This window comes from Tyto alba, unplaced genomic scaffold (assembly GCF_018691265.1).
Source record: "Tyto alba isolate M040663 unplaced genomic scaffold, T.alba_DEE_v4.0 Super-Scaffold_20, whole genome shotgun sequence".
Lineage (NCBI taxonomy): Eukaryota > Metazoa > Chordata > Aves > Strigiformes > Tytonidae > Tyto > Tyto alba.
Genome location: NW_024881283.1, coordinates 228836 through 299071, shown reverse-complemented (window position 1 = coordinate 299071; position 70236 = coordinate 228836). Strand labels below are relative to the sequence as shown.

At 52.7% G+C, this 70236-nt stretch overlaps 2 protein-coding genes and 1 non-coding gene across 3 annotated transcripts; 2 read left to right on the top strand and 1 right to left on the bottom strand.

Annotated features, from left to right (window-relative positions):
* The first annotated feature begins 10308 nt into the window (after positions 1–10308).
* Positions 10309–14438, top strand: LOC122153503 (olfactory receptor 14I1-like). The gene is made up of 3 exons (XM_042793535.1): positions 10309–10328; positions 13526–13916; positions 14298–14438. Exons 1-3 carry the CDS (start codon positions 10309–10311, stop codon positions 14436–14438), a joined length of 552 nt encoding a protein of 183 aa, XP_042649469.1.
* A 2034-nt stretch (positions 14439–16472) lies between these two features.
* On the top strand, positions 16473–47207 carry LOC122152426 (antigen WC1.1-like). The gene is given in 10 exon segments (XM_042793534.1): positions 16473–16524; positions 42290–42604; positions 43413–43505; positions 43591–43905; positions 44260–44474; positions 44476–44575; positions 45183–45403; positions 45405–45498; positions 46200–46337; positions 47044–47207. Coding segments are annotated over 10 exon segments (1707 nt in total).
* A 5545-nt stretch (positions 47208–52752) lies between these two features.
* Positions 52753–52825, bottom strand: TRNAF-GAA. Its single transcript has one exon. It is a non-coding gene; the product is annotated as a tRNA-Phe (tRNA).
* Positions 52826–70236: the final 17411 nt, after the last annotated feature.

Genomic DNA, 70236 nt, shown 5'->3' with positions numbered 1-70236 from the left:
TTCTGTAAGGATTACCTGATATTTCATCATTCTGCTGGGCATAACCAATACCCCCCTTTTTGTTCCAGCACTGTAACAGCCATATGTGGAACACAAACCGTGAGGATTCTTCCCAAGGTGAGCTTTCTGGCTTCTTGTATCAGTATTCCTGTTGCCGCTACTGCCCGCTGGCAGGAAGGCCATCCTTTGCTCACCGTGTCCAGTTCTTCAGAAAAGTACCCCACAGGTCTCTTCTAGCTTCCCATCCTCTGGGTCAGGGCTCCCAGGGCAAGGTGCTGTCTTTCATGGACAAACAACTGGAAGTCTTTAGTTAAATCAGGCAATCCTAAAGCTCGTGCTGACATTAGAGCTTAAGTTTTTGAAAGGCCTCTTCTTGTTGTCGGCCCCACGTGAAAGGAACAGACCTCTGGGCCTCATATAATGTTTTGGCTATCAGGCCATAATTCATAATCCAGAGATGGCACCACCCAGCCATTCCCAGAAATCCTCTTATTTCATGCACAGTTCAGGGCTCAGGAATGGAACCAATTGTTTCCTTTCGGTCAGTCCCCAACTTCCTCTGTCCCTCTGAAATCTCAAAGCCTAAATATATTACAGTTTGGCTTGCTATTTGGGCTTTCTTCTTAGACACCTTATATCCATTAAGTCCCAAAAAGTTTAAGAGTTCAAAGGTTACCTGAATATAGGTCGACTTTTTTTCAGTATCTACCAAAATGTCATCCATGTACTGTAAGAGCAAGTGTTCCGCTCACGGGGTCACTGTTTTTTTCCTTTGTCCAGATCTCCAATTCCTTCGCTAGCTGGCTACCGAAGATTGCTGGCTATTCTTAAATGCTTGGGGTAGTCGTGTCCATGTCAGTTGTACTTTACACCCTGTTTGTGGGCTCTCCCACTCAAAAGCAAACAGTTTACAACTTTTCTGTTCCAGGGGTATGCAAAAGAAAGCATCTTTCAAATCAAGCACTGTAAACCACTGAAATGTTTCTTTAAGGGCAGTCACTAATATATACGGATTTGCCACTACCGGGTGGATGTCTTTCACAATTTGATTTATGGCTCTCAAGTCCTTTATCAATCTATACTCACCCATGGGCTTCTATACTGGTAAAATAAGGGTATTATATTCTGAATCACACCCTTCTAAAATCTTATATTCAAGAAGTTATCAATCAGCTTCCTAATTCCCTGTTATTTGTTCTTAAAAGGTTCCTGAACCTTTTTATCCTTTATCATGAGAGACATCACTTGATTAATCAGCCCACATTCTTTTGGCCAACTCCGATGTTGTCTGAGCTGTGTGACCATGCAGGGTGAGGACACACTCCAGTGGGTGTGTGGGACAGAACCCAGTCTTCTGGAAGGGAGCTGAGACCTGCAGGTGCAGGAGACAGGAGGCCTGTCTGTGCCTTTGGTGGCACGGACAGACAGACAAGGTGTCCCAGGGCATTTATCACCCCCCAATCTCCCATTGGCCATTTCCAGCTCTGGCCAGTTGATCCAGTTTATGGGTGTTTTTGCTCTGTGGCCATCTCCTTCCTCCTGCTGGTCCTGGTGCCTGTGGCGGGGGAAGAGCCAGCCCTGCCCCAGCCTCTCTTCTTGCCCAGCACTTGGCAGACCCCAGAGCAGGGCTGGCTGTGAACCCTTTTGAGACACGGTTGGGGCTTGGGAAGGAATGGGAAATGGGTGGGTTGCAAAAGCATGATGGCTGGTAGGGATGGACGCTGAGATCTTGCCTAGGGGATCCCGTGGGTGATGTTTCCTCACTCCAAATACACCCTGTCCTGTGCAGTGTCAGCTGAGGGGGGACTGTGGGGGCATGTGTTGGGCAGTGGGACTGCACTGGTGCAGGGATGGGTCACGGGTGGGAGCCACAGCCCAATGCTCAAGAACTGGAAGCAAGGACAGGCGATGAAGGAGGAATTTAGAAATATGTCCTGAGCATGAGGGTATGTGTTTGGGAAAGCCAAAGCTCCCCTGGAGCTGATGGGGTCTGCAGGCAACATCAAGAGCAAAATGAAGAGCTTCAGTCCCTGTGTTTGCAGTAAAAGGCTGAACAAGGCACATGCCAGTTGCTGCTGAATGGGGAGGGGGTTTCACAGCAGCAGAGACAGGTGGGGATGAGTGAATCAACACCTTCCTTGCTTTAGGCTTTACTAACCAGTTCTCCCAGGCCTCTGCTCAGTGACAGGGCTCCTCTTGACAGGCGTCCTCAGCCTGGAGAAGGGATGGCTGAGGGGCACGGCATAGCAAGGGGGGGCTCACCTTCCTCCCCATGAGGCTAGCCAAGCCTTGGAACAAGCACTGGCCACCGTGAGAGACTGTGAATTCCTCCATCCCTGCAGGTTTTCCAGACCTGGATGGACCAAGCTCTAGGAAGCCAAGTCTTACCATATACCTAAACCTGCTTTGAGCAGAGGGGTTTCCCATAGACCTCCCGAGGTCTATGCTGAGCCTCAGTGATCTTATCCTATGATGTCCTGTCTGATATCTGATCAGCTGATGACACAACAGATGTTTATGAGGCCTGGATCCTCCTGTGTTTACATGACCAGCTAAGGCAAGTCAGGTGAACGTCTCCTCCACTCCACTGACTGCAAGGGGAGCCTGGAGGCGCTGCCGCAGGCAGCTCTACTTTACCACTGAAGCTCACTGCATTCAGCTTTAACACCCTCAAAGGCCATGGTCTGCTCCCTGAAGCTCCTACACGTAGGGTTTGGGAATTAGGGAAGCTGAATGCCACCTCTGACTTAACAACAATCCCAGTGTTCATGGACAGCAAGGAGTTTCTGGTGTATTCCCAGTTCATGTGGACTCCACCCGCAATAGGGATTTGTCTCCCTTTGTTTAAGACAACCGCTGTTTGGGTGTCTGTCCACTCTTGCTCATACAGGCTCTTCTTCCAGTAGACAGTGGGACTTCAACCTCCTCCACTGTAATTCACCCTCACAGCACTTTTATATCACTTGGTTCCTTTGCTGTCTTGGTGTCCAGGAACCTGATCAGCCCTCGCACAGCCTGGGTATTGGCTCACTCCTGGGCACTTCTCTCCGGGTGAGCCCCCTCCGAGGTGAAGTCCCAGGTGTGGTTCTGAGGTGACATGCTGCTCGGTGCCAGGTCTGCTCCAGAGGAGATAGGGCTGAGCAGGGTGTCCCTGAGCGTGGCCTACCCTCCTGCCTGCTGCAGCTGGCCAGGTGGCTGTAACAGAGGGTTCCTCAGAGCCAGCACCCAGACAGGTCCCTGGCACCTGCCCCAGCCCTCCCTTTTCTGGCACAGGCAGGCGATGGCTGGCTAGGGCTGGACTCTGACACTCACGCACAATGCAGAACTGGATGAGGATGTGAATGTTGAGAACAGCCATGGCTGCAGTGACCATGGCAGGGAAAAAAGCAGCAGAATCACAGCCTTGCTCTGCAGCACAGCACATTCACAACGTTGAGCATCTGCTTGGTGGGATCCTGGAGAGCCAAGATCCATGGAGCCCTCTTGGATCTTCAGGGACAACAACATCAAAGCTGGGTGACACATCAGTCTGATGTACTGGGAGTTAAGCAGGGCCTGACCGGAGGCTGGTGGGGACGGCCAAGGATCTTCTGGCTGAAGAGTTCAAATACCAGAAGGCATTACACAGGGGTAGAAGAGGGAACAGGTTGTCCAGGGGGCAGATACGGAGATGACTTTGGGGTACAGGGGTAGAGACAGGAAAGCCAAAGCTCAGCCAGAACTGGAATTAGGAAGGAATGGGGACAGCAACCAGAAGACCTTCTATGGGTTCACTGGAAGTACAAGGAGTTGGCTGAGGAAAATAGTGTCTCCTGGCTCAATGGACCAGCAGATGTAGTGGCAAAGACCTGGAAAAGGCTGAGGAACTCATTGTTTTCCCACTTCCTCCTGGTAAGGTCTATCCCCTGACCTCCCTGGTCCTTGAATATCCTACCAACACCTGTGCTAGCAAGGCTGCCCCCATGGCAGAGGAAGATGTGCCTGGGGAGCACTTACAGCACTTGGGCACACACAGGTCCATGGGACCAGAGGGAATGTGCCTAAGGGTGCTGGGAGAGCTGGCTGGTGTCATTGCAAGGCTGCTCCTGGTCACTTTTGAAATGTCAGGACAAACAGGGAGTTCTCTGGTGACTGGGAAAAGGCAGGCAGTGCACCCATTTTCATGCAGGGCAAGAACGAGCATCCATGGAACTACAGGCTGGTCAGACAAATCTCAGTCCCTGGGAAGGTGATGGAACAAATCCATTCAAGCAATTCCTTTGCCTACATCCATCAGCTGTTGCTCTCTGAGATGTCCTGGAGTAGCTGAAGTACCCAGGGGGTGCTTGGAAGGGTGACCCAGGACCTTTAGGTACCCTTTTGGAGCATTCTCTGGTCACCAGGAAAAGGATCTCCAGACATCTCTGTTGAGACAAATCCTGTCTGTTCATTGACTAGAAAGGGAAGTTTAGACAACCTGATTTGCCATAGACATCTGCATGGACGTGTCTAATGGTGGGAGACCAGTCTCCTCCCTTTCTTCACAGATAACACAGATGTGTTGAGACAAACCCAGTGTGTTTCACTGCAGTTTGTCACCCAGCTCCCCCTTATCAGGTGACACATCCTGCACCTCTTTGTGCAGCCAGTGAGCAGTGTCATGGATGCTCCTGGGTGGGGAGGGGTTTTAGTGGGCTGGGATCTCTGCAAGACATAGAAATATCTTTCTTTCATGCTGCAGGCCTAAGTATGAGAGAAATGTTTAGAAAATGTCAAGAAAAATTAAAAGAAGAAATGAGGAATGATGAAATGCAAAGCAAAATTTTTAATGACATTTCCAACTTTTTTTTTAATTCTTTGTGCTCCTAGTTGCTTTTAGCTTCATTTTGATATACCGGTCTTTGGGGGATTTCATTACTTTTTTTTTTTTCTTTTTTATTACTATATTGAAATAAAGAATATTTCCAGAATCGGCGTGGGGTGTAGCTCCATTAATAGAGATGCCTTAAGTCACAGGGAAAGAGATGTCTGGTACCATTGCAGGTGTCCTGGGACCCTCTGCCCGGCCTCTGTCAGCATCTCCCCAGGGGCTCTGGTCTCCTGCAGACCTTCTGTCCTGTGTGACAGCAGCCAGTCCCAGGGAAATATGACAGACACACCAGGGTGTCTGCAAGGGGCACTCGATGTCCATGGTCAGACAGCTGAGCTCCACCTGGAAAGAGCAAGGTCTGCCACTTTTAAAAAACACCTGAGCACTTTCTCATCAGCTGAGAAGACTGAAAACTTACAATAAAGTGGTGATGTTTTTCCACCATGACCTGATGGGAATTTCTAAGGGTATTAATTAAAGGAGAAGAGGACATATGCTTCTTCCCTACTGCTGCCATTGCCAGGACCCTGTCCAGGATATCATGCATTTAACCTTCGTAATTTTCCCACCTGTCCAGCTCTAAAGGCATCTTCTCAGCACATTCGCTGGACCTATGTGGTTTCCACTGGTCTCTAGTCTTCCTTTCCCATTAATCTTTGCTCAGTCAGATTCCTATCAACACCCCAGGTTGAAGCTCTGAGCTTCAGGGGCTTAGAAGCCTGTCCTTGTCTTTCAGCAGTCTCATTCTCTCTTCAGCCACCTCCTTCATTCTGTTTGGATCTCTCATTTTCCTTCGATCTGTCTGAGACATTTCTCATCAGGTTACCTCCTGTGGATGGTGAACCTCACTGGAGGCAGCTTCAACTTAGCATCACTTGAGGATTGTGGGTTATTGTTGCTTAAACTTTACTACATTTTCCTTCTGTTGGTTTGCAATGAAGAGAAATTCTGCTGTGCCTGTGTGCAGGCAGGTCTCTGAGGAAAGCCAGTGGGAGCTGGTGCAGCAGAGCTGTAATGTCCAGCTGCGGGCCTGGGTGCAGAAGTCTGAAGGAAGGAGAAGTGCTGCAAGTGCCAGGGGGACGATGAGAGAAGTGGCAGGGCTGGGGAGGTGAGGAATCAGGCTGTCCATGCAGTGTCTGACCTTCAGCAGGAGCTGGCCCTACCCATCCTGACAGCACTGGGAGACCCTCTGCATCAAAATCAGAGGAGACTGCAATAATTTCTTCTGTAAAATGGAAAAGTAATTCAGTAAACTTAAAACTAAAAAATACTTCTGTATTAAATGCTCAGTCAAATGTTCCCCTTTACATAAACTCCAGAGACCTCTGCAGTTATCTGTCCAAGCCTTGAAAACTGTAGAAAACAATTGGAAGAGACATGGCTTTTTGCATTTATATGAGCCCCATGGTGTCTGTAGTGCTGAGTCCTGAACCTTAGAAACCCAGAGGAGCCTGAACAAAGGGCTGAATAAGTCAACATCAGAGGCAACCCCTAAGGTTTCAAGGAGTGTTAATGGGTCCCAGTGAGGGCCATCAGCACCAAAGCCTCCCCAGGGGCTGGTTAGAGCAGGAAGTTGGAGGTGTCAATGAGAGGCAAACAAACACAATGTTAAGGTGGTTCTGGTGCTTAGTAAACCTTCAGGTGTTTAAGCCAAAGTGACAAAGCCTGACCCCCAGCCCCTGGGAAGGGAGATCCTGTCCCTCACACATTGACAAGGGATATTCCTGGGGCAGTGTCATGTGGGAATATGCAGTGACAAGGGCAGGACTATGGTGACACCTGTGGGTCTCTCTGGGCTGGGGCAGAGGGGCGTTAAGGTCCTGGTGCCATAAAGTTAATGTTTGTCCAGGTAGGCCTTAGTTCTGGAGAGAACGGCCATAGGCAAGGGGGAAAAGACCTTGGCTCTGCTGGGGGCTCTTAGCCTTGCCAGAGCCTTCAGTTGTCTTTCCCACAGGCTGTCCTCAGTGTCCCACACCTGCAGCTCTTTCCCTGCAGACTCTCAACATCAGCCTTTCTTCCCCACCTCGCTCTCACCTGAGCATCTCACTGCCCTCAGTGGTAGAGAATAGAATAGACGAGGCTATTTCAGTTGGGAGGGACCTGCAACCATCATCTAGTCCAACTGCCTGACCCATTCAGGGCTGACCAAGTTACAGCATGGTATGAACGGCATTGGCCAAATGCCTCTTAAACACTGACCACCCTGGGGCATTGACCACCTCTCTGGGAAGCCTGTTCCAGTGTTTGTCCACCCACTCGGTAAAACAAATGTTTCCTCATGTCCAGTCTAAATCTCCCCTGGCACAGCGTTAAACCGTTCCCACATGTCTTATCACTGGATACCAGGGAGAAGAGATCAGCACCTCCCACTCTGTGTCCCCCCCTCAGGAAGCTGCAGAGAGCAATGAGGTCACTCCTCAGCCTCCTCCTCTCCAAACCAGACAAACCCAAACTCCTCAGTCACTCCTCATAGCACATTCCTTCCAGCCCTGTCACCAGCTTTGTTGCCCTCCTCTGGATGCATTCGAGGACCTTCACATCCTTCTCAAACTGTGCGGCACAGAACTGCACACAGTATCGAAGGTGAGGCCGCACCGATGCTGAGTATCTATCCATCCTCCTGGTTGTTCCTTGAAACACAAAGCTGTGGGCTCTTCCAGACTCCCTCTGGGTGACTTGCTTCAGCACAGCACTGCCCTTGGGGTGACATTTCTTTCTCTTTGTCTCCATTCTCTACCTCCCCTGCTGTACTTTTTTCTGTTATATCTTTCTCATGCTGTTTTCTGACATGTGGAAACACACTTTACAACTCACAGAGTTATAAAGCAGGTATTGTTTATTGCAGTGATGGGAACAAGGGCGATCTCTCCTCCAAGCTTGTACACCGTATCATGAAGCAGGCATCATTTATGATACAGAAACATGCATATTCATTAGTATAGGCTGGGTTATTACAATTAGTTCTAAGAATAGGTGTGATTATTGTAATTATTTCCGGGAATTCATTATCCTAAGTCTCCTCCTCTTGCCACATGCGTACTGCCATCCGGTGGTCGTGGGCCGGGGTCTTTTGGAGGAAGGCTCGTGGTCTTCTTCACCATGTACTCTAAATCTTTGTCCCAGAATGCTGAGTTACCTCAGCCAGTAACTGCAGAACTGGTTCCAGCCAGATGGCTCCTTCTTGCAGACGCCTTAATTAACAGATGGATATCCTGTTATCTATGGAGGCCTCTTGTAAAGACGTTTCCTGTTATCTTTTAAGGTCTTTTGCAACCAAGTATCCCGTTATCTTGCTAGTTATTTTGCTAAGCGTTTATTTTCTATATCAAGTCCCCCCTTCTCTTTTACCCTTGCCAATTCTTTTGCTATATGGAACCATTCCTTTTAGCAAAATACTTGCCATTTTCAATGTTTTGCTGTAATTTGTGTTTCTTCCATTCCTCATCGGTATTCCCAGTTTGTTTATCCATCCACATAAATCATTGCAACACACAACAGACCAATAATCCTAATACAATAATCACGATAACTGCAACAAAAAGCTGCTTAAGCTTTGTGACATTAGGTAGCCAAGAGGTGAGCTTTTCCCAGAGGTTAGAAAACCCATACGAGGTATCATCCAGGGATACCTGATGTAAGACTTTTGAGTGTTCCCAAATCTTCTGAAGGTCAATCTCTGTTCTACTTGATTCACCTACATAAATACAACAGCTTGTATTGATCAAGGTGCACACCCTTCCCATGTGAGCTGTGATTATATCTAGAGCCGTTCTGTTTTGAAAGTCTACTCCCTTCAGGGATTTTACCTCCTGGTCTAAACATAAAAGGTCATCAGTAGTTGCGTTTGCTATTATTTCCATTTCTGCCAAAATATTTACCATGGCTTTTTCAATCTCATGAACTCCAAACCAGGGTAAGAACCACTGTGTGAAGCTATGAAACCCTAACGGTTTCTCTATAAGCGGGTTATAAGCTCCCTGTCTTACCCTTTTCCATGGTGACCTCAAAACACCATTTGGGGCATGGGACTGGTTAAATATTTTGTCCTGGGGTATCCTTCTTTCATATTTTCCTTTTCTAGAGCCAAAACCATTGGGTCTTGTGGGCTCTTTAATCCACAATCAGATTGATACTCAGGGTGATTTCGGAGTGTCTGCATATGAGACCTCATCCCACTTTCCTTCTCTCCTCAAAACCAACATCATTTGCAACAAAGTATTATAATTCAAGGTTCCATTAAAGGGCCATTTCCCCCCGTCATCTAATTTATACAGGGGCCACCACTGGATACAGTATTTAGTTAATGTCCTTTTATTCACACTTCCACCTGGTGTGCCTCCAATTTCCTTCCAATGGGCTAAGATGCAGCCCAGAGGGATCTTTTTCACTATACCCCCACTCTGTTTCCCTCCCATATTGTTAGCCGGGAGGGCTTATCCACATTCTGCTTCTATTGCCTCTGTAAGTTTCCTAGGTTCCCACAATACGTTCTTCTAAGCTGACCCGAGCGCTCAATTCTGTCCCAGTCAGACCACTTCCCTTGACATTTACTACACCAGAAATCGTCTCCAAATTCCACCCAGACGTCTTGTCCACAACCAAAGCACTCCAAAACAAAGATTGGATTACAAGAAAAATCCTCGGGTCTGTGTATGGGACACCAAAAGTTCACCACAGGCTCAAACAATACTGTTTTAAAATCTGACATACACTTCATTCGCTTCTCTCGCCTCCGGCCACTCTCCTCGTGGAGGACATGGAAGCGGGGATCAGAACTCCGCACTCACTTCGCAGCTGTGCTGCGTTTCACTTCTCTCATGCAGGCATACAGGCACACAGACACACAGTTACACACAGGGCCCCTGTCCTGGTTCGGGCTGGAATAGAGTTCCTGTTCATTTTGGCAGCGGGAGGAGAGCTGCAGCACACTGAGGCCCCAGAGGCTCTCCAGGTCCGAGAGCCCTTGCCTGTGTGCGGGGGTGGGGGGAGCACAGCTGGAGTGCTGGGCCCGGATTGGCTGCTATCCCATGTCATGTGACATTTTGCTCACCATATAAGGGAAGGAGTGGGCTGGAAGGTGTGGGCTCTCACTTCCGGGAGTGTGGCTGCAGGGTCTTTGTGTTCGGGATCGCTGGCCGGGAGCAGGTGGGTGTCGGTCAGTGGGTGGTGAGCAGCTGTATTGTACGTTACCCATTCATCATGGCACCATATTATTCTGTTACTGTTATTAAACTGTTTTTATCTCAACCCGTAAGTCTCCCTTTTCCCTCCAATTCCCTCCCCATTCCCAAGTGGAGGGGAGGGTGGGTGAGAAGCTGCGTGGCGTTTAGCTGCTGACCAGGTTTAAACCACGACAACTGTCACACAGGTTATCCGTGAATGTGATACACATGCTGCAATCAGGCAAGCCAAGAGGTTAAAACCTCTTTGGTATCGAGGGCTATGGTTAAAATATAGATATGGGGAGGCCTGGCAGAGTGATTACATCATGCTTCCACAATACTTGGCACGACAAATTTTATGCACTCACAATAGTGGAAGCAACTACCGGATGGTTGGAGACATAGGCCGTGCCCCATGCCACTGCCTGGAACACTATTCTGGGCCTTGAAAAACAAGTCCTGTGGCAACATGGTACCCCAGAAAGAATTGAGTCAGATAATGGCACTCATTTTCGAAATAATCTCCTAAACACCTGGGCAAAAGAACATGGCATTGAGGGGGTATATCACATCCCCTACCATGCACCAGCCTCTGGGAAAATTGAGTGGTACAATGGGCTACTAAAGACCATGCTGAGAGCAATGGGAGGTGGAACTCTTAAACACTAGGACAGACATTTAACAAAGGCCACCTGGTTGCAGATGGAGGTAGAGTCCCTGTAGTGCACCTTAAGAACATGCTGGGGAAGACTATTTGGGTTATTCCTACTTCAGGTAAAAGTAAGCCAATATGTGGAATTTACTTTGCCCAAGGACCTGGATGCACTTGGTGGGCAATGCAGAAGGACGAGGATGTCCGATGTGTGCCTCAAGGGGACTTCATGTTAGGTGAAAATAGCGAATAAATAGCCAATAAGCCTATGGGTATGCAACCCCATAGGACAGCCTGTGGTGGAGATGACAGAGCGCTGTGAGAATGCTGAAAGCCCCCAGTAAAGTCAACCCTATCACGACTTTGGCTGTGGCTGTTGTCTCTGCCACTGATGCCTGTGAGGAGGCACAGTCCCTTGCAGCACAGGGGCCTCATGACCTCCTTGTGCATCCTCAGGAGCCTGGGAGGTGCACATCTCCATAGCCCCTACCCCAGGAAGAGCCCTGAGGAATGTGGGAGGGACAGGATCTCCCTTCCTAGGGGCTGGGGGTCGTGGCTTGGCCATTTGGTTAATGGGCTTAGGACATGGAACTCTGGCTTAATGCAACAAATTCAGGTTTACTCAGCATCAGAGCCACCTTTCCCTTTTTGTTTCCGACTTCTCATCACTGCCTCCAGATTTCTGCTCTAACAGGACCCTGAGGAGGCTTTTTCAACAGTGTCCCTCAGTGGAAACAATTAAAGCCACAAGAAACTTTGGAGTTTGAATAAAACTGAATTCTTCAGAGGTTTCTTCAGCTTCTCTGTGCCTGAGGTTCATGGAGTTGGCACCAAACCCTCCTGAGGGGTCATTAAAGTGCCTTGGGCTGTTGCTGTGGTGCTGAGCTGGGCCGGGCTCCTGGGCCGGAGGGAGCTCCTGGCAAGTGGGCAGCGCTGCAGAGAGACAGCTCTTCCCAGGAGCAGCTCCTCTGCAAAGCGCAGCAGGGCTGGGGGCACTGCCTGCAGGCACCCAGGGCAGAGCAGCGAGGCACACACAGCTTCAAGGCAGCCTGGGCTGGGAGGCTGCTGAGAGCTCCGAGGAGGAGAAAGCGTCAGGGCCCTGGCCACAGTAAGTCTGGGGGTGCAGGGCAATGCAGCTGCAGCTCGGGGAGGGATCTGGAGAAGGCAGCAGAGCCGCCAGGTATCTGCCTCCTGCCTAGAGGAAGAGGAGGAGGAGGAGGAGGAGGAGGAGGAGGATCTGCTCCCGAGCAGGGCTTCCCTGGTGCCCCCTGCGAGGGCCAGGGCATGAGGGCTGCCTTCTGGCGGGGCCGGCTGCAGGGGTGTGCAGCCGGGTGTGCAGGCAGGGGTGCCCAGGGCTGTCCTTCCCAGCAGGGTCCCTGCACCCCAGGGGGCTGTGTGCTGGGGCAGGGACTCTGCCACCTGCCAGGGTCAGCACTCAGCCTGCCCAGGGAGCTCCCCACGGCGCTGTGGGGAGAAGCTGTGGGGGGAAGGAGAGACCCCCACCAGGGCAGGCTCCTTCTGCTCTCCAGAGGCTGCTGCTGCGTGGATCAGGGATGCTCACAGCTCCAGATCACGTATAGCACATTTGTATTTAAAGAGGAAATTCAAGGCAGGGGCCACCTTAAAAATGTGAAGCTTTCTAGGATCTATGATCTCATGTTTCTTCTAAGAAATCCTAGAAAGGAGCTGTGAAATTTGAATAAGTCACTGAGACTCCTGAACTGTTAAACTGAGGGATCAGCAGAATTGCCAGAAGCTTCATAATGTGCCTTCACCTACTCCTCTACTTACAGACACACCAGCATCACCTTTGTTTGTGGGTTCTGGTTTTGCCTGCTGTTCTCCTTTGTATCTGGAAGTAGGGAATGCCCCTGGGCAGTGCCCTATTGCCAGGAGGGGTCTGCAGGGCAGAGCTGAGCACACAGAGGGTGGTATGGGGTCTGGGAGCACTGTCAGGGTGCTGACATGGGGACACAGAAATGGCTCCTAGCAGAAAACAGCTCCAGGGAGCAGAGAGCCAGGACTTGCTCCAGCATTGTCTTCACTCTGGACTGTGGCACTGTGGAGCCGCAGAAGAATGACATGCCGAGACGGGTTCAATGTGGGTGATAGAGCATCAATTAACATGTGTCTTTATTGGTCCAGGGTACATATATTTATACAGACAACACTAATTATTATGCCTACTAGTCACTAGCTGATTGGCTTAAGCTCTAAAGGTCGTATTCGCACGGTCCACCTACTTAGCTAACAGCACAAGCTTCTCATAACACTAATTTTCTCATGCCACTATTTCTGATTCCTCTTGACTTGTTTTCGATACACAACAGTACCATAACACAAAGTTTCTCAGACCACTGTTACCATAACACTAGGTTTCTCAGACCACTACTCCGAATTCCCCTTAACCTGTTTTCGACACACCACGGTACACAAGGCTGAAGCGTCCTTGACATTCCTCATGTATCAGCAGCTGCGAGCAGCTGCAGGCAAACCCTAGTGAGGCTCAGCATCAGCAGCTAGAGCAGGCTCTGATCATACAATTGCTCAGTGGGCTCAGGACCCTTGTCTCTGAGCCATTCTCCAACAGGGCACAAGGAATCTTTTTGTTCTTCAGGTCTCCCCTGTGTTCAGGCTGAGAGAAACATGAAAGATAAGGATTTCTGCCCCTTCAAAGAATGTCTCATCAGAAAAAACACAAATCTGAGCTCATGTAAAGGGATCAAATATATTTTCCCCAAAGAAAGAGAAATAATTTTGAGGAGACTTTTTGAGAAACAGCATAAGATTGAATAAAAGAAGTCTGTCCTAACTTGTCAATGTCTTCTAGTTCAACCTCCCTGCCTGCAGTGAACAAATGTCCAACAGAAGCTCCACCACTGAGTTCCTCCTCCTGGTATTTGCAGATAGACGGGAGCTGCAGCTCCTGCACTTCTGGCTCTTCCTGGGCATCTACCTGGCTGCCCTCCTGGGCAACGGCCTCATCTTCACCGCCGTTGCCTGCGACCACCACCTCCACACCCCCATGTACTTCTTCCTCCTCAACCTCTCCCTCCTCGACCTGGGCTCCATCTCCACCACTGTTCCCAAAGCCATGGCCAATTCCCTCTGGAACACCAGGGACATCTCTTACTTGGGATGTGCTGCACAGGTCTTCTTTATCATTTTCTTTGCTACAACAGAACTTTCTCTTCTCACCATCATGGCCTATGACCGCTACGTTGCCATCTGTAAACCCCTGCACTACGGGACCCTCCTGGGCAGCAGAGCTTGTGTCCACATGGCAGCAGCTGCCTGGGGCATTGTGTTTCTCAATTCTCTCCTGCACACGGCCAACACATTTTCCCTACCCCTCTGCCATGGCAACACCCTGGACCAGTTCTTCTGTGAAATCTCCCCAGTCCTCAAACTCTCTTGTTCAGACTCATACCTCAGGGAAGCTGGATTTCTTGTGTTTGGTGCTTTGCTTGCTTTTGTTTGTTTTCTTTTCATTGTACTGTCCTATGTGCAGATCTTCAGGGCCGTGCTGAGGATCCCCTCTGAGCAGGGACGGCACAAAGCCTTTTCCACGTGCCTCCCTCACCTGGCCGTAGTCTCCCTTTATTTCAGCACAGGCATGTTTGCTTACCTGAAGGCCCCCTCCATTTCTTTCCCATCCCTGGATATGTTGGTGGCTGTTCTGTACTCAGTAGTTCCTCCAGTCATGAACCCTCTCATCTACAGCATGAGGAACAAGGAGCTTAAGGATTGCCTGAGGAGACTGATGACTGGATAATTCTCAGAAACAAAGTTCCTGTATTCTGCAAATAACTCGGTATGTAATTCATTACAGGCAAATCTCATCTTCTATATTTTTTTTTGTTCTTTTGTAGTTTGGGATGGGTTTTTTTGCTTTGCTTTACCTTTTATAAATTTCTCTGCAAATAAATGTCATTATTTCTCTTTTTTCTAATTATGTATCTATCAATATTTTTTGTCATCCAGAGACTTTGTAAATGAGGACCCATGTTCTCTTTCTGTTTAAACAAAATAAAGGATGCTGCAGTGACTTGTTTCTCTGAGATCTTTCCTCGAAGACATTCTCTGGGCCTGCCAGAACAGTGCCTGCATGCAGAGGTGGAGGGGAAAAGCATCCTAGCACAGCAGTGCTTTCAGGAAGCACAAGCACTTGGTCTTTCCAGAGCTGCTCATTTTCCACTTCCACTCTCTGCTTCTGAGCCCTTGTAGGGGTCCTTCCTTGAACCGTGGTCCCTGTGTCCCTTCCTCATACCTTGGGGCATCTCCCACGGGTGCAAAGCAGGGCGAGCACTGCAGGGCTGAGGTGCCTCCCAGCCTCTGGGGGTGGAAGCAGGAGTTCTGAGAGACACTATGGCTCCTGCAGTGCACTGCCTCTGCATGTGCAAGGGAAGGACTCGTGTCTCTGAACAGCCCTGTGTGTAAGAGGAGTGCCTGAGGCCAGCTCAGCTGTGGGCACCTGACAGAGCCCTGACACTTCTGTGTGTGACTGCAGGAACAACCCCACCTTCCCAGTGAGATTCACCTCAGCCACTGTGGACAGGCTCATTGCAAGTGCTCCTGTCTGCTCTGTCACCCTCCTCTGTCTTTCTAGACTGTGCCGCCAAAATCATATAGCAATCAGAGAGGTTCTGGGGTCCTTGGAAAAGGCAGATGTCCAACCCATCTTCAAGAGGAACAGGAAGGAGAATTGGGATAAATACAGGCTGATCAGCTAACCAGCATCTCTGGGAAGGTCATGGTGCACGTCCTCCTGCTGTCATTTCCACTCACTTGAAGGACAAAATAAAGGCATTGTTGAACCAGAACGGGCAGGGTAAACAAGGGCATGTTATGTACATGGAATTTTGCAATACCCTTGATGCAGTCTGCTATGTTTCCCTTATAGCCAGATAGGTGCTCTTTGGACAGAAGAGGTGGGCGTTACAATAGGTGGGAAGTTGGCCCCATAATCAGGCCCAAATGGCATCAGTGACACAAAGTCCCCCATGCAGCCAGTCACTGTCATCATCCCTCAGTGTCCAGAAATTTGGCCAGCACTGCTGCAGGTATTTATTATCTCCCTGTATGATGTGATAGAGCACACTTTCAGCTCCTTTGTGGAATATAAAAAGGTGGGCCGAGGCCTTGAGCAACCTCATCTAGTTCACTCTTCCTTGAGCAGGCATGTCAGAGAAGATGATGTTCAGGGATGTCTTCCACCCTGAGCTACTCTATGATTCAATGAATCTTTCCCTTGCAGAGACCTCTGAAGACAGAAGAGGCTGAGGAAGAACAAACAAAAAGAAGCATGAGATGCAGAAGAGGAGATATAAAAGCTACCAACTTAAATAAAGCAGTTCCTGTGAAGAATGTTTCTCCACTCAGATCGTTAGTAGGAAATAGATTTGATAGATTTGATAGAACAAGCATACTTTTATCTGGTCAGTCCCTGGGCCATAATGAGGGTGATGGATGGGTATGGTATTATGAGGTCAGTTGTGTCTCAGAAACTCATAATCCAGTAGGAAGAGTATGGCTGTGATGGGGACCATGAGGTCATTTCTGTCTCTGGAGGTGACAGTGTAACAGCAGGAACACAGCGGGGAAAGTTCCTCTGCCAAAGTAACCCCACAGGCCCTATCCAGGAAAAAGGCTTGGACATGGGTTCTCATGTCCGTTCCACGTGAGCAGAGGATGGGACAGCAGCAGGCACGTGCCTTGGTCCCATCCATCCAACAAGCTGCAAGACCAGTAGCGGTTGTGTGGTTTAGAAGGTGAGGAAGGCTAATGGGTTGGGTTCCCTGCTAGAAAGATGGTTTCTGAGGTGGTAGAGCTTTCCTTGGTAGTAGGAAACATCAGTGAAGGTACAGAAATGTTGGGGTGAGACCAAAGCAGAGAAGCGAGATGAGTGTCTACAGCCTGCAGGGAAATAGTGCAGGTATCAGATAGTGTAGAACAGCCTGCAGTGAGGATGGCAAAGAGCTCTGGCAAAGCTGGGAGGCACCAACAGAACCCAGGTCTTTGTCCTCTTGGCTATGGCAGTTGTCTATCACTGAGACCTGTGAGAAGACACATTGTCCTCATGGTACTGGGGCCTCACTGTCTCCTTGCAAAACCAGAGAGAAGCTGGAAGTTGTTGTGCCATGGTTGTCCTTCACTTGGCTTTGCACACCCCACCTCCCACGGTCCCAGGAAGAGTCATGACCTGAGCATGAACAACAGGACCCCCCTTCTCATGGGCTGGAGGTCACAGCTTGACCTTTCTGCTTCATAAGGCAAACCAAGGGTTTTCTCAACACCAGACTTGACTGCACAGTGCCTTTGCCTACCTGCAACCACAGCCTCCAATTATCTGCTCTAACGAGTCTATGGGGAGGCTTTGTCAGTAATGGCCCTCAGTGGGGCCAATCAATGCTTCAAGGTACTTTAGGTTTTGCTTCTGACTTTGATTTCTTGAGAGATCTGCTCAACCTTCTCTCGGTACCTGAGCCTCATGGAATCAGCCTCAAATACAGCATGGGAACATTACAATGCCAAAAATTTGAACAAGCCACGACTCTTCCATCATTTTCTTCTAGTACTGGATACTCATATAGCTAATTAGGTTTCAGGAGGGTAGGTAAAGGGGAAATTTTCAATGAGCATTTTGAAGAAGTGATAGAAGAATTTTCCAGTTGATACTGATGCAGAGTGTCTCCTAAGGAGGTGTAGACAGGTAGAAAAAGCAGCCTCTTGAGTCTAGACACGGTATGGACAACTTTGCACCTCACCTCTCCAACCTCATTATGTCTTTCTTTGGCCCCCTGGAAATTACATCACTTTTCCTTACATCAGACTTGTCCACTGAAGTCTGTACCTGATTGTGACAGCTTCTTTGCAGCCATCTCTACCGATTTCATTAGAGAATTGAAAACAGGAACAGAGGGGTTTTTTTGAATTGGGGAAAAGGAAAAAAAAAAAAAAAAAAAAGAAGAAAAAATAAAACACAATAGAATGTAATCAACAATAAAACACACTTCTCAGCTGTGTGTTTAAGCAGCTTCCAATGAAGACCATTGCCAGAGCTGAGGAGTTGCCTATAGGGAGTATGAAAGAAAGACTATGGAAAGACAGTTGGGCTTTACATCCCTGAAGCACAAAGAAGGTTGATATGTGAGACGGATCTGAAGGATAAAAGAGTAAGAGGAGGAAAACCTCTGGGTAACAATGGAAAATGTGTATTTCCAAAGAGGCTTCTGAATAAATAACTTCAGATATAACGAGGTCTCTTCAAACCCAAAGCATTCTATGATTCTACTTTTACTGCTTTTTTTTGTGTGTGTTTTTTTCTCACAGATTCCTCCCTGCAGGCACAGAAATGATCCCTTACTTTTCCCCAGAGCCATCCCTGCTCCCCAGAGAGCCTTTCCCCACATGAGACTTACAGTTGTGACTATGTTGCAGTTACCTTAATAAAACAGTTTGAATCCTACAATATTATTTTGATTTTAGTTTAAAAGTATGATTTTGATTTAACATGAAGCTACAGTAGCTGTGAAAATATAAAGTACACTAAGGCCCTTAAGATTAAGCAACTAGCATGCTGTGTGCCTTGAACACTATAACAATCGTTATGGACTCTGAATTAACACAATAGGTACTGGTTATGGATCTTGACTTGAAACAATAGGTACCAGAAGAAACTGACAGCCAATCATTATTAAGGTCAAACTAAACTCTGTGAATTTTGTTGATCTTATGTAACCATGACTCTGCTGAAAAAGTGTATAAATATGTTGTGCTTTGGACCTGTCGGGGAGCACGTTTTTTGAGCTGTCCCCTGTGTTCCCCAGCGCTGGAATAAAGAAATGCCTGCTTATCTGCCTTGTGTAGGTAAGTTCTATTCATGATTGCCACCACTAACACTGCTGCCAGCCCCTTGTCCTCCCCAAGCACTGTCCTGCTGTCCTTGCAGGGTGCTGGGGCCGGGGGCCTTTCCCCCCTTCCCCAGAGCTGGCGGGGGCCCCCTCACTTTGATATTCTCTGGCAGCTTGTATCTATGGCAGAAGACATTGAGGCCCTGGGACAAGCCCAGGTGCCTGGCGGTTCTGCACAGGATGCAGATGCTGTCCAGAAACTTCATCTTGTGGCCCTCCTCCTGGCAGCCGGGGGACAGAGAGACAGGCAGGGAGCGTGAGTGGGGGGACACATGGCCAGCAGGACCGGAGCGCTGGGGGTGCAGAGCCGTGGGGGAGAGCTGGGAGAAGCAGCTCTGCCCAGCCAGCACCCCTCCAGCAGTCCGGCAGCAGCAGCAGAGCCCCTGGCAGCAGCCGCCAGCACAGCTGGCTCTGAAAGGGCCGCGGTCACCTTTTCTGGGCTGAGGACGAAGACGCGGATGAAGTACACGTGTTCCTGTTCCTCTCGGTACACAGGCAGCCAGCTGACAGCTCCAGGAGGAGGAGAGCAGGGAGGGCTGTCGAGAGAGTGCGGTGGCAGGAGAGAGCAGAGGCAGGAGCTCTGCCCTGTGGCCGGCCCCACACCCGCTCCCCTGGCACAGCCTGCCCGTGCGTGGCGGGGCTGGAGGGTGCCCAGCAGAAGGGCTGCGCTGCTGGAGCACAGAGCGGCAGGGAAAACCCCCAGTGCCGCGGGCTGAGGCCCTCGCTTGCAGCCAGACAGGAAAGGGCCCCGTCCTGCAGCATTGTTGCCTCCTGCCAGCCCAGCTGCCTCTCACTGCCCGTGCCCCGGGGCAGGAGCTGGGTGCCCTCTGCTCTCTCCCTGCTGGGGCGAGGCTGTGCTGGGTCCAGCCCCCAGCCCTGAGAAGCCCTGGCATTCAGGCAGCACCGTGTCCCCCACCCGCGGGACCCCCGCTGATGGCAGAGGGGGGAAAAGTGCTCCTGGCATCGAGCAGGGTGCGCTGGCTGTGCCCTGCCCTGCCTGGAGCAACGGGGCCCCCACTCACCGATCTGCAGCGGCTGCACCGTAGACACCTCATGGGGCTCTGGCGGAGAGCTGCTCTCCTGGGGAAACCTGTCCTCCTGCTAGGCCACCCTGGGGCGGCTGGGGGGTTTCTCTGCCATCCTGCAGGACGGAGGGAAGGGGCAGGGGTGGGCAAGGGGGAAGCTTCAGCCAAAGGCCTCTGTGCTGTGTGGCTGCTGGGGGTGGCGGGGAAAGATGTGGGCTGCGTTCGGGGACTCCTCGCTGGCCCCGTGCTCCTGCCCTGTCCCGTTGCTGTCCTACCAGACACTGCGGGCTGGGGGCCGCAGCCACGCTGAGCACACGCAGGGCAGTGGGGTGTCACAAAGGGAGGTCACAAAGGGCCCCACGGTGACCCACCACCCACGCAGGGAGGGGAGGGTGTCCCCTGGGGGGGCACAAGTCTGTCTCAGCCCCGTGTTTCCCAGAAAGCGGTTCTGTCCCATTGTGGTGGTGCAATCCTTTCCCTGCTCCTTTGCTGGGATGCTTGGTGCTTGGTGTGATTCCACCCCCCTCCTGGGCCACACACCGACCCAGGGTGGTATGGATTGGAAATGGCAGAGGAGCAGAGTGGTAAGGCACCCCCTTGACGTGCCTGGCTCCGGCTCTCCCTGTCACTTGGGAGCGGCAGTGACAGTCCATCACCTCTTGACAGCCTGGTCCATCTGTTCCTGGGACGTGGCTGAGGGTGGGCAAGAACAGAATTGCATATCCAGCAAGTTCTGGGCCAGTGCAACTGGTGGAAAACATCAGAACATTTCATCACTCGAGTCGGGCCAGGGTGGAAAATTACCTGATGAAAGTCAATTATCTTGGACCCCATAAGTAGTGACCCCCATTGAGACCCTTTAAGCTCTCCTGCACTGCAGCGGGTCTGTACCAGCATCTCCCCTGAGTTGGGACACCTCTCAGGTATCAACTCCTTGAAGTACCTTCTGCTGTCGAAGCCAATGAAGGGCCGAGATGAAGTTGCCCCCCTCAGGTCTCAATTACTGCCCATCTCATTGTGAATAGTTACTCTACACTTGAGAAGAGGAGGGAAATATTAGCTGTAGACTAACTTCTCTCACCCACCTCTCTACTTACCTGTGCTTTTGGCTATACGCAGTTGTTTTTACGAGTGTGGGTACATACATATTTCACTGGATCCAAATATTTTTGTCTTTGTGTTTGTACATCTTGTGTTTATGAATGTACATACACATGCACACAACACACACACACACATATATATTTAGGATACCTTATAGTAAGTCAGTGTGATTCATGTCATTTTCGAATCTGTAGCTGAGTCATTATTTTAATCATAATATATTTCACTGAATTATTTGTTAAATCCTTAAATTGGTTAATGGTTAGTTGCTGCTGATCATTAATATATCTTGATTTGCTGCTAAATCATTACTGTGTTAAAATTTCCATTCGTGACAAACTGGCGTAGTCAGCAGGTTGGCAGAATAACCAAATACTTGCAAAAACATGGTTTCTAACCAAATCCCACCTTCCCAGAAGACTGGGCTTGTAGTAATTAGTCTAACTGAGAAGAGGTAGAAAAACAGTTAACTGATGCCAGAGGTACAAACCAAATTTGGAAAAGATAAAGGTACATTTTGTAAAATGTTGGGAGTGTGCCTAGAATCTGCCTGCCAGGAATGAGGAAAACTTAACTATCAAATACAAGATTTACAGGCTGAGACTGCAGGGCAGAAATCTACCGAGCTGCTGTTATCAATTAAAATAGAACAATTACAAAAAGAACTTAAAGAACCCCAATTAAAACAACACAAACTGGGACAACACAGTGAAATGATGTTAATGCAGTCTCCAAACCCCCCTGATATAGTTCAAATCAGAAAATTGTGTCTCCCTAAGACTGGGATGGTTATATTTGGAGTGTTTGAAATAATAACAGCTGAGATGAAAATAATTCTTTCCACCTGCCTCAGTCCTCCAACTTGCAATTAGACCAGTTATTAAAACAGAAGAAACAGCAGGACCTTGGAGTGTGAGAAATCATATTAGTAAAACAATCTCATTTGGTGCAATTCAGATAGCCAATTTACAAGACCATTACGAGCGTAAACCAGCAGAAACTGAAACTGAATAGCTATGGGGAGTGTCTCAAAACGGGGAGGCAGATAGAATTCTGCTAGACGGAGATGAGGCTGGTGGCTATTGGGGTCCTGGTGTCTTTTTGAATGCTGGCCCCAACCCCCCAAATGGCCCCCACTCACTAACCAGCAGAGTGGCACATTGGGCTGGTGGCATCGATGTCTTAGAGAGAGGTGAGCCTCTATTAATACCTACCAAATCTCTAAATGAGCTCTCCACAGCTTTTACAAAGGCTGCCTATATTCAAGTCATGCATCAGCGTGATCCTATTGATGTTCCTGTTTTGGCACCTGTAACTCCTGCTAGACTTAAACCATCGATAAAAGGAGCCCCTGCCACACTCAAACCTTTCCTCATTGCAAAATGAGATGAAATATAGAGCGACTTAATTTGTAATGAATTGGTAAACATAACACGGGCTGTTGGAAATGGTGAGGAAAAAGAATTGGAACAAAGGGAATTACCCACTTGGGCAATGTTAATGCACAAAACTACAAATCATGCATGAGAAATGGGATGGGATGAAATTCCCAGTGAAATGAAAAAAAAAACAGATTGCACTGTTGGGGAAATTAAACCATCACATCAGAACAATTCCCAAGAACAAAAATCCTCTGACTGACAATTTTAAGGGCCTGGAATGGAGAAACCAACTATGGAAAAAAGCACTGGCACTAGGAATTCCTAGAGCCATGATTCAGAGATAACCTACTGGTGGTTCTTCTGAGTCTAATTCAAGCATTTCAAAAATGTAACACTCTGAATACTCCAACTCCTCCATCGCCAGCTCACAGAGAGAGAAATAACCCTTTCCTCCCTCGTGGGGATCAATCACGAAACGCAAGGCCAAAAAAATAATAGTGCCCAGACATCAGTTGTGCAATGGCTAAATGAGAATGGCCCTTACATTTTAATTCCTGTAGGTCCTTGGCAACAATTAACATAATTTTTAATTGATACTGGAGCACAAATTTCAAAACTTACACATGCTGATAAGCTATGCATACAACCTGGATGGTAAAAGGTTCAAATTACTGGAGTTACAGGAGCTTGCACTGTGTGCCAAACAGCAAGACTTCATTTATTGCTCCCTGATGAAAAGCTTTTGGCTTTGCAATCAAAGAGCATCATGAAAATATCCTGGGTTTCAATGTGTTGAGTAGCCAGACTTGGCATTTGCCAGATGGTAGTTTGTGGTCTTTTGGCTCAAATGCCAACCCTAACCCTAATAAAAATCAACAGACTGCCACAGTGTGTGTACTCCGTGCAGCCCCAGTACTTCCTGAATCAAAAATCACTAACGTCTCGCAGTATCCAATTTCTGCTGCAGAACATACAGGAATTTCTGAAGTAATTGCAGATTTAGAAAAACTACAAATTATTTCCAGACCTCACTCCTCATTTAATTCTCCAGTTTGGCCAGTCCATAAGACGTACAGGAGATGGTGTTTAATAATTGATTATTGATGCTTAAATGCCAATACAGCCCCATTGACAGCTGCAGTCCCCAATATTGCAACTTTGACAGCTACACTACAAGCCGCCGCACATCCTTGGATGGCAGAGGTAGATGTGAAAGATATGTTCTTCATGGTACCCTTACAGGAGGAGGATAAAGAAAACTTTGCTTTACATGGGAGGGTATCCAATATACCTTTAACAGAGTCCCACAGTGATATAAACACTCACCCACAATTGCTCATGCTGTGCTTGCTGAACTCTCACAGACAGTTTTACTTCCTGAAGAGATAAAACTATATCAGTATATAGATGATATTCTAATTGGAGGAACGTCTCCTAAAGCGGTGAGAGAAGCAGTAGCAACAGTTTGGCAAACATTGTAAGAAGGACAAATTGAAATTCCATCTGAAAAATGTCAGGGACCAAGCAAAGAAGTGAAATTTCTGGACACTTGGTGGAGTGCTGGAAGTGCAGCAATTCCACCAGGTGCTCTAAATAAAATAAAACAATCACAAATGCTGCCAATCTAGAAAAGACTTATGCAACTAATGGACACTTTAGGATACTGAAAAAAACACATACCTGGATTCTTCAACATTGCCTGTCCACTGTATTCACTTCTATGAAAGAGAAACTGTGGAAATGGGACTCAGAACATGAAGAAACATTCAAAACCATAACACGGGAATTAAAACCATATCAATCTCTAGGACTTGTCGATTCTCATGACCCTATTAGAGCAGAATGGGGTTTTACAGAGCATGGTACTTAATGTAATTTATTTCAAACTGGCCCTGATGGACTGAAAAGGCCTTTACTGTTGAGCAGGACTGCATTTAAAGAGACAGAATGGAGGTATTCTGAGTGGGGAAAAGGTCTTCTGTCTTTAGTCCGTGCAACTAAACAAGTTGAGAAAATATGACATAACAACCTGTTCAGACTAGAGGTCCATTTAATTTTTTAGACACAATTCTAAAAGAGACTGCTCCTCCAGAGGGAGTCACACCAAAACCTACAATCAGGAGATGGTATACCTCTTTAATGGGAAGAGCAGACGAAATGCAATTCACTGAAAGACATATAAAACTTTCTAAATTACAAATGCTGTAGTAACACTGACCCGCTGTCATTACAACAACCATTTAAAGCTTCACTAATTCTAGATGCATCCCCCTTCACTGAAGATACCCCAGCTGAGGGCATTTGGTTTTCCGATGCCTCAGCAAAGAGAGTGGACATTAAATGGCAATATAATCCTGTCGCATTAGAAATCCAAACTGGTAAACAAGTTATTGAAGTGGGGGAGGGCAGTGCCCAAATAGGACAACTAAGAGTGGTTGTTTTGGCAAGACAAAATTAAGCAAAACCCATATATGTGGACTCTTATGCTGTTTGGGCAGGTGCCACTGTCCTGGGATTGAGTGAGTGGTGGGGGTTTTGGTAGCAGGGGAAGCGGTTACAGTGGTGGCCTCCCGTGAGAAATTTCTCCAAGCTCCCCCAGCTCCAAGTCAGACACACCTCTGCACCAAAGTGAAGCCAATTAGCTGCACCTCTGACATAACGTATTTAAGAAGGCACTTGGGAGGAGGAGTTGGAGTTGTGAGGAGGAGTTGTGACATCTATGTGAACAGTGAGGTCAATGGAAGAAAGGAGGAGGAAAGGGCAGGGGAGGTGCGCCAGAGCAGAGCCTCCTGTATCCCATGGTGAGATGGCAGGGCCACCCCCCACTGCCACCCATGGAGGTCTGTGGTGGAGCAGATGCTGACAAACAGTCTGATGTGTCCCCCTGCAATTTCAGGTGATTATTCCTGAAGGAGGCCAGGACCCGGTGGGTAGAAGCAGCCCCTGCTGCTGTAGTTCGGTGCTGGGAGGATTGCAGCATATGGGAGTGTCCCATGCCAGAGAAGCTTGGGAAAAACTACAGCCCGTGGGAGGCACTCAGGTGGGAGAAAGTTTGTGGAGGACTGTCTCCTGTGAGTGGGGGACCACGCTAGAGCAGGAGGAACAAGTTCCAGAAGCTTCCCCCCCACTGAAGATGGCAGAAGAGGCAGCACTGACTGCACTCCCCATTCCCTGCCCCTGCACCTCTGGGGGAGGAGGTAGAGATATCGGGAGCAGAGCTGAGCCCGGGAAGAAGGGAGGGGTGGGGAGAAGGTGCTCTCAAGATGGAGCAATGCTTCTCACTATTCTGCTCTGTCTCTTAAGTGGTGTTGTTGTTAGTGTCTGTTTTAAATTTATGTTCTTTTTTTCTTCCCCTAATGAGTCTGCCTTCTGCCCATGACCGTAATGGGAGATTCAACCCTCCCTGTCCTTATCTCAGTTCCTAAATCTTTTTGGTTTAATTTTCTCCTTCCCAGAGCTAGAGGGGACGAGGGGACTGAGTGGCTGTGTGGTGCTTGGTTGCCCTCTGAGCTCAAACCAGGACAACCACACAGTGGCTTTGTCAGTGGGAAGCCCTAAACTGGGAGATGAATAGATGGCCAATCTGGAGAACTGAAGACTGGTGATTACGATTAGACGTAGCCAGAAAAACACCCTTGCAAATGGGATGGGTGAAAGCTCATGCATATGACGTTAAACCAGCCACAAACTGGAACCAAAAAGTGGACGGAATTGACAAAAATTAGGAAAATAGACATGAAAAATTCTTTAGAACCCACATGGTATCTATTGGGAGAATGGTTACATCAAAAAAGAAAAGAGCTCTGGCCTACTGCTTTTGCCTGTATATATCTGGGATTTTCACAGGTCTACTTTTCCATTGTGCTTTGATCTTTCCCACAGCAGGGCAGGAATCTCAAGGATGTTCAATAAGGTGCCTCTGTGTTTCTCACAGGCCTCTGTTATCTAAGCACAGACATTCTACCTGTCAAGCACACAGAGGTAAACCACAATTAGTGTGATATATGTGTTTTTTGGCACCTCAGCTGCAAGTCACTTGAGCATATTTACAATCCTCCTCGGCAATTTTCCATTCTATTCCCACAACAGGGCAACCTAATAAAAGCCAACAGCTACCTGCAGAGATGGTGGAGCCAAGCTCTCTTCTGCAGTGGCCAATGATATGACAGGGGCACCAGTCACAAACTACCTTTTGGGAGCTCTAGACTGAGCCTCAGGAGAAATAGAATGGACTAGGAGGAACATTGCTGTGATCTCCACCTTTGGAGCGCTTCGGGTTTCAGCTCTACAAAGTCACAGCCAGCCTGGAGGCTGGACTAGAGACCCCTAGAAGTCTCTTCCCCACCAATCCTTCCATGAGCCTGTGCCTTGCAACATGCCCTACAAGAAGAGACTAAGATGGAGGTGAGGGCCTCTATGTCATAGGACAATTCAGGGTAAAAGGGAGCTCAGGAAGCCTCGAGTCCAATGCCCAGCTCAAAGCAGGGCCAGCTCTGAGGTCAGACCAGGTAGCTCGGTAAATGTCAACATTCACATAGAGAGTTTACACATGAGCCAGGCATCTAAGCCACCATTACAGAATTGAAGATGAGACATTTGACCATCTCCCTGAACACAGCTATCAGTATGCCATCCCTCCTGAGATTCCTGGGAACATCCACCTTCTTGTGCAGAAGATTCTTCTGTAAGATTCCTGGCACATCTCCAGACCAGGGGGTGCTCTAGGCCGTAAAAAAGAAAGAAAGTCTGACTTGGGTACTGTCAACTTAATTACTAAAAGAGAGGGAGATGGAGGGATCTCAGAGCTTCCATGTTGCTGCTGAAGATTTAAGCCTCTGAGAAAAGAGCTCAGAATGAAAGTTTTGAGCTAACATATCTTTTTGATCATTTCACTTGTGAAGGCTCTGCTCCCCACATCCAGTCACTGGTACCCAGAACCTGCCCTGCTTTTCCTTCTTCTCCTCCCCAAACCTGACCAAGTGATGAGAAGAAAGGAAGCAGAAAGGCCCTAGGCCTCTGTGAATCAGTGGGGGTCTGGCACTTGGAGGCCACAGTGTCATTTCATTGTACACCCCGTAAAGAACTAAGCTGGGAAGTGAGACTGAAAGCCCAAATCCACAGGGTTCATTGACAGGCAAGGCTGTGTCCGTGGCTGGTCTGGAAACCAGTACACCTCCTGCGTAGATCAAGCTGGTGTTGAAACTCTGGCTTGGGCTTCAATGGTCTCCTGGGCCCAGGGACAGAGGTGTGGGCCCAGACCCGAGGTTGGGCTGGCCAGGGCCGATGGAGGCCTATGGATGCTCTCAGTGCCCTGACACTGCGCCCACGGGATCCCCCCTGGCAGTGCCCTCGAGAGGCCAAGTTCTCCTTCCCTGAAGTCCAGGGCCTGTGCTCTGCTCCTCTCCTTCTCCACATCCCTGGGGATCTGGGAGACCAGGATTTCATGGTCACGCCCTGACAATGGTATTCACATCCCTGACCAGCTCTTTTGGGAATACCAGGTCCAGGTGAGCAGACTGAAAGGACTATTTGCCATCTGTGCTAAGAATATTTCCACAAACTCCACAAGAAACGTCCTGGGTGGTTTGCATGCTGCTGTCCCACATGAGCAGTGAATACCAAGGAAACTGTGTCCTCCAGAAGAGCCAGGTTGTGTGATCCACTGATTTCCTGCGATCATTCAATTAAGACATTGTTGACTCCTCACTCTGGCTGTATGACCTGTAAATGGCTGGGATGGAGTTGATTTTCTTCATAGCAGCCCATAGGGTGATGTGCTTTGGATTTGTTACTAAACCAGCACTGATAACACATCAGAGTTTTGGCTGTTGCTGAACAGCCCTTGCAGAGCATGAAGGCTTTCTCTTTTTCCCACTCTGCCCCTGCAGCAAGAAGGCTGGGGGTATACAAGAAGTTGGCAGGGGCACAGCTGGGACAGCTGACCCCAAAGGATCAAAGAGATTTTCCATTCCATATGATGTCAGGCTCAGAAAAAAAAAAAAAAAAAAAAAAAAAAAAAATCAAAGAAAAAAAACAAACCTAAACAAAACAAACAAAAACCACCAACAAATAATAATAAAAAACAAAACCAAAAACAAACTAAACCCCCCCCCCAAAAAAAAAAAAAAACAAAAAAACAAAACAAAACCCAAACTCAATGAAAGAGGAAAAAGTGGAGATTTTTGTAGTCGTGGCATTTGTCTTCCCAAGCCGTACTTTCCTAGCAATGACTAAAGATCTGTTGCTGATGAGACATTGTGCATGAACTCCCCATTTTGCTTTGCTTGCACACGCAGATATTGCTTCACCTATTAAACTCTCTTTGTCTTGACCCATGAGTTTTCCTGCTTTTGCACTTCCAATTCCCTCCCCTGTCCTGCTGGGGTCGTGGGGGGCAGAGGACAGTGAGCAAATGACTCTGTGGGTGCTTAGCTGCTGGCTGGGGTAAACCAAACTGAACACCTACCACAGTGTCATCGTTTCTGGTTTCTCCTTTGACCCACACACATCTCGATCCATGAGCTTTCCCTCTTGTCCTGTTGAGTGGGCTGAGTGAGTGAGCAGCTGGGTGGCTGTCTGGCTGCTGGTCAAAGTTAACACACCACAGGACCACATCAGGACTGCTGTGTCCAGTACGGGGTTCCCCAGCACAAGAAAGATCCTGACAGACTGGAGCGAGTCCTGCGGAGGCCAGAAGGATGGTTGGGGCCTGGAGCACATTATGGACAAGGAGTGGCTGAGAGAGCTGGGGTTCTGAGAAATCCCTCAGAGCCAAACTCTGCAGCAAGGACCCAGGCCAGTTGGTGGGATCTCACTCAATGGATATTTTCAGTATTTGTCAAGACAAGCCCATGAGCACCTGATCTAGCTGGAGCTGTCTGAGACGGGGCTTGGCTGAGAGACCGGCTGTGGCAAGAGCTACTGGGACTTGGTGCGTCATGAGTGTCAGTAGGAAACTGGTTTCCTTTTTATTAGTAATGGTGGTAGAGTTGGGTATCACTGGTGTTTCCTCTTCCAGGACTTTTCCAGCCCAGCCCAGCCCCAGCCCAGCTCTCCCCACCTGCCCTGGCCCCAGGGCAGTGCCCACCACAGGGTGCTGCAGCACTCTGGGCACTCAACCACAGCTCCAGCTCCTCGGAAGGGCACAGCAGCTCCTGGAGGTCAGACAGGGGGGTCAGCCTTCCCACAAGCACCAGGGCTGATGCTGGCCAAAAGGGCAGGAGGAAACAGAGGCCAGTCAGTCTCTAGCTCTGCTGCATTCATCTGGTAGGTTGTCCCTAACCTCAACTGCATTTACACCCTTCCCTTCCCCCACCAGCCCTGCTCCCCAGCACAGCACAAGAGTCCTGGCCCTGGGCCTCCTCAGGCAGCTCCTGCACCTCTCCAGTCTCCCTTTCCCATGCCCACTGCGTTCACACTGACCCCCAGGGCACTGCAGAGTCCTTGCTTGCATATACCTTGATTTAGTGCTTTGCTTTTGGGGGACTGTCAACTTCGAGGGTGTTTCACTCTGTGTGTGTCCATTCATTCCCACCCCAGGGCATGTGGTGACCCCTACTCCTCTCCTGACCAAATTATTTTCCATAAAGACAGCTATATGCCATGAGTCCTGGCATATATGAAGCAGCCTGAGGAGGTAGTGGGGAGCTCATGCACCATCTTACACCAAGAAGAGAGCCTTTAAAAGCAGAACTTTTTGTCCAGTGGAACCCAATGGTACTGTGAGCTTAACTCCAAATACAGGGAGAACATAAGGAGAAAAGAATTTTAAAAGACCAATTCCTTAGACATTTTATTGGCAGCCACTTTGGAGGAAGAACCCAGCCTTCAGGCACTGCACCCAGGAGATCCCATTTTATTCAAGAGCTGCTATTGGACACGTCACATCTGACACAGTGTGGTGCAAGAGTAAGACACAACAGGAAAAATCCTCAAGAGAGGTAGTATAAGTCCAGAAAATTATCTATATGTAGGATTATTACAGGGAAAATAGCAGACTCCTGGCCTAAGATAAACTCTGGGAAATGTGAAGTGACTTGAGACAGGTTGTTGTCAGTGAAACTACATCCCTTGGGTCAGTTTCCATAGGGCATCCTTGAGCTGCTGGTTCCTCATGCTGTAGGTGAGGGGGTTCACTGCAGGAGGCACCACCGAGTACAGAACGGACAGCACCAGGACCAGGGTTGGGGAGGAGATGGAGGGGGGCTTGAGGGAGGCAAACATGGCAGTGCTGAGAACCAGGGAGATTATGGCCAGGTGAGGGAGGGATGTGGAGAAGGCTTTGTGCCGTCCCTGCTCAGAGGGGATCCTCAGCACGGCCCTCAAGCTTTGTGCCTAGCACAGTGCAATGAAAACAAGGCAGCCAAATGCAACAAAGACACTAACCACGATAAGCCTGAACTTCCCTGAGGTAGGAGTCTGAGCAGGCAAGCTTGAGGATTTGGGGAATTTCCCAGAAGAACTGGTCAACAGCATTGCCTTGGTGGAGCGGTATTGACAATGTATTGGCTGTGTACAGCACAGCATAGAGAAACCCACCGCCCCAGGCAGCTGCTGCCATGTGGACACAAGCTCTGCTGCCCAGGAGGGTCCCGTAGTGCAGGGGTTGGCAGATGGCAACGTAGCGGTCGTAGGCCATGATGGTGAGAATTCTCAGCTGACATAAAAAAGAAAAAGAGCTGAGCCACACACCCTTGGCAGGAGATGGCCCTAGTGTCCTGCAGGGAATTGACCACGGATTTGGGAACAGTGGTGGAGATGGAGCCCAGGTCAAGGACTGAAAGTTTGAGGAGGAAGTGAGAGAAGGCCAAAACTATTTCTCCTCTTCAGAGCGAAGAAGTTGTTTATGGTAGAATCCTAGTTGGTCAGCATGTTCTACTCATATTATTTTCTTCCTTTCATCTCACATAGTTTAGTCAACTGCTAGGCAGAATTAATATCAAGATGTTTTGAAATATGCAACGTCTCCCTTAGAAAATGTAAGTAGGCCTTGAGATGGTTCCTTAAGTTTCCTGAGTACCCCTGATAACAAGGGCCTAAGACGCCACTGTCAAGATAATCACCTGGGAATTAGTTTAAACTGACCTTCTTGGAGCATCCCAGGTGCCAAAGAATGGATGAGCTAACTGCATGACCATATGTGGGCAAAGGAATCCCAAAGTTCAATCACCGGACACTGTGAGGAAGACTATGAGCGACCACCAGAGGGGGAAAAGACCCTAACCCTAATTTTATCACACATGCTCGGACTATGTAGATAAATTCTAGGAAATCTTATGTATATGTAGATTAGTTCTCAGAAATCCACAGAATATGTACAAGCTCACAGCACATATTCTCTGTGATTGTACCTGTCTGTGGGAGCACTCGTGGTGGAGCGATCCCCAGTGCTGCCCAGCGCTGCTAATAAAGAATACCTGCTCAGCAGTTCTACTGGATTCTAAGTGTTGAGTGAATTTCTGTGTCAGAAGGAGCAGCCCCTGCGGCCCTGGCTGGAGCAGTCGGGGTGGGGGTGGCTCGGGGGCACCACGGGGATGTGCCTGGGCTCAGCTCCAGGAGGAAACCACAGACTTCCTGCCCGGGCGCTTGTGGGGGGGAGTGCAAGGAGCTCTGTGAGGCCACGTGGGCTGTGGTTTGTGCACCTGCAGGCTGCAGCTCCCGAGCCCCCGCGGGGAATAACGGCCCCTCGGTGACATGCTGAGAGTCAGGGATCCGTCTGAGCTGCTTGTCTGCTGCCAGGACAGGGACATGGCCCAGCCCCAGCTCGTTTGAAGGGACCTTCCATGGGGCTCTCCAGGGAGGGACGGGTGAGCCAGCGCTCCTGGGATGGGGCTCTGGCCTGGGCTGAGGCCCTTTCCCCGCTGCTGCTCCCAGCACAGAGGGGTCTGAAGCAGGGGCAGGGGCTCTTTCCTTCCCCCCTGACACTAGCCCCCGGTGCCGTCCCAGCCCCGTGGTTCCCGTGGCATGGGGATGGCTGGGCACTCGCACCTTGGGCTCTTGGATGTGCCGAGTATAGGAGATGCTCAGTGCTCCCGGCCCACACAGCAGGGTTCAAGGCATGAAAAACCCATTTCCCCCACTACAGCCAGCCCTGTCCTGTGACGCCGCACCACCACAGTGATGTGACACCTGCAGCAGAGCCATCCCTCATATATGGTCATGCATGGCACTGGAGACGTTCATTGGAGGGCTGGGCTGTGTCGGAGGGGAGATAACTCCCGATAATGTCTAAAAAGGTGCTGCTGCTTTGATTGGCTCCTCCCGTAGCTGGCCTGGCATCTGCAGAGCTATATTGCCCTCCCTGTCATCATTTGTCCCCGTGAGTCCCCAGGACCTGTGACAGGAGTGGTGGCACGGCAGGGATGTGCTGGCAGGGCAGGAGGCTCAGGATGGGCACAGAGGGACTGCTGTCCCCTCAGGTGCTGGGGCTGCTCCTCTGGGTACAGCTGTGCAGGGGTAAGTGCCGGCTCCCTTGTCCCACAGCCCAGGAATAGCGGGTACCAGCGTGGTCATCGGGATCTGTTTGGGAATGGGGATTCTTTGCAGGTGCTACAGAGATGATGGACACAACGTGCTCAAGTCCGTGGACCCTGTGCCCTTCCCTGGGCCCATCTGGGTGGGAGACAGTATCTCCTTTTGCAGGGTTTCAGTGTCTAGGGCAGCCTGTGCCTGGCTGGATTCATAGACACCCTGTCCTGGGGTACCTTTTGGGACCCCCTGTCCCCTCGCACTGTGCCTCTGGAGTCGGTGGTGGCCTTGCAGGTGATGGCAGCACCCAGAGATCCTCCCCGGGACACTGCTAATGTCTTGGGTGTCCTGAAGGGATTTTACACTGTTCACTGCCCCCTTTTTCCAGGGGAGCCCTGACCCCATGAAGACAGTTTGTACCCCATGGAGAGATGGGGACCAGGGCATCTACAGCAGAGAGACACCCTTCCTGGGGGATCTGGCCCAGTGCAGGGACTGGGCTGACACCAGGGATGAGAAGAGGATGTGGGTGGGGGGATCCTCTGGATCGTCTCAGTGGGAACACGGAAAGCCCTGGGCATGGGGGTGGGTTTGGCTGGTGCTGGGGCAGGCAGTTGCATGGGAAGCTGCAGGCCTGGGTACACGGGGCTGTTCAGGGGGTGCTGGGGAGGAGCAGGTGCCCAGTGCAGGGCTGGGCAGTGTGCGGGTGGGCGTGGGAAGGAGGCAGGTGGCCATTGGGGTGGGAAAAGGTGCCTTGTGTGGTGGGATGGTGAATGACCCAGCAGGTCTGGAGCTGGGCACCCCCAGCCTTGCACAGCCCATGAGGATAGAAGGGACCCCTGAACTGCCCTGGGGACAGCCTGGAGGGGAGTGGGCTCCCACCCTGGTGCCTCTGACTCTACCTTGGCAGTGGGCTCCCCCAGACCCACAGTCTGGGGCTCAGTGATCCCCTGACCCATCCCATCTTGGTGTTTGAAGGTGCTGTGGAGGTGAGGCTGGCAGACGGAGACAGGCGCTGTGCTGGGAGAGTGGAGGTGAAACATCAGGGCAAGTGGGGGACAGTGTGTGATGACTACTGGAGCATGAAGAATGCAGCAGTGGTTTGTAAACAGCTGGACTGTGGGTCTGCTGTTGGAGCTCCTCGGTATGGACACTTTGGGCCAGGATCTGGCCCCATTTGGATGGATGATGTTGGCTGTAATGGCACTGAATCTGCCCTGTCTGACTGCACACACAGAGGATGGGGTGAACATGACTGTGGACATTCTGAGGATGCTGGAGTGATGTGTTCAGGTAAAGAGACAACCTATTCCATACTTCTGGGTCTGGGATTGTGGAAAGGATCTGGCTGTGCCCTCAGGGAGCAATGAGCGGACACTGGAGCACTGCTCAATGTGGCCAGTCACACTGCTGAGCTGGGACTGTCATTGCTGGTGTCCCCAGTCCCTGGGGAAAGCCCCGAGTGAGCCTACCCAAGGGTGAACTAACCCTGCTACAGTGTCTCAGCCCCTCTTCTGCCAGTGTCTTAGGCTGCAAACGAACACCCTGTCTCTGCCCCAGTGTGTCCACTGGTATCCACTGGTCTCCACCCAGTCTGCCCATTCCCAGCCAACAGTGCTCAGGGCCCTGTGCTGGAGAAACCAGGGTGGGACTTTCTCAGAACATCACAACTTGGAGGAACGGCATGAGGTGGCTGGTCCCCGTGGGTCATTCCCCATCACAAGCATGAGTACCTCAGCTGAATCAGACTGGCTTTTCATGGAGTACAAGTGCTGTCCCTGGGCAGAGGAACAGCCTTGGACCCAAACTGCACACACCACTGCAGTGCTGGGGGGACCATGCCAGTCGGCACAGGGCACCTTGTGCAGCAGCAGTTTGTCTGAGCAGTGCCTGGTGCTGTAACAGACACATACCTTTGGAACTTCTGATGGTGTAGAGAAGGGGTGCAGGGGGGCCTGGATGTGTTTGTGACACCAACACTTCCCCAACAGCTTCTTCTGCATGTTCCATGGGTGATCCTGGTCACAGCTTGCTTGGAGGTGGTGTGGGATGTGGGCATGGGAATGCCACAAGGCTCTGGGAACTCCCAGTTGATTTATTTCCAGAATTTTTCCGTCTGGTGGAAGGGAAGAACCGCTGCTCAGGACGTGTGGAGATCTATGATGGGGACCTGTGGAAAAGTGTCTGTGATTCCCACTTTGGTCCCAAGGCTGCTGACGTGCTCTGCAGGGAGTTGCAGTGCGGCGCAGCCCTGCCTGTCGCTGGAGGAAGTCACGTTGGAGAAGGGGTGGGTCCCATGTGGGATGGAGAGCTGCGGTGTGTGGGGAATGAATCCCTCCTCGCCTCCTGCCCCAGGGGGTCCCCCCGGGACCAGCCCTGCACCCATGCAAACAGCGCTGTTGTGAACTGCACAGGTAAGGACTCAGGGTGGGCTGTTGAACACCTGGGCTGTGCCAGGGGCAGGGGAGGAGGGCAGGGACTGTGCTGGCCTTGGCCTGAGAACAGGAGGGGTGATGTTGTCTCCTGCAGTCTGCAGTTACGCAGGAAAAGATGCAGAAGCCAATGTCTCGCTTCTGTTCCATCCTCCTGCATTTGGTGCACGGCTGCCGAAAGGTTCAGGATGGGAACAGAGTCCCTCTGTCCCCTTAGTTACTGTAGCTGCTCCTCTGGGTGCAGTTGTGCAGGGGGAAATGCCTGCTGCCCTGCCACAAAGCCCTGGGGCCAAGGAGCAGCACAGGGATCCCTCTGGAAACGGGGCTTCTTCCCATGTGTCGATGTGACAAGGGCTAGAAAGTGAACAGGTTCACTGAGCCTGTGCTTCTCTGCATGGCAGAAGGGCTTTTCTGCTTCCAGGGCTCCCACGTTTCTGGCCGTTGGTACCCGGGTGTGGATTTGCCATCCTTGGGCACCGTCCCTGGGGCCCTGGCTCTGCCAGCTCTGTTCCCTGTGAGCTGGTGGTGCCTTAACTGGTGGCTCTTTGTTCTGTCATCCCAGAGGCACAGCCAGCCTCCGGGGTACCCAGGAAGGGGTGTGGGCTCTTCACTCTTGTCCCGGAGTCAGGGTGATCCCCGGCCTGACCGGGGGTGGGTTGTGCTTGTGGAGACAAGGGAACTGGGGTATCTGTTCCCAGAGGCTCGCAAAGGGGTGACCTTCCTGGGGGGATCCCAGACAAGGTCAGGTTTGGGCTGATGCCCAAGGACAAGGAGGGGGCATGGGTTGGGAGGCCTCACTGGGACCATCATTCTGCTCCACAGGGGACACGGAAAGTCGTGAGGGAAGAGGGTGAGTTGGGAGGGGCCCAAGGCAGGCTGTGGTCCAGGGGAGCTGGGGGCTCTGGGGAGGAGTAGCCATGTGAGCCTGGGGGATCCCTGGTGGGGACAGGCCCCTTTTCAGGGTGCTGTCTGGGGAGGAGCAGGAGCCCTAATTGGGCATGGGTCAGGGGCGAGGGGCCGTTGGGGTGATAGGAAGTGCCAAATTGTGTGGTGCCACAAATGACCCAGCAGGGCCGGAGCTGGGAACCCTCAGCCTTGCACAGCCCATGAGGAGAGAAGGGACCCCTGAACTGCCTTGGGGACAGCCTGGATGGGAGGGGGCTCCCACCCTGGTGCCTCTGACTCCACCTGCACAGGGCTTCCCCGAGACCCGCGGTGCTGGGGCTGAGCGCTGTCCTGACTGGTCCTGTGTCAGTGTTTGAAGGTGCTGTGGAGGTGAGGCTGGCGGACGGTGGCAGGCGCTGTGCTGGGAGAGTGGAGGTGAAACAACAGGGCAAGTGGGGGACCTGTGTGTGGTCACTACTGGAGCATGAAGGATGCAGCAGTGGTTTGTAAGCAGCTGGGCTGTGGGTCTGCTGTTGAAGCTCCTCAGTACGGACACTTTGGGCAAGGATCTGGCCCCATTTGGATGGATGATGTTGGCTGTAATGGCACCGAATCTGCCCTGTCTGACTGCACACATGGAGGATGGGGTGAACATAACTGTGATCATAGCCTTGATGCTGGAGTGGTGTGTTCAGGTAAGGGGACAACCTATTCCATACCTCTGGGGCTCAGATTGTGGAAGGAACCTGGCTGTGCCCTCATGGAGCAACAGTCAGGCATCGGAGCATTGCCCAGTGTGGCCAGTCACACTGCTGAGCTGGAACTGTCATTACTGGTGTCTCCAGTCCCTGGGGAAAGCCAGTGGGAACCTGCCCAAGGGTGCCTTACTGTGCCTGGTCCCTGAGCTGGCACAGATGAACCCTCTATCCCTGCCCTGCATGGTCTGTTGATTGCCATCTTTCTCCTCCTGTTCACCCAGGAGCTGTCTGGCAGTGCTCAGGGCCAGCTGTCCCCATGCCAGAGGCACCAGAAGTGACTCCTGTGGCCACCCACTGTCCTGGGGAAGGGCGTGAGATGGGGAGCTACTTTTCGGTTGTCCCCCTTAGCAGACACAGGACCATTGGCTGATGTGTTTGTGCCACCAGCACCCCCTGAGAGCAGCTGGGGACCTCGTAGGGTTGTTTTGCCTGTGGCCACCTTGGAGATCAGCTGGCATGTAGTCAGGGTATTGCCAGAGGGCTGTGGGAACTCTCAGGGGTCATTGGTTGGTCCAGAATCTGTCCGGCTGCTCTAAGGGCACCGGTCCTCCTGAGGACGTATAGTGATCCATGAGGAGGCCCTTTGGACAGCGGTGTGTGACTCACACTTTGGTCCCAATGGTGCCAACGTGGTTTGCAGAGTCTGCTGTGGGTCTGCAATAGACACACCCCCCTGAGTGCTCTGATGGTGTAGGGAAGGTGTGTAACTTAGCCTGGATGCTTTTTTGACATTAACACTCCCCCAACAGCTTCCTCTTTCATTAATGCAAAAGTCAGTCTGTAAGGAAACTCTCAGAGACCAAGGTTTACGGTTTCTGAAGGAAGCATTCCTTCACTCATGCCAGGCCAGTGAGGCTTAATTCCACCTAGCACTGACTCCCTGAACTTGTTTGTATCCTGTCAATATAGGAAAAAGTCATACATATTCATTAGCTTTATGGCGAGTATATACATAAATACAAGCCTTCCCTGGTACTCCTTTTAATACTATAATGCCCTTTACACATGCGTGGTTGTGCATCCTGGTGGTCGTTTCAGTATGTCAGTGGCCATTACTTCCACCTTGCTCATCTTCTTTACCTTCTCCTTTTCTTAAAATTGTCTATCTTGATACTCATCGTTGTTTTCATTAAGTTCACACATGACAAAATCAGTCCATTCTGGTCTTTTTGCAACTCTTCTTCTTGTTATTATCTTTGGGCATTCAGCATGTATACTACTTAATCTAAGCCGACCTTGGATGGTCAGTAGCTACGTGCAAGACTATCCAATTAAGCACCCACTATCTTCAAAGGTTATGCAATAAAGCAACTGCTACCTTCATAGGACTATTGTTAAAAATAACAGCTTGTTTCAAGGACCTACCTTCTACGCAATCTGTCCTTTCAAGCAAATATTACATGGAAACTTAAAGCTATCACGGGGATATGCAATGGGTGATTTGGTGACAGCTTGCTTAGAGGTTGTGTGGGATGTGGGCATGGGAATGCCACAAGGCTCTGGGAACTCCCAGTTGATTAGATTTTTTTCTAGAATTTTTCCGGCTAGTGGAAGGGAAGAACCGCTGCTCAGGACGCATGGAGATCCGTGATGGGGACCTGTGGAAAAGTGTCTGTGATTCCCACTTTGGTCCCAAGGCTGCTGACGTGCTCTGCAGGGAGTTGCAGTGCGGCGCAGCCCTGCCTGTCGCTGGAGGAAGTCACGTTGGAGAAGGGGTGGGTCCCATGTGGGATGGAGAGCTGCGGTGTGTGGGGAATGAATCCCTCCTCACCTCCTGCCCCAGGGGGTCCCCTCGGGACCAGCCCTGCACCCACGCAAACAGCGCTGCTGTGAACTGCACAGGTAAGGACTCAGGGTGGGCTGTTGAACACCGGGGCTGTGCCAGGGGCAGGGGAGGAGGGCAGGGACTGTGCTGGCCTTGGCCTGAGAACAGGAGGGGTGATGTTGTCTCCTGCAGTCTGCAGTTATGCAGGAAAAGATGCAGAAGCCAATGTCTCGCATTCTGTCTCAGTCCTCCTGCATTTGGTGCACGGCTGCCGAAAGGTTCAGGATGGGAACAGAGTCCCTCTGTCCCCTTAGTTACTGTAGCTGCTCCTCTGGGTGCAGTTGTGCAGGGGGAAATGCCTGCTGCCCTGCCACAAAGCCCTGGGGCCAAGGAGCAGCACAGGGATCCCTCTGGAAACGGGGCTTCTTCCCATGTGTCGATGTGACAAGGGCTAGAAAGTGAACAGGTTCACTGAGCCTGTGCTTCTCTGCGTGGCAGAAGGGCTTTTCTGCTTCCAGGGCTCCCACGTTTCTGGCCGTTGGTACCCGGGTGTGGATTTGCCATCCTTGGGCACCGTCCCTGGGGCCCTGGCTCTGCCAGCTCTGTTCCCTGTGAGCTGGTGGTGCCTTAACTGGTGGCTCTTTGTTCTGTCATCCCAGAGGCACAGCCAGCCTCCGGGGTACCCAGGAAGGGGTGTGGGCTCTTCACTCTTGTCCCGGAGTCAGGGTGATTCCCAGGCCTGACCGGGGGTGGGTTGTGCTTGTGGAGACAAGGGAACTGGGGTATCTGTTCCCAGAGGCTCGCAAAGGGGTGACCTTCCTGGGGGGATCCCAGACAAGGTCAGGTCTGGGCTGATGCCCAAGGACAAGGAGGGAGCATGGTTTGGGAGGCCTCACTGGGACGATCATTCTGCTCCACAGGGGACACGTAAAGTCCTGAGGGAAGAGGGTGAGTTGGGAGGAGCCCAGGGCAGGCTGTGGTCTAGGGGAGCTGGGGGCTCTGGGGAGGAGTAGCCATGTGAGCCTGGGGGATCCCTGGTGGGGACAGGTCCCTTTTCAGGGTGCTGTCTGGGGAGGAGCAGCAGCCCTGGGTGAGCACAGGATAGGGACGAGGGGTTGTTGTGGTGGAAGTGCCAAAGTGTGTGGTGCCACAAATGACCCAGCAGGGCCAGGAGCTGGGCACCCCTAGCCTTGCACAGCCCATGAGGATAGAAGGGATCCCTGAACTGCCCTGGGGACAGCCTGGATGGGAGTGGGCTCCCACCCTGGTGCCTCGGACTCCACCTGCACAGGGCTTCCCCAGACCCGTGGTGCTGGGGCTGAGCGCTGTCCTGACTGGTCCTGTGTCAGTGTTTGAAGGTGCTGTGGAGGTGAGGCTGGCGGACGGCGGCAGGCGCTGTGCTGGGAGAGTGGAGGTGAAACAACACGGCAAGTGGGGGACTGTGTGTGGTCACTACTGGAGCATGAAGGATGCAGCAGTGGTTTGTAAACAGCTGGACTGTGGGTCTGCTGTTGAAGCTCCTCAGTACGGACACTTTGGGCAAGGATCTGGCCCCATTTGGATGGATGATGTTGGCTGTAATGGCACCGAATCTGCCCTGTCTGACTGCACACACGGAGGATGGGGTGAACATGACTGTGGTCATGCTTATGATGCTGGAGTGGTGTGTTCAGGTAAGATGACAACCTATTCCATACCTCTGGGGCTCAGATTGTGGAAGGAACGTTGCTGCGCCCTCAAGGAGCAAAAGTCAGGCACCAGAGCATTGCCCAGTGTGGCCAGTCACACTGCTGAGCTGGGACTGTCATTACTGGTGTCCCCAGTGCCTGGGGAAAGCCAGTGGGAACCTGCCCAAGGGTGCCTTACTGTGCCTGGTCCCTGAGCTGGCACAGATGAACCCTCCATCCCTGCCCTGCACGGTCTGTTGATTGCCATCTTTCTCCTCCTGTTCACCCAGGAGCTGTCTGGCGGTGCTGCGGGCCAGCTGCCCCCATGCCAGAGGCACCAGAAGTGACTCCTGTGGCCACCGACCATCCTGGGGAAGGGTGTGAGATGGGGAGCTACTTTTGGGTTATCCCTGCCGGCAGACATGAGTCTCTTGGCTGAAGCAAAGGGATTGCTTGGAGAGGAAGAGCACTGGGCTTGGCTAGAAGAGCATGGTGGCACGTGGCACCTTGTTCCTCTCCCAGGGTCACCCCATGAGAGCCTGCTCATGGGGACATGGCACCGTGCAGGCAGTGCTGACCTGCCACCCAGCCTCTTCTGCCTGCCCCAGCCCCTGGCTGCTCTGTGCCACAGGGGATTTGCCAGCAATTACTGGCTCTCCTCTGTGCCCACCCTTGAACCAGGAGCACGTGTAAGCCCAGGGCTGCTCTTCTGTCCACTCTCCTGCCTTCTGCCCAGCCACTGGGCAGGGCCATGCATGCCCAGCAGCGCACTCTGGCCATGGCCGAGAACCTCTGTACTGGGTAGGCTCCTGAGCAGGTTGGTGGCCCAGCCACTGACCACGGGTACATCCTCACAGTCCCTTAGTCCTGTGACATGTCCCATCCACCAGCCTCACCCCAACAGCCCAAGATCTCTGTGGGCATGTGGTGCACTTCTCATGGCACCAAGGGGCTCCTCACGCCTGGCGCTGAGCTCAGTGGGGCAGAGCAAGCTGCAGCAGCCAAACGCACCTGGCCCCATTTCCCCAAACCCCGAGTGCTATGGGGGCTGCAGTGCCCAGGGACCAGTACTGGGCAGCCCAAGGTCTCTGCAGCAGCAGCAGTTTGTTGGAGAGACTCCTGTGGCTGTGGATGTTGGAAGAGAAACAAATCCCCAAGTGCTGTGCTGATTTCTGAGGAGCAGCAGGGCCGGGCGTGATGTGTTTGTACCACCAGCACCCCCTGAGAGCAGCTGGGGATGTCGTAGGGCTTTTTGTCTGTGGCCACCTTGGAGATCAGCTGGCATGTAGTCAGGGTATTGCCAGAGGGCTGTGGAAACTCTCAGGGTCATTGGTTGGTCCAGAATCTGTCCGGCTGCTCTAAGGGCACAGGTCCTTCTGAGGATGTATAGTGATCCATGATGAGGCCCTTTGGACGCGGTGTGTAACTCACACTTTGGCCCCAACGGTGCCAACGTGGTTTGCAGAGTCTGCTGTGGGTCTGCAATAGACACACCCCCCTGAGTGCTGTGATGGTGGAGAGAAGGTGTGTAACTTGATATGGATGCATTAGTGACACCATCACCCCTTAAATATCTTCTTCTAATTTGTGCAGTGAGTGATTTTGGTCACAGTTTGCATGGAGGTGGTGTGGGATGTGGGCATGGGAATGCCACAGGGCTCTAGGAACTCCCAGTTGATTTATTTCCAGGATTTGTCCGTCTGATGGAAGGGAAGAACCGCTGCTCAGGACGCGTGGAGATCCGTGACGGGGACCTGTGGAAAAGTGTCTGTGATTCCCACTTTGGTCCCAAGGCTGCTGACGTGCTCTGCAGGGAGTTGCAGTGCGGCGCAGCCCTGCCTGTCACTGGAGGAAGTCACGTTGGAGAAGGGGTGGGTCCCATGTGGGATGGAGAGCTGCGGTGTGTGGGGAATGAATCCCTCCTCGCCTCCTGTCCCCAGTGGGTCCCCCCGGGACCAGCCCTGCACCCACGCAAACAGCGCTGTTGTGAACTGCACAGGTAAGGACTCAGGGTGGGCTGTTGAACACCGGGGCTGTGGTAGGGGTTGGGGAACAGAGCAGGGACCGTGCTGGGCCGGGTGTGAGGACAGGAGGGGTTGATGGGTTTGTTTGCAGCATGACAATACTGCAGAAGGAAAACAAAGTCATGTTGTCCCTCTGGCCTCTCCACCAGCTACTGAGGGTACAGGAGCACCAATCCACTCTCTTTTCTCTGCCTCTGTCCCCAGAGTACACAGGGATCAGACTGGTGAATGGCAGCACAGTGTGTGCGGGGAGGGTGGAGGTCCAGGTGCTGGGGACCTGGGGGACCCTCTGTGCCTCCCGCTGGGATCTCTCGGATGCCCACGTTCTCTGTCAGCAACTCAACTGCGGGTTTGCTGAATCCATTCCTGGAGGAGAACATTTTGGGAGAGAGACTGGCCCTGTCTGGAGAGACTCATTCCACTGTGACGGGACTGAAGCCCTCCTGCAACAGTGCCCAGTGACCACCCTGGGGGCCTCGCCGTGCTCCCAAGGGAACGCTGCTGCTGTCATTTGCTCAGGTGAGTGCTGGAAAAATGCTGCATGAAGCTCCATTTGTAACTTGTGTGCAACATAGCCACTAAAAGTAGGGGTTCCATGGCTGTATCAGGCTGAATTTCTCCTTGGGGAAACCCTGGCTTCCCCAGGAACCGTCTGGAGGGCTTTCCCTGCTCAGACGGACCGCTCGACTTTGGGAGAGCTGAGGACTGAACAGAGGCAGGCATCTGCCCCCAGGGCAGTGGCTTAGGCCCCAGCACCACCGCCAGGCCCGGGCTCCTCTGTCCTCGTACTGTGCAGCGAGCCCAGGACAGGGCTGCAGGGCTCTGCTCCATCCCTCTGGCTGCAGCCGACCGCATCCCGTCCCCACAGAGAGCCCTGCAGAGCCTCATCCCCCCACCCAGGCAGGAGCTGGTGCCCCCAGCAGCAGCTGACCTGGCTGTGAGCTGCAGGGAGGGCCCAGGCTTTGCCCTTGCTTCTCGTCAGCACAAGGCTCCACCTTGTCCCGTTTGGTTGAAAATCCCCCCTCGCCCTGCTCCCTGCAGGGTGCCATGCTCCCGGTGCCGCCGATGGCAGTGGCATCTCTGCTGTCCCCAGGCCCAGCCGGCTTTGGATCCCTGCGGCTGGTGGGCGGAGGGAGCCGGTGCGACGGACGAGTGGAGATCTTCCAGGATGGGGCGTGGGGCAGAGTCCTGGATGAGCAGTGGGACGTGCAGGAGGCCAGCGTGGTGTGCCGGCAGCTGCGGTGCGGAGAGGCAGGGACAGCCTACAACCCCCCAAAGCCTGAGCGAGGGACGGGCCCCGTGGGGCTGCGAGGGGTCCGGTGTGCAGGGCACGAGGCCAAGCTGACCCTCTGCAACACCTCCCTGCCCAGCACTGCGCTGGCAGCAGGGCTTGCGGAGGACGTGGGAGTCATTTGCTGGGGTGAGTGGCACTGCCCAGGCGCCCAGGTGACGGTCTGCGCAGGCAGGCAGGCCCTGACAGCGACTGGGGTTTCCACCCGCTGCAGGGAGCCGGCGGGTCCGGCTGGTGAACGGGGCCGGGCGCTGTGCAGGGAGAGTGGAGATCTACTCCCAGGGCATCTGGGGGACTGTCTGCGACGACGGCTGGGACCTGTCTGATGCCGCCGTCGTTTGCCACCAGCTGGGCTGCGGAGAGGCAGTGGAGGTAGCCGGCTCCGCTCGCTTCGGGGAAGGCTCCGGGCAGATCTGGCTGGATGGTGTGAACTGCTCCGGGGCCGAAGCTGCTCTCTGGGACTGCCCGGCTGGGCCCTGGGGGCAGCACGACTGCGGGCACAAAGAGGATGCGGGAGTCGTCTGCTCAGGTCTGTGCCACCTCAGGAGCTGTGGTGGGAGCCTGGTCCCGGGGAGGGCAGGACGCGGGGAGAGCCGGCCATGGCCAAGGCTGCCCCTGGCTGCCTCTGAGCTCCTGCCCAAGGCCCACCCATGCACGGACACCCTCAGTCCCACGGGGGGTCCCTGGGGAGCTCAGCTGTCCCCGAGGGTTCGCGGGAAGGGCAGGGCTGGCTGTAAATCCGGGACTTCTCTCTGCCCCTGGGTGCAAGGGGGATGTGGTGGCCTTGCCCCTGCCCGGCTGAGGGCCTGGGGGGATGTAGAGGTGTCCTGGCTCCCACAGCCCCAGATCAGCCTGTTCCCGCTTTGGGGCCTTTTCTTCCCAGAGTTCGTGGCCCTGAGGCTGGAGAACAGCGACGGCTGCTCCGGGCGCCTGCAGGTTTTCTACAACGGGACATGGGGGAGCATTTGCTCTAACTCCATCACTGACAACACGGTGACACTGGCGTGCAAGGAGCTGGGCTGCGGGGACAGAGGATCCCTGGAAACACGCCTGCCCTCTGGCAGGGTGTCTGGCCCTGCCTGGCTGGATCACGTGCAGGTGTGGGGAGACAAACAGCTCTTTCTGGCAGTGTCCCTCCACACCCTGGAACCCACAGTCATGTGAATACCTGGAAGAGGAGATCCACATCACCTGCAATGGTAACTCTGAGCCACCCGGGCACCAGTGTCACCCCAGCTCCTGCTCCCCACAGGGCATGGCCAAACACAGAGAAAGAGCTTGGAGAGGCTTTTACTTTCCATGCCAGACCCTTGTGCTGCCAGTGGCACAAACGTGACCGCGGCCACACACATCCAGCAGCAGTTGCCACCCAGGTTACCAGCAGTGCCTGCGGGAAGCAGAGGCATCTCCAGGTGAGGTCTCAGAAGAGACCAGATGGTTTTCAGAAGAGCCTCCCCTCCACAGACAAGCTACTGCTGCTCTGTGAGCCAGGGACCTTCTGGGGCTGAGCAATCAGGGTCCCCCCACAGTCCTGCATGTGTCCCATGGATGACAGGGTTTCAGTTGCTGCCCCAGATGGTGCAGGGAGGCCCGAGCAGAGCTCAGCCCCACTCTCTTCTGCATGATCCCCCAAACCAGCCCCTTCACCACAGTGTTTCCTTCTTCAGGGGGACAGCCAGAAATGCCTCCAACCTCGCTGGCACCGTGCCCCAACTCCACGAGCTGCACAGGTAGGGAGCTCCCCTCTGTGTCTGGCAGGGCTCTGCCTGCTCTCCCGGTGCCATGGGAGGTCTTACTCTTCTCCAGCCAGGGAGAAGATTCGTGCCGTGGGAGGCAAGGACGAGTGCTCGGGCAGAGTGGAGGTCTGGCACCGTGGCTCCTGGGGGACGGTGTGCGACGACTCGTGGGACATGCAGGATGCCGAGGTGGCGTGCAGGCAGCTGGGCTGTGGCCCCGCGGTGTCTGCCCTGCATGAGGCTGCATTTGGGATGGGGACGGGCCCCATCTGGCTGGAGCAGGTGGAGTGCCAGGGGGACGGAGCCATCCCTGCAGGACTGCTGGGCCCGGCCCGGGGACAGCGGGGCTTGCCGGCACAAGGAAGATGCTGCTGTGCGCTGCTCAGGTTAGTGGCAGGGCTGGGAGCCTTTGCTCGGGTATTAGCAGGGAACTAGGGAAGGCCTTTTGTCCACGCGGTCCGGGCATGGACCCCGACCTTCCGAGAGAAAGAACATTCCTGTGGAGTGCAGGAGCCCGGTGCCAGGCAGGGAGCAGCCTCGGTGTAACTGGCCGTGCTCTGGCCACTGCCCATGGGGCCCTGCAGCCCCAGGGCTATCCCCTGGGCTGCCTCTGCCATCCTGCCTGCCTCCCAGAGCAGAGGTGCTGGGCTCTGTCCCGGCCTCCCTTTCTGGCACTACAGGAGGGGCAATTTGGGTGGGATGTGTCAGGGACATCTAGAGACACACACACACACACACACACACACACACACACACACACGGTGTGTTGGGGAGGAGGTTTCCTGATACCCACACACCCAGTGTCTCAGCCCAGCTCTCCTTTTCCTCCTCTGCAGCTACACCCAGGACGACAACACCCCCACCCCGAGCAGGTAACTTGTCCTCCCCGGAGTCTGGGTACCCCCGGGGCCAGGCTGTGACCCACAGCTGGATGGAAGGGGCTCCTAGCTGGGGTGTGAAACTGCCTGGAGGAGATACTGGAGTGGTGGCAGGGGGTTGGGGAGAGCTATAATTTACCCAGGATGGTGGAAGCTTTCCTGTCACTCACCCCTGGGGTGCTGCCCCTTCGAAGTTGTCTCCCATGCAGATCCCACCCGAGGCCATCAGAGCAGCAGCGGGAGAGTCTCAGTGCCCGTCATCATGTGCATCATCCTGGGGACCCTTGTCTGCCTGCTCCTGGCCCTCCTGGCTGGACAAGTGCTGAGCGCCAGGGCTGGGCGCAGAGGTGGGTCCTTGCCCAGAGGTGCCGGGGGGAGATACCTCCTGGTAGGGCTGTAGGGTGCTGCGGGGGGTGTCAGCAAGGGGCACAGGCAGAGCGGGAGGGTGAGACTGTGTGCTGCTACCTGCCTCATGTGCTTCCCCGTTGAGTGCCTGGCTGTGGGGCACCAGCAGCAAGGGGTGGAGAGAGCCCCGAGGTGGGGGCAGTTAGCCATGGTGTGAGGAGAGAAATGGCAGAGAGGGGATGGCCAAGGCTGGCAGTGCTCTCGGTAGTGCTGGAGGGGGCTCTGGGGCAAGAGAGATGCTAGGAGGAGTGTGGGGCAGCAGGGTCCATCACCGTGGTGTCAGGCCCCCAGGCTGTCCCCCTGCCCAGCCCTGCCCACCCCCTGGTGGGACAGGGGCAGGTAGGGGCAAGCTCCAGGTGGAGAGGAAATGTGGGAACATATCCGGGGTGAGACAAGGGGGACATGGTGCACAGGCCAGAGGGGCATGAGCACTGTCTCCAAAGGGATGATGTGAGGGTGATGCTGCCCCAGATAATCTTCACACCAATGCTGCCCTCACTGGGGATGTGGCAGCTGTGCCTGGACAGTGCAGTGGGGCTGTGCTGTTGGACCAGTCCTGAGGTGGCACATGGAACCGTTTTGGGGGAGCACAGTGGGGTCCCTTTGCCCCTCTGCCTGTCCCTGTGCCAGCCCTGTCTCTGTCCACAGGCTCCAGAAGAGCCCAGGAGCCCTTCCCCGAGGCTGTGTACGAGGAGATCGGGTACAGCCCAGCGTGGGAGAAACGGGCCAGGTTTGATCGCTCAGGTGGGTGTGGGTCTTCCCTGGAGGCACATCCGCAGGACCCTTTCCTTCTGGCCCCAACCGAGAGCTGACCCCCTGAAGCCCCCCAGCCTGTGGTCCCTGTGGCGCTGGGGCTGTGGGGGCTGTGGGGAGAGCATCCAGGTCCTGGATCCAGGAGAGAAGCTTTCTCCCAGTCAGCTTTGACTGTCCCAGCTGGACAGCCCCTCTCTTCCTGCCCCTGCACCCCATGAGACACCCGAGGAGCGAGGGAAGGGGCTGTCCTGGGCCAGCTCTGGAAGCTCCTTTGAGACAGGGTTTGTCCCGGGGGAGCAGGGTGAATTCCCAGACCTCCTCCCCACATAGCCCCAGCTCTGTGGGTCCCCCTTCCCCAGCAGCGCTGACCGTGAACCACGTCAGTGGGGCTTGCTCCATAACACCCGCTGTGCATCTCTCCAGGCTCCTATTCAGAGGAGTCCCTGACCCAGCTGCAGCCCCACCCTGGGGTCAGTGAGGAGGAGAAAGGTCTGGGATCAGCACCAGGTAACGGAGGCAGGAAGGGGTTGATCTCCCTGCAGACATGGGGTGGACAGAGGTGTCCCTGAGTGTCACCATCGGAGAAGGGGAGGACATGGGCATCATCTTGTGGTTCTGCCAAGCCCAGTGTCTGCGCTCTGTGTCCCTGCACATCCTCCCATCCTCTGCTCTGCAGGACGGATCTTCTCACTGTCACCAACTCCCCTCTCCTTTCAGACGTCCTTGTCCTGCCCGGAGGTGACCCAGCAGATGGCTACGATGATGCCAGGGAGGTTCCTGATGCGGGGGAGGATGCTGTGCCTGGGCAGGGAGAGTGGGAAATGCCCAGGATGCCAGAGGAGGGAGCAGGGCCCAGGGCTGCACCTGGAGGTGAGAGGGAAAGAGAGCGCTGCCTGTTCCTAGGGTGCCATCCCTGGTGCCCCTCAAGTCACTACCCTACTGACACCCAAACCTGCAGGGAAGAGGGAAACCTGGCATGGGAGTTTTCCTTGAAAGGCCCGGGGGTGGGAGAAGGAGCTGAATGTGGTGAGGAATCAGGGAGGGTGGTGGTGTACAGACCCCATGGTGTGAACTGAAACGTCCGGCCTTGCTGCTTGCAGGGGGCAGCCTGCGCTCCTGGAGAAGTGCCGACGTCCCTGGAGCTGAAGGAGACACCTCGTCCCCGTCCCCAGGGGAGCATGGGCTATGATGATGCTGAAGAGGTGCCTGTGGCACTTCCCTGTGAGGACGCAAAGGCTGTGACACCGAAGCTTGATGCACAGCAGTCCCTGAGCCCCAGGCCAGGAGAGCCCATCCCTGCTGCACAGCTGGGTGCAGCCAGGAGGGAGGAGAGGTCTGTGCAGCTGGGAGAGCCAGGAGCACCAGGGGACTGTCTCCCTTGAGTCATGGGCATCAGAAACCGCCGGGAGATTCCTCCGTTTTTATTCCCATTTTTATGCTGTGCATTCTTATATTTGCTTATTAAAAGCTTCTGGGGGCTTTGACCCAGAGCTGATGCTTCCCTGCCAGGTGTCAGGGACATCTCCCTGAGGCTGCTCAGGGGGAGCAGAGAACAGAGACACAGGTGGCAGGGAAGGGACACGTCTCAGGGACAGCAGGCTCAAGGTCAGCCTGTGGGGCTGCGTGAGGCCATGGTCCCTGGGGAATAATCTTGGTGACAGAGACATCTCCATCCTGCTGCCCACAGGCAGTTTCTAGACAAAATGGCTCTCTGATAGGTCCCTGGATGCACCCCAGTGGGAGCACCCATTTTCTCCCCCAAGGGTTCCAGCTGCTCTTTCCCCCAGGCCCTGCCTGGGCCACACTGATCCCACCATGCAGAGGCCACTGACAGAGCTGCCATGTCAGGGTGAGCCCTGGGCTTTTGTCTCACAGAAGCGAGCCCTAAGGTGACCGCAGGGCCCTGAACACCCCAGCCAGCCCCAGGTGGGATCATGGCCCGTGGATTACCTCCCACAATGCTTGGGAGGCAGCTCTGCTCCCCACTGCCCTGGCACAGGGTGCAGAGCCACCTCCTGGGAAACACGTGGCTGGGATTCTCTCTCCTCATGCTCTGCCAGGACCTCAGTCTCCATGGGCTGTTCCTCCTGCCTTGCAGACCCGGGGCAGCCCTGGGAAACCCTCCTCCTGCTCCCCTCCAGCTCCCACCCCTGCTCCCCTGCTGCCTTGCCAGGGATGTCAGTTTGGGTTGTGTGCGGGGCAGTACTTGTGGGCAGGTACAGGAGGGCTGGGAGCACCGAGGATGAGGGCACCGTTCCCTCAGTGCTGTTAGAGGGCCAGGGGGATGGAGAAAGCTTCCCCACAAGACGCGTGCAGCAGCCAAAAGCCATGGTCCAGCCCCTGGCCTGGAGAAGGGCCCATCTGGGAGGATGCTCATGTGGGCACTTTTCCATGGCAGTGGAGATTTTGTGTCCCTCCACTAAAACAGGTGCTGCTGGGAGCTGAGCCAGGGTCCCTCTCCCTCAGCTGGGGTTTCACCTGCCCCAGCACCCACGGCACAGAAACCTTGTGCAGAAGCCAGGCTGGGAGAAGAGTTTGGCACCTGGGCAGGACCTGGCGCCCAAACTGCCCAACTGCCCTCCCTGCTCCCGCTGGTGGGTCTCCGCACTCCACCGGCTATTCCCCAATGGGCTTCTCTGCTGCAGGCTGGAAGGTGCGTTGGGTGTCTGTGGCAGGATTGCCTGTGGGGAGTAGCTGCAGCTCCATAGTGCTGCAAACAGTAGGATCTGGCCCTGGAGCAGAAGTGGAGAGGAGGCAGACGTTGCCAACATCTTCTCCTATAGCAGTGTTGCCCCATTCCCTGCTGGGAGCTCCTCCACCCCTGGGCTGACCCTGGGGGCACCTGGGGGGAGCCGAGGTTCACACATCCCTCTGCCCCACTCCTGAGAGCCTTCCTGCTGGCAGCCCTCATGGGAGAGCAGTGTTCCCAGGGCAAGATCCCCACAATGATGCGTGACATCCATGGGCATTGCAAACACAGCCTGGAGAACTCCCACTGGGATAAGCTCCAGACCTGCATCTCAGAGAAATAAGTTTATAAAAGTGAAGTAATGAAGAGGAGAGTGTTATTTTCTGAACATGGGATGGTGGGGGCCTCTGGGCAGTATGGACACTGATCTGCACACTCAAGGTGCCCCAATGTGGAAACTGGGGAGAAGAAGCCCAGTGCCTATCCGGTGTGACTGCCCCACCAGCTCTGCCCTCCCACAGGTGTAATATTTCTCTCATAATCTGGCACCTGGTAGAGGTTTGCCTCTTCCTCCTTGAGGAAATAAGCCCCAGGCGTGGGTGTGCTTGAGGGGACAGCACCCCTGAGCAGAAAGAACCTGTTTCATGCATTTTGGGACCTAACAGGCTGGCCCTGCCAGCTGGGTCCCTTCTCTGCAGCAAAGCAGGATTGCCACTGTGCCCCAGATCTGTGGCTGCTCCTGCAGCTCCTGAGGATCTACCTGAGGGGGGTTGCAGTGAGACCCCAACCCTCAGCACCGCTGCCCCACGCTGGGAAGAGCTCGGATGTGGAAAGTCCATGGGAGAGCAGCCTTATTTCTCTGAGTTTGGGCTCCCTGTTGCCAAGGGCTGGGCACCCTGTGGTGAAAGTCCGTGTCTCTCCCCCCGTTTTGGTTGCCAGTTTTTTGCTGGGGGAGCAGCCAAGGCACCATGTCCTGGCCCTCGCTGCCTGGGCATGTGTGTGGACAGGCTTGTGACTCCCCGATCCCACCAGCACAGGGTGCACGGAGACACCAGACACCCCATGAATAAGAGGTGGGCACCGGCCCCACCAGTCTCACCTCTGCCGAGCTGTGCCTGACCTCAGCAGCTCCTCGTTCCCTGAACTGGGGCTCTGCTCCAGCCAGTGGTGCCGGTGGAAGGAGAAACACCTGGAGACAGGGTCAGGGTAGGAAATGTCATTCCTCCGGCTGGGAGTCCCACAGCCCTGTCCAGGCTCATCCAGCTCAGACACCCCTACCTGCTGGCACAGAGGAGTGCTTCCCATGTGGTTTGGGATCTCCCCCTGGAGAAAGGACAATCTTAGAGCCTTGCCCCTGGCAAGCCACCAGGGCAGTGTGGCCCTGGTCCCAAAGGACACATGCGCTGGACCAGCACTCTCACAGCACATCCCTCAGTGCAGCCAGAAACGATTCCGAGCGTGCTGCTGAAATCTGTGCCCTCCCTGAGGCAGCACACCCAGCCCTGCCACCGCCCTCCTGCCCTCAAAGCCAAACCCTGGCTGGGCAGGACAGGCCCACAGGGCCTGGAGATGACCAGAGCCTAAACTCCAGCCCACACCTGCCTGTGGCTGGGGAGTCAGGGCAGCAGCACCCCTGGAGGTGCAGGGGATGGAACCCAGGATCTCCCCCATGCAAAGCAGCTGCTCAGCCACTGAGCTACAGCCCCCTGAGACCTGCCAGCAAGAGAGACACTCTCCTCCCATGATGTGTCTGTGCCAATCACAGTGCCGTTGTCCCCCAGGTGCCCTGGGACCCTCTGCAGAAAACAGAACCTGAAGCCTCCTGAGATGGGGGAAGTCAGGACTGGCTCTCCACTGGGGCCTGATCCTGCCCTAGGGCTGCACTGCAGAGTGCTGCCCCTTTACCGATCTCTGCAGGGAAATGGGGCAGGAGGAGGCTCTTGCTGCAGGCACTTCTCCCATGCTCTGGCCCATTCTGAGCTAGGTCGATGGAGAAGAGAAAACCCCTGAGCCTCCTCTGCCCCCCAGGACAACACCCCTCTCTGCCACGTCTGTCCCCAACTCCACAGCAGGAGCAGTGCAACAGGGTGAGGGAAATTCCCTCTCTGGGGTGAGGTGCCCCCAGGCTCTGATGGCACCCCAGGGTGTGTGGTGGGGGGCACACAGGGGCAGAAATCCTATAACCCCTCCTCCAGTCACTGGGCCTTGCCCTGCACCACTCCTCCCACCAGCATCCCAGGAGGTGAGGTGGACAGCAGGCTTCCATCTCCCTGGGGCTGCGGGTGTGGGGTGGGCTCAGGGACCTCCCCACTCCTCCAGTGCTGAGGCCTGTCCTGACAGCAAAGCAGTGCCCTGGGACAGCCCTGGCTGGGGTCTCTGTGGCAGGGTGGCTGAGCACGGGCAGCTGTTAACTCCAAGGCTGAGAGCCTGACCACATGCAGGGGTGGTGTCTTCGTGGTGGTAAACATGGGACAATTGTGCTGCTCAGCTGCAAGAAGTGCCTCTCCCTGGGACTGGGGAGATGGTGGCCTCCCTGTGGGCAGTGTGCCCTGGTCTGGGAACTGAGGTTGAGGTGAAGGATGTGTGTGAGGAGGGGAGCAGTCTGTGCACCAGTGAGAATGACCATGAGGAGAGAGACAGAGTCTTTGCAGAGACCCCTGAGTGGAGAGATCCCGATCCCTGTGGAGCAGGGAAGGAGACCCAGCTGGAGAACACCCCAAAGACACACTGAGTGGAGAGTCCTGCCCAGGGGAAGGCTGGGGGCTTGTGGCGCAAGAGGAAGGATCCTTCTAACCTGTAGATGTGCAGCTACAGCGCACGGGCAGTGCTCTGGCAAGAGGGGAAGGAGCAAGGAGGGCCAGGGCAGGATGGACAAAGGCAGACGGGCTCTGCAAGACCCTAAGGGAGAAAAACATTGCTGAAACCTGGGGTTGAACCAGGGACCTTTAGATCTTCAGTCTAACGCTCTCCCAGCTGAGCTACTTCAGCCCTGCCCCAGCAGCCCTTGTCCCTGTGCCACCTGTGCCAGGCCACAGCCTGACACACGTGAGGAGAGCTCCTTGGGGACGTTCCCAGGAAAAAGCTGTGCCCAGTGCAAGCAGAGTGGGCCTGGCCTCTCCCTGCCCCTGTGGCCAGGTGGGCTCCAGGTGCGGGGTGGGTGCCAGCTTACAGTGGGAGTGACAAGATATGTGTTGGGCCTTGAAATACAAAGGTGATGGTTGCAAAGTCAAGTGAGAAGGCCAGGCACATTGCAGCTGCAAAGGCTGAGGGTGAAAGAAGTGTGGGGTTGGTGGCAGACACCTCTCACAGAGAAGAGAAGGCCCAGGGGAGGAAGAGCTCTGTGCTGGTGCCATAGGCTTTTGCTTCATTCTTGCCTGAGCCAGAGCTTTTGTTCAATGTTGGGAGACCATATGTAGGGGGAAAGGAGGCTTGGAAACCTCCAAGGGTCTGGGTTGCAGAGCCTCTCAAGATAACCTCTTCCAGTGTGTAAGTGACCTCATGGTTATGACCTCATGGTCCTCATCTCCTGCCTGAACGTTCTTTCCACTTTTGTCCCTTGCCTCTCCTTTTCCCACCATCCACCACAATGAAGAGCCTGGCTCTATTTTCTTAGCTGCCTGACAGGTACTGAAATGCTCCTACAAGGTTTCCCAAAGCCTTCTCGTCTCCATACTGGAGAGTGTTCCCTCAGCCTTTCCTCAGGTGGGAAGCTCTCCAGCCCCCTGCACGTCTACACATGCCCGACTGTATTGGTGCCTCTTCACTGAGCTTGCTCCAGTTGATTGATGTCCTTCCTGTACTGGGGGCAGGAGGCCCCAAACTCAGTGCAGTACTGGGCATGTGGTCTAGCAAGCACTGAATGGAAGGGGAGAATCCCTCCCCCTCATCTCCTGGCCATGCTCCTCTTCAGACAGCCAGGATGCTGTTGGCCTTCTGGGTTGCCAGCCGTCACCGCTGACTCATGTGCAGCTTGTTGTCCACCATGACCCCCAGGGCCTTTTCTGCTGAGCTGCACCCCACCCAGGGCTGTTGCCCAGGGTTAGGCCAGCCCAGGGAAGGACTTGGTTGAAGATGAGGGGTGTTGAGGGAAAGGATTAGGGAGGTAGGTAGGGCTTAGATTTCAGGTATCTGGTGAGGGTTTCAGCTTCAGTGATCAGGGCAGGGCTAAGGATGAGAGCTCACCTTTCAGGGTTAGGTGTTAGGGTATAGGCAAAGGTTTAGGGGGAGCTGGGCAGTGCCAGGCCTGAGGGGCAAGGATGTGGCACTCGGCGTGTATTTGTCCTCAGAGTGACCGGGGGAAAACCTCAGCTGCTGATGACCAAAGGCATCACCATTCAAATGGGCTGGGAATTAGCACTGAGCCCCTTGGCAGGGCACATCCAAGGGGCTACACGACACAGGATGTCTCTGTCTCCTTTCTTTGTCACCCTGAAGTCACTTGCCTCTGTTCTTCTGCTCTAATCAGCCCCCAGAGAGGCTCACGTCAATCTCCTGAGGGAGCTTCCTCACCCAAACCCCTCAGCATGCCCCACTAAACCCCAAAGACTCTTTATTCCTCCCATAGCTCTCCAGACTCAGTAACTTTCCCCTGGGAGCTTGTTAGAGTGCAGCAACTATAATTAGTTTATTCTTGCATCTTAATTTCTGTCCAGGTTGCAGGGGAGCTTTTAGAACAGACTGTCTTCGAGGATGGGTTTTGCTAAATATAATGATGTTAACAACCACATGATGTAACACAAGTTCATTTCTTTCTCAGTTATACCTCAGAAATGCTTTGAACATTGACAAATGATTTTTCAGTTGACTGTAAAATGTTGCCCACAACACCCCAACTTCATTTGCTAGAGGTGGGCATGGGCTAAGGAGGCACAGGAAGATGGGCAGGGAGATCACTAGAGGCATGAGTTGGTGACAAGGCTCTGGGCTAGAAATTTGGCCAAGAAGGTGGAAAAGTTGATTTAAACTGCCAAACTCTCTTTTTAGCCAACTTGCTAATTGTGTGTATATTTATAATTTCCTATCTATTTGTCTAGCATATTTCTTTTATGGTCATCGCTTGAGGAAGGTAGACCTTAGTGGAGGCTTGGACTTGGCATACAGTTGAGGACTTCATTGTTGATTTTTTTTTTTAATAATTTGTATCATGTTTTACTTCTCGTTTCTTCAAATTAATAAGATTCCTGTGACTATTTACAGTCAAGTCTCAGGGTAAATCAGGTGGGAATTGGTGCAAAGGAGCTGTAACATTCAGCTGTGAACATCAGTGAGGAAGTCTGATGTAGAAGAATGCAAGTCCCAGGCAGCCCCTGAGGGAAATGGTGGGGCTGGGGAGGTGGGGAGGAAAGTTGCCCATACAGTGGGGGACCATGAGGAGACCGCTGTTGCTACATTTCCTGTCCTCCTTAGAAGACCCTCTGAATTGGAGAAAGCTTCTATCACTTCTGTAAAATTAAAAAAGGAATTAAAAACCCCTTCAAAATGAAAAAAAAAAAAAAAAGTATTTTTATGAAGTTGTCATTAAAATCTTCCACTTTAAGTAGACTCCTGAAGCCTCTCCAATTAGCTGTACAAGCCTGGAAGTCCTGAAATAATTGATGGAAGAGATGTGGCTCCTTCATGGTTTTCTGCACTTTGATGAGACCTGTGGTGTATTTGGTGCTTGAACCTCAGATACTGAGAGGAGCTGAACCAACCTCTGAAGGGGTTAAAGTCAGAAGCAAAAGCCAAAGTGTCTTGGAGTGTTAATTGGCCCCTCTGAGGCCCATTACAGACCAGGTGTCCCCATGGATTAGTTAGAGAAGAAAATTGGAGGCTGTGAGTACAGGTAGGCAAAGGCACTGTGCAAGGGGAGCTGATGCTGAGTAAAACTTGATATATTTTATCATGCCAAGTGGTCAGCCCCAAGAAGGGGGATCCCGTCCCTCACACTGGCTCAGGGCTCTTCCTGGGGCACTGTGGGGTGGGGTGGGCAATGCTGAGTGGAGGACAGTGGTACCACAGCTCCCAGCCTCCCTGGGGGGCTGCAAGGAAGCCACGAGGCCCCAGTTCCATGCGATTATCATGTCTCCTTTCCAGGCCTTGGTAGCAGAGACAACTGCCATAGCCAAGGGGACAGAGACCCCCAGGCTGTGGACACCCAACCTATGGCATCTCCCTGCCTTTCCTGAGATCTCTCCTTCCTCCCTGCCTGTTCCTTGGAACACAAAGCACTGCACTGATCTGGGCTCTGGGTGACCTCTGGTACCACAGCACTACCCTTCAAGGGACATTTTTTTCTCCTCCTGTCCAGTCTCAACCTCCCAAGCTGCACTTTGTGATGCTTTTCCTTTCTCAGGTGGTTTCCCACTACAAAGAAAAGGTCCAAAATCTCTGAAAACACCCAAAACTCCTAATTTCAAGCTACTCTTTTACTCCCGCACGACCTTCCACACCATCAGGACAAGGAAGCCCAGGTCCCTCAGGCACTCCACACACTTCATGTGCTTCATGCCCTCTAAACCCACCTTTGCAGACATCCTCTGGGCACTCTCCCGTTCCTTCCTGCTCCTCAGAATGGAAAGCCCCAGAGAATGTTACAGGTGTGGCCACACCAGTGCTGAGTCGAGGGGGATGATAACTCCCCGTGTCTCGATGGTCATGCTACAGTGCAGCTCCGTATGCAGGAGCTGGCTCTATTCATGGTGAGCCTTTACCAGCGGCACATATGGCATCACTCACAGTGCCCAGGGCCTTCTCCTCAGACTCACTCCTCTGCTGGTCCAGTCCCACTTTGCCCCTTCTCCTTGTACAACTTGAGGTTCCTGCTGGCCAAAGCCCCAAGTATCTCAAGGTCCCTGTGCACTGAAGCTCCAGCACATCAGCATTTAAGGCATGTGTGCAGATGGTTCCTCTGAGAAGACAATAACTTGACTGGGTGTATGGCAGTATGAGTAAGAAAAAGAAATGCTCATTTAATGGAAGTGATGACGAAGGTGGAAAGCACCACTGTAACGATGAGCTAGCTCATCCCCAGTCACACTGAACTTCACAGGAAGACAATGAGCAGTGAGGTTGACCTAAATCTATGTGCCTCAGAAGGTCAGTACCACACCTTATTGGGCAAAGACAACGTCAAGTTTGGGGATAAGAGTGACAAAAATCAGCATTTGCTGCTTTCCAAAACTTGCAGCAAACTCCTGCCAGCAGGCAGTGCAGGAACGGATGCAGAAGCCACCCTGACAAGAATGTTGTGCACGCTGAAAAGTCTTTTTGGTTGAAGGCAGATCAGTGACGAGGGCTGAGCAGTTTGTCACAACAGGCAGAGCACAGCCTGACATTTCCGATCCTAGTTCATGTGACTGCAAAGAACAACAGGAAGGAAACTGGTGCTTGCAAAAGGCCTGGATCATGAGCATGACCCATGGCCTTTGGTCACAGAGGCCAAATGATCCAACCAGCTGGTGTGCATGTCAGATGCAGAGGGCAGTGGGGCCCATAAGAACTTGCCTATTTGACAAAAAGGGTTGCAAGGAGCCAGGCTTACCAAGAAAGGCAATCTGCAAAGTCCTGATTTCAGCTGGGACAGAGTTAATTTTCTTCCTAACAGCTGGTTACAGTGCTGTGCTTTGGGTTTAGGATGAGAACAATGTTGAGAACACAGGATGTTTTAGTTGTTGTTGAGCAGGGCTTATCCTAAGTCAAGGATTGTTCAGTTTCCCATGCTGCCAGTGAGGCGGGGCACAAGGATCTGAGAGAGAGCATGGCCAGGACAGCTGACCGAAACTAGCCATAGTGCTATTTGATACCACAGGACATCAGGCCCTGTATATAAACAAGAGGGAGGAAGGCAGTGGGTTGGCCGTGAGATGTGGATCACTGCTTGGGGGGACCAGCTGGGCATGGATCAGTGGGTACAGAGCAATTGCACTGGGCACCCCTTGTCTTCTTCTTTGGTTTTATTCCTCTCTCTTTTTTTTATCTTCCTTTTCATTACAATTATTGCAATTATTTATATTATTATTATTATTATTATTATTATTATTATTATTATTATTATTATTACTACTACTACTACTACTACATCTTTTTTCAATTATTAAAGTCTTCTTATCTCAACACATGAGGATTTTTGCTGTTTTCATTTTTTTTTTTTTTTCTGATTCTCCTCCCCATCCCATCAGGGGAGATATGGGGATAGTGAGTTAGTGGCTGCATGGTGCTTAACTGTCAGCTGGGGGCAAAGCACAATATTCGTTTTTGGTGCCTAAAATCTCAACTGATGGTGTGACCACAGCCCCGAGCAGTACAGCTGGGAGTGGCAGTTGGTCCTGACACCAATCACCACTGTGCAGTACAGGACCTGCAGCAGGTGAGTTTGGGGTCTGGATGGTGCCATTTGTTGTCCTGAGACAAATGTGAAGACTCTGGTTATGTCCTATTAAAGAGGAGCCCAAGCACCCCTCAGGTTGTTCTGGATATCCAGAGAAGTGGGGGGTGGGAGCAATGGGCAGGCCTGAAGCCTGTCTTCAAATCTTAGAGGTGTTTCTTTCCCAAGGTGGAGATGGTGTGGGTACAAGGAGAGTGGCCTGATCCTCCCGTGCCAGGCAGAGCATCCAGCCCAGGGGTGCAGACAGTCTGGAGGAGGCTCAGACCAGAGGGGTCTATAGGAGATCCTCCTGCCAGCACTGAATTTGGGAGATGCTTTGGCAGGGCTTCCTAAGGGCTGATACAAAGGAGACAATTCCTGGTGGTGAAAGGCCAGTGCAACCCTTCATGCCCACCTTCCCTCTCCCCTACAGCCACTGTTATGGAGGCTGTTGGTCACCTGTGAGTGGCTCTCAGCCAGGCAAGAAGAGCTGCCCGGAGGAGCACGAAGCCACGTGGAGCAGAAGTTGCCAAAGGCCAGAAGGGCGATGAAGCTGCCCTTGGGTTGGCAGCAGGTGGAGCAGGACCCAGCAACGGCTGGTGGCTAAAAGAAGCATGTCCCCAGAGAAGACTGGTGGCATCCAGAACCTGGGCTGGCTGCCCAGCAGATGTTGTAGCCCCACCTCTCAGTGAGATGAAGGAGCTGATGCAGGGGGAAGCACCGCACTTCCCCAAATCCTGCCTCAGCACTGAAAAGGGGACAGTCAAACCCTGTCACTTCTCCGTTCCTCCAGGAATGGGTGCAGCAAGATGAGAGGCTTGATGTGTCCTGTCGTGTCATTCTGGAGAAAATATTTGAGACAGAGCACCAAGAACTTGTAACCATGGGCACATGAGCTTTTCCACTGAGGGTCGGTGTCACATGGCTGCAGTGACCAGGAGATGGTGGGGTTTAAACTCCCAAGAGAGGTGCGCAGGACAAACCCCAGAATCAGAGCCTTGGAGTACAAGGGAGAAATTTTTGTCTTTCTCAGGAAGTTCCTGGGCTGGATTTCTTGGGAAACTGCCCTGTAGAACAAAGGGGCCTTGGACAACTGTTTCAACTTCAAGGCCAACCCTGTTGAAATGCAAAACCCACGTGGAATTTTATGGATGAAGTTGAGCAACCATGGCAGGAGGCCAGCACACTTTCTTGTGCACCCTTGCCACTGCAGTTGCCTGTGCCTGAACCTGCCCACTTGCTTTCGCTGCAGCCACATTTTCACTGGAATTCCATGGAAATCCCAGAGCTCCTACTCTCAAGCTGGCATCCACCCCAAGCCCATACAGCCTGGCCAACCACCGAGGCACCAGCCCCCCCTTGCCCCTGTGTGCAGCCCAGGGCATGTCTCGCACCCCCCCTTTCCTTGTTGGTGCTCCTGCTCCCAACACTGCTGTGCTGTCCCCAGATGCCACCCTCTTGACACCAGCCTGCCTGTGGGACAGGGTAGAGATGCACAGAGGGCTGAAGGGGTTCAGGATCCCCTTGGGGGAGCACAAAGACCTTGTCTGTGTGTTCAGGGATGGAGCTAGGAAAAGCAGAGCTGAGCTGAAGCTGGAACTAACAAGGGATGAAGAAGGTAGCAAAAGAGGCTTCAGTAAGGGTGTTGGCAGCCACAGCAAGGCTAAAAAAAAAAAATATGTGGGCCCAAATCTCAAAACTCAGTGTGGCAGTGGGCCTAGTGACCAGGAACATGTGGAGAGACTTTCAGCAAGCTGGTTGGCCATACATGACTCTGTGGGTCCTCTATGAGGTGAGTTTCAGCCAAGGGTGCTGAGGGTGGTGGCCAAGGTCAGTGTGTGGCTGCTTCTGTCACCCTGGAAAGGCCATGGCAGTCAGGGAGGTTCCTGACACCCGGGAAAAGTCAAACATGCCACCCATCTTCATGAAGAGCAAAAAGGAAGATGAGGGAGCTACAGGCTGCTCAACCTCACATCTGTCCCTGGGAAGGTGATGGAGCAAATCCTCCTGGAAGCCATTTCCAAGCACCTGAAGGACAAGAATGAGATTTGGAACTGCCAGTAAAAACTGAACAAGGGCAAATTGTGCCTGACCAACCTGAATACCATTTACAATGAGATGATGGGCCCTTTGGATGAGGGGAGAGGTGGATGTAGTAGCCCTCAGTGAAAAGGGCTGCCTGGGACTGATAAGAGAGAGAAATAACCAGCACCAGAAAGACCTAAGCAAAAACTGAGGAAAAAACCCAGAGAGGGATGGCAGCCTCCCCAGATGTCCCCACTACTTGAGCTGGTCCAAAGGGCATGAGGAAACAGAGGCCAGGCACTCTCTGTCTGTCCTGCATTCATGCTGCAAGTGACCCTCAGCCCTGGCTGCCTTTGTCCCGCCTCTGCCTCCCCACCAGCCCTGCTGCCCAGGACAGCAGGAGACCCCCTGCCCTGGGGCTCCTCAGGCAGCTTCCACATTTCTCCAGTCTCCTTTCCCCGTGCCTGTTGTATTTTCATGCATGTTACGGTCCTTATCATGTGTGATCAGTGCCAGTAAATGCCTCGTGGAGTCGATGTCATCAGGACTTGGTCATGGTCAGACAAACTGTGCTCCTTTTCACATATAACATCCATGGACATATTTATCTGACCTAATCTCCAACACTTCCACAAACATAAATAATTTCCATTTCTTAGGACAGGGAATCACCCTGTTTTCAGAGAAACAATTTAAAACCCAAAGTGAAAAATACTCGTTCACAGAGAGGTCCAAAAGATCTGGGTGTGACATTTAACAAGTGGGTCAATCGGAGGAGTCTCCCAGAGTGACCTTGCCAACTGAGGGTGGGGGTTTCGTCTTCTGGAGGTCTGAGAGTCCTTATGGGATGCCAGAGAGAGCACTGGGGATTGTGCCAGGCTTGCTGTGGCATGCCTATGAAAGAACCAAAGGCAGGGAAAGGGAAGGACCAAGGTGGTTTGGGGAGAAAGAAGCATCGGAAAACAGGGGGAAATGGGGATGAAAGGAGCTGGTCATGTGTGGCTGGTCAGCATTATTGTTTATGCACACCATGCAACTGAAAGTCTGTCCTGTCTTCTTATGAAATTCCATCCTCCACAACTTTCTGGGGTGAGTAGATGTCTGCTCTTGGTACGGATAGAGGTCCAAGGGCCCATCCCTGGAGTGGGAAGCATGAGTCAAAGGGGCTCATGCAACTTCAGGGCCAGCAACTGGAGAGATCAGGCTGTGTGCATGTGTCATATTGGTGCTTATGTCATTGGGAGGAACCACTAGTGCACATCAAACCAAATTAACCAGCAAGTAGGAGAGTCCTGGGAGCCATGTATTTAGAGACCCTATGTCTGGACTAGACCCTGGCGAGCCCAGAGTATCTGTGAGTTGGTTGCTCAAGGGAGAAAGTGGCCCAAAGCAGCACCTGGAGAAAATGTGGGGTCTTGCAGTCAGGTATTGATAAGGCCACAGGTCTGGACCTGGAGGGGAGGTTGTCCTTTATGTAAGAGAGCAGCAGGAATGCATGGAGCTCTGCCTGGGGACTGACGATGAGTTAGCTGAGAGCTGATAGGCCAGGATCAGAGGGCAGAACAACATGGGCAGCACTGTGGGAGGATGGGTGGATTTCTGCTCCAGACCTCTTGATCAGGTAGATGAGGCCTTCTTCAGACAACTGGAAGGAGCTTCATGCCTGCAGGCCCTGGACCTCATGGCAGACTGAAACTGTCCCAGTTGCCACTGCTGAAGTGGTGCAAGCCACCCAGGAGGATTTTGGAGCTCACTGGTGCCATCTTCCTGACAAGGGTGACTGAGGAGCCAGTGAGGTGAGGGGCCCTGCAGCAGGACTTGATACTTGCAAACTAGGAAGAGCTGCTCAGGGCTGTAACAATCAAGGGTGAGAAAGTAGAGTGTAGCATGCTGAGAGAAGGGAAGAAAGCAAGGAGCAGGACGTCAGGAGAGCAGGCTTGGACCTGCTGAAGGACCTGCTTGGAAGAATCCCATGGGATACAGCCCTGAAGAGGAAAGGGTGCAGAGAATTGATGGTTAATGTTCTCCATGTCACACTCCAGAACAGTCCACACAGACATGCAAGAAGTCAAGAAAAGGTGTCAGGAGGATGGCATGGATGAAAAAGGAGCTCCTGACAGAAACCAAGCATGAAGAGGAAGGACAGAGGAGGTGGAAGCTGGCTGCATTCCAGGCTCAGCGGTTCTGTGATTCTGTGCTAGAGAGAGTCATTTGCGTGTACATGTGCTTGTCTGTGCATGGAGGAACTGGGGGGATGAGGGAATTCTGGATCCAGGTCCCAGACAGCTGGAGGGCCTAAAACCAGCTTCTGGAGAGTTCCTTATTGTTTCAATCTCTCTACAGGTATATATTTTCCACTAACACGGTCTAACATACAAACAGCCCAACCCTTATTTACCCTTTCTCCACTGACCCTGGCTTTGCTTGTTTTGTGATCTCATTTGGTGTTTTGAAGCTTGTGTTGATGGTAATTCCTACCTGGGGCTGTAGAGCCCTGCAGCTCCTCAAGCTGTTATTACATGAGAGACACCACCAGCATCAAGGTGAGCTATCTGCACAGAAGCACTAACAGCTGGACCAAGTGGACCTTCAGCCCAGGGAAACCTGAGAAACTCTGGGATTCTGGCCAACAGAAACCTCTGGAAGTTTACAAGGAGAAGTGTCCAGTCCTGCATTAGGAGGCAGAATAATCTCCTCATTTCTCAGGGCAGTCTGGGACCTGAGTAGCTGAGCAGGGACCCTGAGGTGAAGAGCCTGGGCACTACGAGGGACACCATACAAGACAGCGGTGCATGCTGGCCACAATCAATGCCACCTGCATACAGGTCTGCACTAGGATGAGCATGGCCACCCAGACTATCCTGAGACTGGATGAAGTGTGGTTTCAGAGATGGTGGAGGTTTTTCCCTAAATCGAGAAACAACATGAGAAAGAACGAATGGCACAAAGTGAAGTTTTGGAAGTTGAGACTGGACGTGAGGATTTTGTGTTACGTTGAGTTACATGAAGCGTCCCTCCAAGTGCAGTACAATGGGCCACCCAGAAAGAGTCTGGATTAGCCAAAGCTTTGCATTCCAACCATCAGCCTGTGAGGATGGAGAGATATCAGTAAGGGTAGGAAGATGGTCAAGTGAGAGCAAGGCTGGTAAGCACGGTCGATGTCCGGAGACTTCAAGAAAACAAGTGCAGGCGTAGGCCACCATAGGAGAGCCTGTGGTGGAGATGGCCAAGGGAGCTGACAAGGTTGAAAGCCCCCAGCAGAGCTGAGCTCTTCCTCCTGTTGGCTCTGGCTGTTGGCTGTGTCATCAAGGCCTACCAGGAGACACCTAATCCTTACAGCACTGGGGCCTCTTGGCCCCCTTGTCTCCACCCAAGAGCCTGGCATGTGTCCAACCACAATCCTGCCCTTGGCATTGCACATCCCCACAAAACTCTGCCCCAGGAAGAGCCCTGAGCCGTGGGTGTAGGACAGCATCTCCTTTCCCAGGGGCTGGAGCCAGGGCTGCTCTTTGGCTTGATAAAATGCATCCAGGCTTACTCAGCATCAGAGCCACCTTTACATTGACTCTGCCTCCAGATTTCTGCTCTAACCAGCCCCCAGGTTTGCTCTGGCAGTAAAGTCCCTCTGGGGGACCCATTAATGCTCCAAGAAACTTGGGCATTTACATCTGACTTTGCCTTCTTGAGAGGTTTCATCAGCTTTCTCTCAGGGTCATGGACTGGGCACCAAGCCCACCTGAGGGATCATTAAAATGCCTTGGACTGGTCCTCTGCTGCTGAGCTGGTCCCAGCTGCTGGGACAGAGGGAGCTGATGGCAAGCGGGCAGTGCTGCAGAGAGACAGCTCTGCCCAGGATCAGCTCCTCTGCAAAGCGCAGCAGGATGAAGGGCACTCCTGGGGTATCTCAGGGAGATGAGCGAGGGAGATTAAGAGTTTAAAGGTGGTCAGGACTGGGAGGATGACTGAGAGTTCAAAGGAGGAGAAATCTTTGCAGCCCTTGACACGGTAAGTCTCTGGGTGCAGGGTGATGTGTCTGTAGTTCCTGGAGGCATCTCCTGAAGCTGGCACAGCCCACAGCTTATGGGATCTGCAAGGAGGGGGCTCTTTTTAGGCAATTATGAATAGCTGTGAAGACACAGTGTGCAGGCAGGGGTGCCCAGGGCTGTCCTTCCCAGCAGGGTCCCTGCACCCCAGGGGACTGTGTGCTGGGGCAGGGACTCTGCCGCCTGCCAGGGTCAGCCCTCAGCCTGCCCGGGGAGCTCCCCACGGCACTGTGGGGAGAAACTGTGGGGGGAAGGAGAGACCCCCGCCAGGGCAGGCTCCTTCTGCTCTCCAGAGGCTGCTGCCTTTGTCAGGGATGCTCACAACTCCTGATCACCTCTAGGACATTGGCATTTCAAGAAGAAGTTCAAAGCAGGAACCACCTTAAAAATGTGAACCTTTCTAGGCTCTATGATCTCGTGATCTTTCTAAGGAAAAGTAGAAAGGGGTGTGAAATTTGAATACAGCACTGAAGAAGCTGATTCAGCCAATTGTCTCAGCAGGGATAAGATGCCCATGTCTCTTCAGAAGTGATTTGCAACTCTTATCTTAAACCTTCTGTGCAGTAAGCATTTTATTTGTGAAAATCTTGTTTGTTCCAAAATGTCTCCATCCACTCCTCTTTCTCAGAGACATGAACCAGCCTCTCTGACCCAGGGACACTTTCTACATGTGTCTGGTAAGACAGTACAGCTGGCCTCCCATGTTGCATATCCATAATAAAAGAGGCTTGTCTCAGTGCCCATGTCTGGAGGTTGGTCTCTTATTCCAAAGCTGAGGTCAGGAACAGGCTGAAGGAATTGCCCCTCTGAGCGTGCTGCTGTGCTGGGGTTCTCCAGGGGTTCGGGGCAGGAGGGCATGGGGGGATGTGTTAGGGAATAGGCCTGTGCTGCCCCTTCACGTGGGGGTGCCCAGTGCAATGGAAATGATGGCTGATCCATGGGGATCTCCCTGGGACCATCTCCCCGTGGCTTTCAGCCACCACTGCCCTGCAGAGCAGCACCGCCAGCTCAGGGCCGTGCCTGAGGTGACATCCCGCGACAAGAGCAGACCTATTTCTGGAGGCACCAGTTTGGGCAGCTTTTCTCTCACTGGCACAGCAGGAGCTGCCTGGGGAGCCCCCAGTGCAGGAGTCTTGTGCTGGGGAGAGGGACGGGCACAGAGGGGCTGCCAGCACTGGGCAATCAGGATCTCTTGGAGAGAAGAGCAGCAGAGAGAGGGAGACGCTGGCCTGCGTCTGCTCATGCCATGGCTGGCCCCAGCCCTGGGGCTGATGGGGAGGCTGAGAGCCCTCTGTGCCCCAGGAGCTGCTGTGACCTTCCGAGGGGCTGGGGCTGTGGGGTGAGTGCCCAGAGCTCTGCAGCACCCCCCAGCCTATCTTGCTGGTCATTTCCAGCACTGGCTGCTCACCCAGGTTTATGGGTGAGCGTTGCTGCTAAACCATCTCCATCCTCCTGCTGGTCTCAGTGCCTGTATGGGGGGACCGGCCAGCCCTGCCCGGCCTCTCTCCTGGTGCAGACCCTGGCAGACCCCAGAGAAGGGCTGTCTGTGAATCCCCACATGGGACACAGCTGGGGCTGGGAAAGTGTTGGATACTGGGGGAGGCTGCAAATTGTATGTTATGAGATTATGTCTTGCTGGGGCTATGGGGGGGACAATGAACTGATTGCTCTCACTGGCATCATAATGGGGGGAACTTGCCCTGCCAACAAGTAGGCTGGGGGTGTACAAGAAGCTGGGAGCGGACACAACTGGGACACTTGACCTCAGCTGACCAAAGGGACAGTCCATACTGTATGACATTGTGCTCAGCAATCAAAACTACAGGAAAGCAGGAAAAGGAGATGTTTGTAGTGACAGCGCTGGTCTTCCCAAATAACCGCTGTGAACGAAGAAGCCCTGCTTTCCTGGAGATGCCTGAACACCTGCATGCCTGTGAGAAGTAGTGAATGAATTTCTTTATTGTGTTTGTCACTCGCTCACAGCTTTGTTTTATGTATTAAGCTGTCTTTACCTCAACCCATGAGTTTTCTCACTTTCACCCTTCCGATTTTCTCCCCCATCCCACTGGGGAGGAGTGAGTGAGTGGCTGTGTGAGCCTAAGCAGTCTACTATGATTAATCCACAACATCTCAGCCTCTCTAGATCTCCCTGGATGGCAACTCTGCACTCCAGCATATTGACCCTTACTTCCACAATTCAGTGGCATCTTCAAACTTAGTGAGAGTGCACTCTTTCAGTTCTTCCATGTCCTTGCTAAAGATGTTTGCCAGGACAGATCCCAGGGTGAACACTTGCAGTACTCCATGTGTTACTGATCTGCCTGCAGAGAAAAATTCATTCACCATGAACTTCTGAACCCCACCGTCAAACCAGCCATCCACAATGTAATGTCCTTACTTGGGCATCTGGCCAGGCCCAACGAGTGGTGGTAAATGGCGTTCAATCCAGCTGGTGGCCGGTCACAAGTGCTGTTCCCCAGGGATCAGTATTGGGGCCAGTTCTCATTAATATCTTTATCAGTGATCTGGATTAGGGGATTAAGTCCACCATCAGTAAGTTTGCATGCAACACCAAGTTGTGCAGGAGTGTTGATGTGCTGGAGGCTAGGAAGGCTCTACAGAAGGGTCTGGACAGGCTGGAGTGATGGGCAAAGGCTGACTGTATGAGGTTCAAGAAGGCTTAGTGTCGGGGCCAGCACTTCGGGCATAACAACCCGATGGAAATCTACAGGCTGGGGGAAGAGTGGTTGGAAAGCTGACCAGCAGAAAAGAACCTGGGTGTGTTGGTCAACAGCTGGTTGCAAATGAGCCAAGAGAGTGCCCAGATGGTCCAGAAAGGCAATAGCACCCTGCCTTGTATCAGAAATGCTGTGGCCAGCAGGATTAGGGCAGTGATCTTCCCTCTGTACTCGGCACTGTGAGATGGCACCTTGAATACTGGGATCAGTTTTGGGCCCCTCATTACAAGAAAGACATTGAGGTGCTGCAGTGTGACCAAAGAAGCGTAATGAATCTGGTGAAGGGTCTAGAGCACAAGTCTCATCAGGAGAAACTGTGAGAATTGGGGTGTTTAGAGTAGAGAAATGCAAGCTCAGGAGCACCCTTATCGGTCTGTACAACTACCTGAAAGGAGGTTGCAGTGAGGTCTGGGCCAGTTTCTTTTCCCATGTAACAAGTGAAAGGACAGGAGGAAATGGCCTCAAGTTGCACCAGGGGAGGTTTAGATTGAATATGAGGAAACATTTCTTTACTAGAAGGGTTATAAAACATTGGAAAAGGCTGCCCATGAAAGAAGTTGTGTCACCATTGTTGCAGGTGTTTAAAAGACATGTAGATATGGCACATAGGGCCAGTGTTTAGTGGCGGGCTTGGCAGTGTTAGTTTAATGGCTGGATTTGATGACCTTAAGAATATGTTCCAACCTAAATGATTCTATGATTCTGTGACTGACCGGGAAGATGGGGAGTGAGGCATGGCCTGTTTAATGTGTCTCACATATATGGAGCTCCTCTATGGGACAGGCAACATTTTAAGTTGGTGCTTGTCATAAAATCACAGAATCACAGAATGGTTTGGATTGGAAGGGACCTTTACAGATCATCTAGTTCCAACCTCCCTGCCTTGATGATTAACTTTGTATTAGTTCTTTTTCCTTTTTTTTTTCTGATTCTTCATTGTTTTTAAGACTTGTCAAAGAAAAACAGCAAGTACACCAAAAGAGATATTGAGTGAATTGCCAGTGAAAACCAGGTGAGCTACCCCCATGCCTGTGGCTTCCTGGCAAGGAGTCTGTCCTGAGAAGGGGATCCAGCCTCTGCCACTCTCTGGAGAGGGAAATCAGCAGTGCCCATGCCTCCTGGGGATACAAAAGGAGACTTTTACAAGAGCAGCGTTCATGTGATCTGCTTTGGAAGGGCTACTTGAGGATTGTTTACATTGCAAATACAGATTGAATTGATATTGCCCAGCATGTCTACAAAGCAAGCAGAATGCTACATGCACTAATTTACACTTAATTAATTCACTTTGTTTTGTTTCTTTGTTTCTTTCAGGTACTGCTACTCTTAGGGAAATCATACTAACATCTGAAGGATTCTTGACAGAAGCCTCACTGTGTTTACATCTCAAGGAATGGAATGCCAGAGGCCATGGGAAGGAAAGGTTGGACACTCATCAGGGTTTTAGTAAACCAAAACGTGCTCCCGTCTCCCCAGCACCATACCTTCCTTATCGAGAGAGGTGAGAAACTCTGCAAACTAGATCTGGACTCACAGTTGTGTAACTTATGCCTAGTTGAAAAAGGTGCTTTCATGCAAGATCATGTTTTGAGATTTCATTTGAGCCCAAACCATTTAAATTCACACTACCTCCATCTTCATTCAGATGCTGCGTGATGTGTGAAAGAGCTGTCCTGTATCTCCAGGAAGGATGGGCAAAAATTTGATGCCTGAACTGGAAATTGTCCCCTTGCCAGCAATGTGAATGCAGCATGCTGGAGCCAAGAGGCCGAAGAAAACTAATTTCCGTAGGAACTGCTAATGAAACATCCCGTAGGCCATGGGACTTCCTTTCTGCTGATAAAGAATTTGTAAATCCAGATGATACAGCTTCAACTATTTTTTTATTTTTCTTTGAAACTTGTTTCTCAGCACTGAGGTATTTAGATTGTATTGTTACTTTAAAAGTCTGGTTTTGAAAAACTAGCCCAGTGTGTGGAGATTTTTAGTGTCTAATTCAAGGAGGTGATGGGGGTTATACTCTGGGTAACTCTTATAGGGTTCTGTCATGAGTTTTGCTGAATCCTGATGATTTCCTTGCCTAAGTCTACTTTCTAGAGAAGCCTCACCTGGAGTTCAAAGTACTCAGGGTTGTCAGGAAAGGCAGGCCTTGCCACAACAGATTCCAGCCTTTCCAGCAGTTCAGAAGTTGCAGCCTGATTTGAGAACTAGTTTAGCAATGCTTCCTCCCTGCAGTGCCTGGGGAGAGCTGAGCTGTGCCTGGGTCACTGAAGGAATTGTTGGTGCTGTAAGCTTCAGGTCACAGTGCAGAACAGGGGGCATTTTTTGCTGCTGGCATGTCAATCTCAAGATGTGGGGAGAAAAAGGCAAGGGCAGAGCAGGGCATTAGATCTGAGTCAGGGTTTGCAGAGAGATCACAGAAGGGAAGATGTGGTGGGGTAGAGGCAGAGAGTGAGGCCCCAGGTCTTTGTTCCCAGGCACCGTCAGCACAGAGGTCAACCCTTCATGCTGAGCATTGCAGATGGGTGCTGGATGTCCCGAGTCAGGGAACTGCTGATTTTGCTGTGGGTATTTGTGCAGGGAAAGTGTCTGAGTGAGAGCTGAGTCTCAGCCCTGTCTTGTGCTGCACAGGTCCCCAACCCATCTCCCTCCTTCCCCAGATCCCCTGAGACCCAGTAACTTCCAGCAGAGATGCTGGGGAGGGGCTGGTGGTGCTGAGTTCCGGCTGGGTTGGGCTGTGTTGGAGCCAGCCCTGGCACTCACCCACCTCAGCTGGGATGGGGGAAAAGTCAGACCAGGGTCTGTGGGTCCATATCACCTGAGCCCTTCTCCTCCCACAGGGCTCTGTCCTTTCTCAGCTTTCTCCTTTTTCTCTCCCTTCCTCACCATTCCACAAGCTCAGACCCTCAGCTTTCTGACATGGACTCTCACTCATCCAGTGGGGAGGGCTGGGGGCTTTACTCATCCTTGTCAGCTGTTTGTCTTCCTCTCTTCCAGAAGACAAACATTCTCTGCTGGGAGGTGGGTTTGACAACACTGAGAGCACCATGTATTTCAAGGAGCACAGCTGGTGAGGCTGCTTCTCAGGCAGGCACTTTCCCTGGCTGTGCCCTCAGGCATGTCCCGGGCATCGCCCATGGCCCTGAGCCTGCTACTCTCCCACCTCAGCACCAGGCACCCCTGGGACACCCCTCCCAGTGCCCGGCAGTGCTGAGCAGGGAGCCCTGCAAGCACAGCTGGCTGTGCCAG

Coding starts and splice junctions, on each gene's coding strand:
- LOC122153503 (XM_042793535.1), top strand. CDS start 10,309: ATGGGGAGGCCTGGCAGAGT. Junction 10,329..13,525: donor ATGGGGAGGCCTGGCAGAGT/GATTACATCATG, acceptor TGAACAAATGTC/CAACAGAAGCTCCACCACTG. Junction 13,917..14,297: donor AACCCCTGCACTACGGGACC/CTCCTGGGCAGC, acceptor GCTTACCTGAAG/GCCCCCTCCATTTCTTTCCC.